General features: G+C 57.5%; 2 protein-coding genes across 9 annotated transcripts in view; one reads left to right on the top strand and one right to left on the bottom strand.

Annotated features, from left to right (window-relative positions):
* The window catches only part of HMGA1 (high mobility group AT-hook 1), a 7,519-nt gene extending 2,677 nt beyond the window's left edge, over window positions 1-4,842 (bottom strand). For 3 of the 6 annotated variants that reach the window (XM_036398524.2, XM_036398526.2, XM_036398527.2), the window contains exons 1-4: window positions 4,732-4,842; window positions 4,375-4,497; window positions 809-913; window positions 21-104 (exon numbers count right to left, since the gene is read on the bottom strand). In XM_036398524.2, coding sequence (XP_036254417.1) covers window positions 21-104; window positions 809-910 — 186 coding nt within the window. In that variant the 5' untranslated portion in view covers window positions 911-913; window positions 4,375-4,497; window positions 4,732-4,842. Of the gene's footprint in view, window positions 1-20; window positions 105-808; window positions 914-4,374; window positions 4,498-4,726 lie in introns of all 6 variants that reach the window. The other 3 variants (XM_036398525.2, XM_054517296.1, XM_054517297.1) reach the window with 2 other exon arrangements.
* Window positions 4,843-18,393: 13,551 nt separating this feature from the next.
* On the top strand, window positions 18,394-52,860 carry GRM4 (glutamate metabotropic receptor 4). 3 transcript variants are annotated; one of them, XM_036398211.2, is made up of 11 exons: window positions 18,394-18,508; window positions 24,549-25,325; window positions 31,222-31,438; window positions 37,686-37,821; window positions 39,674-39,828; window positions 40,209-40,349; window positions 43,637-43,837; window positions 44,571-44,707; window positions 45,158-46,093; window positions 50,475-50,721; window positions 52,044-52,860. In XM_036398211.2, the coding sequence occupies exons 2-11, from the start codon at window positions 24,807-24,809 to the stop codon at window positions 52,091-52,093; spliced, it is 2,739 nt and encodes a 912-aa protein (XP_036254104.1). In that variant the 5' UTR covers window positions 18,394-18,508; window positions 24,549-24,806; the 3' UTR covers window positions 52,094-52,860. The 3 variants fall into 3 exon arrangements, with proteins under 3 accessions (XP_036254104.1, XP_036254106.1, XP_036254105.1); XM_036398213.2 differs by lacking the exon at window positions 18,394-18,508 and adding an exon at window positions 19,239-19,471; XM_036398212.2 differs by lacking the exon at window positions 18,394-18,508 and adding an exon at window positions 20,632-20,807.
* The last annotated feature ends 14,280 nt before the right edge of the window (window positions 52,861-67,140 follow it).

Below are 67,140 nucleotides of genomic sequence, written 5' to 3'. Positions count from 1 at the left end.
AGCCCATCCCAGGTACCTACCCTGCCCTTTGGGGTGGCCTTGTTTTTACTGCCCTTCGGCCGTCCACGGGGTCTCTTGGGGGTCGGGGCCTCGCTGGGCTCCTGCTGGAGGGAGAGCACAGGGGGTTTGCATGCCCAGAGTGGCTTCCAGTGCAGCCTGGGAGTCCCTGCAGACCCTGCCAGGGCAGGGATGCTCCCATGTGGTACTGGGAGCACTGGTCGCACTGGGATTGGCGATCAGACACCAGGCACAGGCTCCTGTGCGTCCTTCAGCTGGGCATAGGTGACCTTTTCTACCCCCAGCATCACCCACTCAGCCCAGCTGGACAATCCCCATGGCCCCTCAGCCCAGGCCCCGCTTGCTGCTGGTGCTGCAGCAGAGGAAGAAGTGTCAGGGAAGGCACAAATCACCTTTTCTACAGGAAAAGGATGTACTCAAACCCCACCTGCCTCGGGTGGAGCAGGGGGGGCTGAGCTGGGTTTGGTACTATAAAGGCTCCAGCAGCATCTTATCTCTCTGAGCAGCTTTTGCTAATGGGGCTTTAATTAGCCTGTCTGCAAAGGCAGGTTCAGCAGGGCCTGGGGAGGGGCAGGAGAGCCCCCAGCCAGGGCCAGGAGCTCTGGGGGGGCTCTGGAGACCCCCAGGAAGGGCTCCAGAGCTGCTGGTGAGCCCTGGGGAGGGAGGGGCTGCCCAAAGGGCTGCATTGGGGGTGTCGCCAGCCTGGGGTGAAGGTGTGTGGGGGGTTCCTGCTGCCCCCATACCCTGGGGGTGCCCAGTCCCCCCTTTTCTCATAGGGGACCCCACGTACCTGCGGCTTCTTCCTGGGCCGCCCTCGGCCCCTCTTCTCCGCCACGTCTTTCTCCCCCTTGGAGGCCAGGGGCTGGCTGGATTTGGCGCTGGATTCACTCATCGTCTGTCCCAGCACGGTGAGGAGGAGCGGGAGGGAGGAAGGTCAGTCAGGCACGGCTCTGGCTCGCCATGGCAGCTGTGACATCCCCCAGCCCTCACCCTGGGGCAGCAGAGATGCCCCCTGTGTGCCCCTGGCACGGGCTGGGCAGCAAAATGCCCTGGCTGTGCCCCGAGCCCATGGCACAGCCACCCATGGCCAGTACCCATCTCCTGGGGTCCCCTCAGGCATTTGGGGAGCAGCAGCTTGGCCTGCCCATCCTGCAGAGCCTGGGCCCTGTCCTCGAGGAGAGGAGAGTGGCTCCAGGTTTAATCTGGAATCCCAGATGTGCTGCTGGCACCGGCGAGTTGAGGAAGGGTGAGTGGTGGCATTGGGGACTTTGGGTGTCCCCAGGGGGGTGCCAGGGCCCTGGAGAGGGGCTCGGGGTCCCACAGCCCTGCTCCCCACCCTCAGCACTGCTGCACCCCTGCTCCTGCTGCCTAGCTGGGGTTAGGGACAGGCACTCGACCTGAGGACACCGGGCTGTCACCTCCCCTGTGCATGTCCCCAAGGGCTGGGCAGCTCTCCCTTTGCTCTTGGAGCAATTCCACCAAGGAAAAGGCTCCATCTTCCCCTCTCCACCTCGCTGCTTCCCAGGGGCACAGGGAAAACCTGCTTTTCCAGAGCTGTGGGGGTGGCTCCGTGCCCGGCTGCCAGCCCAGGAGGCGGCAGGATGGACTCGGGGTGGGAAGGAGCAGGATTGCTGCCACAGCCCTGGTGCTTGTGGTGACCCCACACGGGTGAGGTGACCACGGCCATGCTGGGGACACCTGCCCAGGGCGGGGATGTGAGGCTTCCCAGAGGCAGCTCCGAGGCTGTGTGCCCAGCCTGTGTGTGCTGATGGAGGCACCCTCCTACCTCTGGGATAACAATGCTCAGTTTTGAGGAACTGGTCCCGATTTGTTGGTGTTGGAACAGCTGGGATGGCGGGGCTGTGGGGGCAGAGGGTGCTGAGTGAGCCCCCTGGGACACTGAGCCTCACTGGGGAGGGTGTGGGCAGCACATGCAGCCTGAGGAGCCACTCTCAGACCTCTGAGCCTTTTCAAAAAACAGGCGTCAGCTCCTGCTCCCCTCTGGAAGTGACTCATGAGTGCAAAACAACAACAACAAAAACCACCCTCGGAGTCTTTTTTTTTTTTTTTGGGAGACAGAAACCATGCTGTAGTGTAAACACCCCGAAAATATTACTCACAGCATCCCAGAGCCCTTCAAGGAGTCTCTTAGGAAAAAAAAGAAGTATGGTTTAGATTTAGGCCAGCAAAGGGCCGGCTGCTGGTCGGGCTGAGACGGGGATTTTGTCGATTTTGTCTCTTTTTAAGTCAATTTCTGTCAGAGGCAGAGCAGCCTCGAGCTGCTCTGTGCCCCCTCCCGCAGCTGGAAACAGATGGGCCCAGCATGGCCCCCACCCTGCTGGGCTCTCCTCCCCTGGAGGAGGAACCAGAGCCCACAGCAGCTCCAGCTGGGAATGCCAAGGGGACCCTCCATGGCACGGGGGTGCCGCTGGGTCTTCCCCCACCCCCCCCAAAAGCAGCAGCTGCAAAGTTGTTGGTGCTGGGGAAAGCACGTGCACCTCCCACCCACCCCTGGGCATCCCACCCACCCGCATCCCTCCTCATCCTACCCCCTTCCCTCCAGCACCTCCGAGCTCTCTGCAGGGGCTCCAGAGCTCAGGGGACTCGGGGGGCTCTGGCAGAGGGGGTTGGGAAGGAGGATGCTGGAAATGGGGGATGCTCCTCTGCCATGCCAGCACCTTCCCAACCAAGCCCTGTTGCCGAGAGCAGCCCCAGCTCCCTGTGATGCCCCCAGCTCGGCAGCACCTGCCCCGGGCGTGCTCCCAGCCTTGTGGGACCGTGCCGGGCACATGGCGGGAGCAGCTCCGGCCCTGCTCACACGCATCAGAGCCATGGAGGGAGGGAGGGAGCAGCTGGGTTGCCATGGAGGAGAGGAAGCAGCTGAGGGAGAAACCTTTCCAGGCAGGGAGGAATCAGTGGGGGGACGCGGGCAGGGGCTGCCGGGCTCCCCGCGGCCGGGGGCGGGGGGAACATCTCTGCACGGTTCGGAGGTGGAGGGGCCACATCTGCCTCTCGACGGAGGGAGCTGGGGGGAGGAAAAACCTCCTCCCCTCTCCATCCCTATGGATGCTGAGGCGCCGGGCCCTCCTCCCCCAGCCTCATCGCTCCCTCTGCTCCACAGCGTGAGCCGGGCTGTCCTCAGCAGCCACCTCTGGGTTGCACAAGGGCCAACCTGTCCCCTCGGAGCGATGCTCCCGCCTGCTCTTGGGCCTGCTCTCGCCTTCCCAGCCGCCTGCGCTGGCTTATGCTGCTCTGTGCTGATAACCCCATAAATCCCCCGCTCCTGCCACCTACTCTTAGATTAAACAAACTGGCCCAGGAGAAGCGGGGAGATAGGCGGGGGCCTTAGATCTTAAAAAAAAAAAAATAATATATATATATATATATATATATATAAATATACATATATAAAAGCTCTTCACGCCCAGAAAATCCAGCCTGATGGCAGCTGGAGAAGGATCCCAGCCGCACCTCCTGGCAGAGGGATGGGGAAGGAGGAGGGGAAGGAATCGTGGAGCAGAAGTTGAAGAGCCTGTTGGGCAGGGGTGCGGGCCGGGAGGGATGTGCGGGCTCCTCCTCAGCACAGACCCGCCGTGGGGCTGCTCTGAACCCCACCCCGGGGCTGCCATTGAGCAAAGTCCCCCCCTTCCTTCCTGGGATGCATAATAAAAGGAAGTGATAAAGGAAAGGAAGGAGGGAGGTGGAGGAGAAAGAAAAGAGGCAGGAAGGGCACCATCAGGGCTTTGTGAAGCCCCTGTCCTGGTGGGGGGGGTGGTGCAATAAAACCCCTCGTGGAGCCGGCGCTGCGGGCGGGCTGCGGGGCTGCCGGGCTGCGGGGGCACCATCCGGGGGGGGGCGGCTGAGCCCCAGCACCGCAACTTCGCCCCGAGCCGGCCGCGTGTGCTCGTTCCCCGAGCGCCGGCCTCGGCCTCGCCGCGGCCCCGCGCGCCTCCCGCCGCCCCGGCCTCGCCGCCGGGCCCCGCTCGCAGCGCCCGCGGCCCCGCGCACCTTGCACGGTGCCGGCCGTCCCGGGGCCGTCCCGGGGCCGTGCGGGCCCGGTGCGGGCCGCTTGCATCCCCCGCAGCCGAGTTAGTGCAGCAAAGTCGCTCGGCGGTGCGACCCCCGCCCGTTCCCCCCCCCCCTCCCCACCACCCCCGGCTCGGCCGCGGCCCGCCAGGTGCATCACGCCGCTATTAACAATAATTAATAGCGATAATAAAGCGAAGCACGACGAGCCGCACACGCAGCCGCGTCCCTGCAAAGCCCGACACGCCGGGGCCGATCGTGCCCCGCATGCGGCGAGGGGAAGAAGAGCCCCGGCCCCCCGCAGCAAAGGAAGAGGAAGGTGGCACTCACAGTCAGCTTGATCCCGGAGCCGGGCGTTCGCCGTGGGTTTTGGGGCCGGTTTGATGGTTTTGTTTTTCCCGGCGGGTCTGTGTTGCGGAGCGAAGGGACCCCCCGCCCGCGGCGACTGCGGATCTGCAAGGAGAAGAGAGAGGCTGCGGCTCAGCCCCGCATCCCCGGCCCCGCCAGGCCCCGCGTATTTATATAAATAATAAAGAGAGAGAGAGAGGAAAAAAAATTGCTCCAGGAGGAAGGAAGCTGGGTCAAAATCATTTACAGGGAACGAGGGGGAAAAAAAAAATAGGAGGGGGGGGAAAGGGGGGAGAGGGGGGGGGGGAAAAAAAAACCGGAGCGAGCTCCTAGCCTTACTGGAGGGGATCCAGCTGCTAAAAATAGCAAAATCACACTCGAAATTAAATAAGGGCAAACAGGCGAAGGGAGCTCCCAGCGCCGGCGGAGCGGGGGAGGCGGAGCCGGGGCCGCATCACGGCGGGGGCGGCGCGGGGCGGCGCGGCCGGGAGCGATAGGGCCGTTCAAAGGGCTGCGGCGGCGGCGGCTGCGCCCCTGGCCCTGCCCGCCCGAGGGTCCCCGCGGGCGGATGGAGCGGCCCCTGCGAGGCCGGAGAGCGTTGAGGCACCCTCGTGCTCCCGGCTGGGGCCGTACCGGGGGGATGGTGGTGGTGACCCCGCTATGGGTGATTCCCCCATGGGAGCACCCGTGGCTCTCCCCTCTCTGTATTTTGGGCTGGCGTGGGGGGTTTGGTGTCCCTGTGGGGGCAATCACCATGTGCCAATGGCCAGAGCACGATGCTCCTTCTGTTTGCTGCCTCCTCACCAGGTCAACCCCCACAAAAGCTTCTGGTCCCCGTGTGGAGGCACCAGCAGTGGGGGCTCCCTCCCTAGGCCCCCCAGGGCTGCCTGGATGGTGCTGTGAAATAAATTTAATGTGTGATACTAATTTAATGTGTGATATTAATTTAATGTGTTACTGCAGCAGCACTGCCGGAAGGGGAGGCTGCTGTGGGAGCAGGTTCTACTCTGTGCACAGTGGGGTTTGGGGGCTCGTGGTGCCCCTGAGGCTCTCCTGGGCTTTAGGCAGCTGCTGGGCTCAGTTTGCAGTGGAGAGCTTCGTTCAGAATTCCTCTGGTCTGTTTGGAAGGGGTTTGGGTGAGTCTGGAGCCAGCTGAGATCAGCTCTCCAGTGAGGTACCCCAAAACCCAGGTTCCCACTGTGTCAGAGCAGTTTCTAACACAAGTTGAGCATTTGGGGTCTTGTGGTGCTTTTCCGTGATGGGATACCAGGAAATCCAGAACTCAGTGTCCCGTTGTGCGAAATTTCTGCAAACTCCTAAGAAAACAACAACCACAAATCTCATGGAAACTGATTTAGGTGCTTTTGACCATCCTGACTCTAAGGGTTGAACTCTGAAGTGAGGATCTGAACTTCAGACTGCTGCATTTAAGTTTCAGTTTCAGAAAATTAAGTTTCAGTTATTAAAAGATTTAAAAAAAAAAAGGAGACCCTTAAAAAGATGAAACGTGAAAGAATCAATATCTGCCTGTGCAAAACTGCTCTGGCAGGGAATGTTTGTGAAGAAAAAACAAACCAAACCCAGCCGAGCTTGGGGCACTTGTTTCTGCTAACTGTTATTTGGAATTTTCAAATCCCCTACAAATTCCCCTGCCTAAAACACAATCAGAGCAGGGTCCCTTTCTCACAATTAAAAAATGAAACAAAGATGGGAGAGAACCCTCCTGGCAAGAGGGTTCCTGTTCCCAAACACCCGCAGGAAGAGCAAGCACACCCTGCCTGCACCCTGTGCAGCTCCTGATCCAAGCTCTGCCGGGTGTCCCTGTCCCAGGGCCTTGTGTCCAGCCAGGGGTTGTTTGTACCCGTTTTTTGTGGTTAAAATTAACGTTTCTCCACCTGCAGGCAGCCCTGCCTGCTTTGGATGTGCCAGGGTGCTTTTTACCCCAACGCTGCTGCTCGGGTTTCCCCTTTGCCGTGAGCCCAATGAGGAACTTGGTTTGTGCGCTGGCAGAGGCTCACTGTTATTAATATCCCTCGTTATTTACTGTGCACTGCCCGTGAATGGCAGCAGCCCGAGTTCTGAAAACGACCGGGGCTGCTCTGCTTTAATCCCTCAAAGTTTTGGCAGCTCCCCACTCCCTGAGCCCACGCTGGAGTCTCCCCACACTGGGTTCACCCGTGTGGTGACCGCTTGGTCCTTAAAGAAAAACAGAGCTGCAGGGGCGGCCCAGAGCTAGGGAGAGGCGAGGAGACGGCCTAGCAGGCAGGTACAGGCACACAGCCACGTGCAAGGAGGGCAAAACAGCGAAAAAACCGGGCTGGAGCAGAGCCCAGGGCCGGGCCCAGGGCTGCACTCCGGGACGAACATTTTCACTTTTGTTTCTGCACTTGGGTTCCTGATTTACAGCTCGCGGCCGAGTGGGTTTGGGAGCAGGGCTGGGCAAGCTCCCCCATCCCGCCGTTGAGTTCTGCAGCCGGAGAGGAAGCTGAAAATGGCTTGAAACAGGGAAACAAATGATTTATTATCCCCCCACCGCAGCTGAGCCCAACGTGGGGCACGGCAGAGCGGCCTGCGCCGTGTCGGGTGGCAGCGCACGGAGCTGTGCAGCCCCGGCGGGACGAACACGCTGAGAACCCCCCCGGGATGAGAACGGGGATGTCCCGGAGGCCCGAACACGCTGGGAGCCCCCCCGGGATGAGAACGGGGTTGTCCCGGTCCGGGTGCTCGCAGGGCTGGCCGGCCATGGCGCGGGGGGACAGGGACAGGGACAGGGACGTGGCCTTTGTTTCCCCTCCCGGCTTTGTTTCCCCGATGGCCCCATTGATGAAGCCCCATGCGGCCAAACAGCCCAGGACCCACCCCAAACCAGGCCTGTTAATTTGATTAAATGGCTCCTTCCTCCTTCTCACCCCTGGAGCAGATTAAGCTCTCACCAGGGCAGCGTTTTGCTGCAGCTCCATTCTGGGGACAAATTCCTAAATCACCTGATAACTTACAGGCTTAAACCGCCGATTTGAGCCCGGGGTTTGCAGGGCACAGCCCCGGGCCAGCGCCGTGGGGTGCACGAGGAGCTGCAAATGGGGCGTGCACACGTGAATTAGTTCCTGTCTCGATTTTTTTAGCCAGTATTTCAGGCCCGGGAGGAGCGCTGATGGTGAAACGGGAGCCCAGTGCTTGCGAAAAGCTGCGCCTCTGGAAAAGTGCCCTGAAAAAAAAGGTGCCTGAAATCACCCCCAGCTCCCTGGGCTCCTCAGAACCGCAGGGGCTGATCAGGTGTCCCTAAAAGCACCCAGGGGGGACATGGGGGACCAGAGGGTGGCCCCGAGTGGCACACATCTTATCCTGCCCTGCCCTGCGTCCTGGCACTGCCACCGAGCCCCGCAAAGCTGCCTTTGGGATTTGGGCGCCTAATTCCTGCTAATTTCCCTGGGAAAGGGGAAACCCGATCCTCTGAGTCAGCTCAGGTTGTTGGGTGATTAGAAAGGCCACCTGGCTAATTACGAGCGGGTGTCCTTGTCACCTGCAGAGCCTCTGGAACAGCGGTTAATGGGGCGCGGCGGGAGCTGGGGGTTCAGAGGAGAATTTGGTTGCTTTGGTGGAAGCAGGAGAAGGAGCTGGAGGTGCTCCCTGCCCTGAGCTCCGGAGTGCTTGGGGCTGCAAAAAGCACAGCCCCCGCACAGGGAAATGCTCATAAATAACTCCCTGTACCCTGATGATCCTGAGACAGCACAGGCTGATCCATGGCGGCCGCAGGGCGAGCAGGATCAGCCGGTGGGGCTGGAAAGCGGCTCAGGCTCAGCCACCCCTCACCGGCACGTCCTGACCTGTGGGGACATGTCCCTGCCCGTCACCCCGACACGGTGCCAGCAGGGTCTGGTTTAGTGCCACCCCTGTCCCCTGGGGTGGAGAGGATGCATTTTGGGTGCTGCTGCTGGTGGATGGGGATGGGCAAGGGGCCATGTGTGGGGTGCTCTGGCTTGGGCACTCTATTCTGGAGCATCCCATGAGTTTTGGGGAGCTGCTCAGGCCCCTGGTGGGTGCCCTGTGCTCCTCCACCACCGGCTGTGCCACCTCCTGGGCCTGCGGTGGCTGCTGGCTCTGGCAGGGAGCGCGGGATGCTCCGGGGCTGCAGCCATCGCTGCGCGGCTGCACAATGGCCTTTTGTCTGCGGGGCTGCCCCGGGAACATCCCGCCATCCCAGTTTCCCAGTAACATGAAACCTCCTCGGGGCTGCGTGCCGGGAGCACAAAGCCTGGGGCTGCTGCGGGGGGCAGCGCTGGCCCCGCTCCCGGCTCCCCCCACACTCCGGCGCTTGTGCACCGAGCGTGTGGGGCTCAGGTGGGTGGGGGGAGGCTGCCAGCCCAGCCGGGGCCCCGCGTGGCACGAAGGAGGTGGCAGGAATCAGGGCAGCACCGGAATGGAGCCGTGCCCCGGGAGGATGCGGCTGAGCCGCGCCGGGGGTGGCGGCGACTCCCTCACCTCTGGTGTCCCCACGCAGGGAATGTGCCAGGGGTGAGAAAATCCCTGCGGGCGCTCCCTGGAGCCCCTTCCCCTCTGCTCTGGCCTGGGGGATGCGGATGGCAGGGAGGAGGGAGGGGAGAGGCCGGAGAGGAGCCGCTGTAAATCATTAACGGGGACGCGGTGGAGGGGAATGCGAGGGGTCATTAATCGAGGGCTCTCTGGCGGGCTCGCAGTGGGGTCTGGCCGCCTGGTATTTTTTTAATAAAGGTATTTTATTGCACATCAAATCTGATCAGGGCAGCGAAGGGAGGTCATGGCTGCTGGCAGCATCCAAAGAGGGGTGGGGGATGCACTGCCAAGCGCTTGCAGGGGGCTGGAGGACACGCAGTATAAGGATAGGGGATGTTTTTCCTGATTTTCCCAGCCGTTCTTAGCTCCTCCATGCCCTGGAGTCTCTCTGTATGATAGGGAAGGAGCCCCTCACTCCCTGGCCAGCTCTGAGTCCACTGTGGCAAAGGGGACGCACCAGGGGCTCCAAGAAAAACACTTTCCCCAGCCAAATTCCTTGACACTTTCCCGTTTACTCAGCTCCGGTTGGAAAAGCATCGAGGACCGGGGGACTTCCCTCGTCCCGGTGACTCAGGTGCTGGTCACCGGGGTGACTCAGCTGCTGGCAGTCCCGGCTCCGGAGGCACAGGAGCCCTGGGGTGACACAGAGGCAGGGGAATGGGAACGGGAGGCGATGCCGGAGCTGACGGGACGGGGAATGGGTCCAAGCTGGCTGCTGGTGAAAGGGAGGGAGCGGGAGCCAGAGCAGCCCTGCTCGTGTCCCCTCCATGGCCTGGGGGTTTGACCAAAGGGCTTTGGGAGGACATGGGTCAGGGCGGGCAGAGGGTCACCCCTAATGGCCAGTGAATGACCCGAGGCGGCAGGGCGGGATGGAGCGTCCTCGGATGGAACCGGCGGGTTTTCCTGCGGGGGACGCGCTCCCACGTCGCCAGAATCACAGAATTATGGAATAATTTAGGTCGGAAAAGCCAACGCTGCGGTTTCCTGCTGCCACCTAACGGGGAGAGGCTCCGGCTGTGGAGCGGGGTGGAGGGAGGGCTCCGCGTCCTCCCCCCGCCGCCCCGGAGGAGTCCCAGCGTCCCTCACCGGGAGCAGCGCGGCGCGGGATGGGCTGGGGGCAAAGTGGGGCCGGGCAGGGCTGAGGCACGTTCCCGTCCCTCCTCCTGCAGTGCCCGCGGGGAGGTGCTTGGTCCCCTGGGGAAGGACATTCGGGACCCGGCTGCAGGGCTGAGCCCTCCACGTGCTGCTCTCTTTGTCCCCAGAGCTCAGGGACAGCGGGTTTGTCCCTATCAGGGGACCCCCAGGCACATGGCATGTCCCTGCAGCTCTCCCGTTCCCGGGGGAATGTGACACCCAGCCGGGCCGGGATTAGGGCCGGCTATAAAGGGATGGGCCGGGGGTCACCGCTTCCCTCCCGGCTCCGGTTACTCGGTGCCTGGCCCGGCTCTGCCAGGGGCTCATCTTTCAAATGGCAGGGACAGAATGGCAGGGGGGCTGTGGGGGCAGCAAGGGGCTCAGGGGCTGGGAGGGGGGATCTGCGAGGCTGGAAGGCACCATGGGGCTGAGCACCCCAGCCCTCCGTGCCCCCAAACCCACGGAGGTGGGAGCAGGCTGTGCTTATCCCCATGGCCCCTGGCCAGGAAAATCACCTTCCCCACCTTCAAGGCTTCACTGAGGGGCAGGGTGTTCCTGATGGGATGGATGCCCCCATGCATCATGAGAGCAGCCAGGTGGGACTTTGCCAGGCTGTCACCCACCTTCCCAGCCAGCTCCGGGCCCGGGGAACGGCTCCCTTGGCAACTGCTCCTGGGTGTGTGGGAGCGGAGCCGCACGCGTGGCTCCCCCCGAGGGGAGCGTCACGACACGGCGGCTGCGGGCTGGGGGGCGGCTCCCGTGACTCGGAGCCGGGGGAGGACAGCGCTGTTCCCATCCCTGACGAGCGGTCCCAGAGTCCCTGCGGGGCGGGAGAGAGCACCCCCAAACGAGCCCACCTGGCACCCACGCCGCCCTTAAATAGAAGGACGTGGCTTCTTGGAGGGCCCCTGCTCCCCAGCACCCGTGGAAGAGGCTGGAGCAGGGATCTGCCCTGGAGATTCAGGGGAGGGTCCTGAGGGGGCTGCGGAGGTGGAACCTGTGTTTCACCTGCTGCACGAGCTGATGGGAGGCCGATGCACAGGAGCTGCTTGCTCAGGCTGTGCCACACCTGGGGGCTGGAGGGGACAGTCCCCACCGCAGCCGTGTGTGTGTGTGTGTGTGTGTATTTAGGACAATGATTGCTCCAGACACCTTCTCCCCATCCCCTGGGCCGCAGGGATGCCCGTGCCGGGTCCGTTCTGCTGCACGGCTGCAATGAGTGTGGCTTCCACGGGAAGGCACTGCTGCCCCTAACCTCACCCTAAATCCACCCCTACCTGGGCGGAGAGTGCACAGTGGAGGTTAGGGGGACCAAGGGACCCTAACCCGAAACCCTAACGATAACCCTAATAAAAACATACCTCATTCCCAAAAAATATTGGAAAAAGAGGGGTTTCCTTACTTAAGATTTCTGATAGGACGGAAAAAGGAGGATTTTCCACTCAATTCAAGCCTTTAAAAATCCTAAACCTTACCCTTAACCTTGACCATGAGCCTGAGCTTGACCCTGACTCTGACCCTAACCCTAAACATAACCCTAAGCCTAGCCCTAGGCAAAAAAAAAGCAGCCTAGGGCTAAGGCTGGTTCCAAAGAAAAAGCTGTGGAGGAAGGCAGGTTGTGGCAGTTTTGTGTTCCCCTTGGGATGCCTTTTGCAGCTGCAGTGTGCCTGGAGCTCTGGGCATTGTGGTTTAAAAAACCCTAACTCTAGGTGGAACTCTAACCCTAGGCAGTAAACCCAGCCACTTGCCTGGGGCTTGGGGAGCTGTGGGAGAGAGAAAAAGCAAAAAAACCACCCCAATTGTAACAATAAAGGGTTTGAATATTGTGCAGTGAAGTGGGGCTGGAGCCTCTGCTGAGCTCTGCAAAAGCAGGGAAATAGGAAGGAGCTCGGAATGGATTGACAGCACCCAAACTGGGAGCAGAAAGCAGCTGGGGGGACTGGAGGGGTTTGGGGGGGTGGCTGCTGGCAGGTGCCATGAGCCTGTGGTGTGTGAGAGGTGGTGGATGTGACTGGGATGGGTCTGGATGGGATCCAGGGTGGTGCTGGGGGAGCTGCTCCCTCCTGGGATGACTTTGCTGGCGCAGAGATGCGGCCACGAGGATGGGGAACCTCTTGGGATGCTGCTGCACAGTGTGGGATCCCTCCTCCCTCTCCCTAAACCCTTTTGTGACTTTCCCAAAAGCCACTTTCTGGCATGGGAAGAGGCGTGGGGGGGGTCACCCCAGCACTGGCTGGGGGCCCCTCCCAGCACAGCCCCTCACTGCGGCACCGATCGATGACCAACATAATTACTCCTGCAAAGGCAAATCCGTGCTGGCCTCGGCTGCTTGGTAGCACTCCAAGGAAGACAGAGTTTCCCTGCAAGGATGAGGCCATGAATATTTTATGTCCGAGGAGGATATTTCTTTCAGGAGGTTGTTGCATGAATTATGGAGAAGTTGGGAGGAGAATTCGGGTGCTGCTCGCCGGGGTCGGCTCTGGGCTGGAGGCTGTGGGGCTTTACCTCAGGTTCCTTTCCCTGGGCAAGGTGTGCCCCTCACTCCCCACCACAGCAGCAATCAGGGCATGCTGGAGGAGCCTCTGGTGCAAATCCATCCCCGTTTGGGGCAGTTTGTTCTCCAGCAGAGCAGGTTGGTGCGCGCAGAGCGAACGGGGCAGTTTTGGCACGGGTTGGGCGTGGGATGGGTGCTCAGCTGCCGGTCTGGAGGTGTGTGAGGGGGGTACAGCAGCTTCCCTGGACACCTGGAGGGGACAAGCAAGGAGTGGAGCCCATCCCTGCTTTGCCCATCTCCTTAGGCCTGGATGGGTGCTGGAGATGCTGGGGCTTGGTGCTGGGCCCACCCAGCATCCTGTGGCTTTCCATTTCCAGTCCCAGTCCCTCACCAGAGCTGGTGCTGCTGCTCTCCTCTCCCTTCTGCCCTGTCCCCTGCCCATGTCCTGCATCCCAGGTGCTGCTGCAACCTTGCTCCAGCACAGCTGGTTGGGAAAAACAAGGGGATTGTCTTCCATGCCATCCCTGCCTTCTGTGTTAGTTAATGTGTAAAGATTTTCCTCTAATTGTCCTGTGGGTGCAGAGGGAGTGTGTGCTGCCTGGCCGTCACAGTTAATTTTACCAGCAAATGTTCTCTCTCCTTCCCTATTCTCTATTTTTTTTTTTTTTTTGAGATTTAAAGAAAACATTTCCAGCTGCTCATGATCCCTGTGGGTGGATAAAAAACCCCTCCTGCACCGAAATGGAAATGCAGACAGAGCTGTCTGTCCTTGTTTCCTTTCCCAATGCTGGGTTTGAGGGACAGGGTTGTGCCTTTGGCATGTTGCACTGGGGACAGGGGACACCTCTGGCTTTAAAAACAAAACTGGTGGCAGAACAGGAAGGTTGGTTCATAGGAGCAGGGTGGCACCACTGGGACCCTGATGCTGGTTTGGGGGCAAGTCCTGCTCTCTCTGAAGCATCAGCACAAAAAGCTGCTGATGGTGCAGGACAAGGGATTTCCAGGAGAACATTGTGCCTCAGCTTTTCATGTTTCTGTATTGTTTAAACCCCAAATTTGGAGCAATCACTGCCCAAAATAACCTCTGGCCACTCAGCACGTCCCTGGGCCTGAGCCCTTCTCTCCTTTTCTATAAAGCGACAGCTCCTAACTGGGATGGGAGCAGTTCACCAGTTGCACTGAGTGGGTCACACTGGAGGGCACATCCAGCAGGAGCCCTCGTGTTTTGAGTGGGGTGCAGGGCTGGGCTGCCAAGGCACCCAAATCCCCTGCTCCTTCCCCAAGCTGGAGCAGCAGCTGCAGGAGGGAGGCAGGACATGGCCCAGGGCACGGAGCTGACAGAACTGCCCGTTTTTGGAGATGCTGGAACCATCTCACGGGGTCAGTGAGCAGGGGCAAAGCAGCAGCTTCTCTTTCCTGGGGGCTGAGGCCGGCAGGGTCCATCGCTGTGCTGAGCTGTGCTGGCCTCTGCTCTGCTCCTGCGGGTGTCCCCGTGTGGGTCTGCCCTGGGCTGGCTCTCTCCTCAGCCGCTCTCTCGCCATTAGGTGGAACTGTTGCAGAGGAGAAGAGCGATGCTGCTGCCCGACTTCGGGCTCTCATAGCCAGGCACGGGCTCTTTGTCCTCGTGTCACGGCAGCAGGGAGGTACAGAGGGGGATTTTTAGGCTGGATACGCCCAAGAAAGGGGAATAACCCCCCGAGAAGAGGCTCTGAGGCTGCAGCAAGAGGAGGTTTGGGGAGAGAGGCATTGCCTCCATGGCAGCTCCCCAGTGCACTCCATCCCCTCCTTGCTGCCATGGGGGAAAGCCCAGAAGCCCAGAAATGTCCCCTTGGTGGCCTCTGAGAGGCAGGGCTGGTTCCTTGGTGCCACCTGGGGTTTCTCTGGGGGTCCCACATCAGCTGGGGGCTGTGGGTGCCTGGCAGGACCCTGGGCTGCAGGAAAGCCTCTGGTGGGAGCTTGACAGCCCCAAAGTAGGTGAAAGGCTGGCAGGGAGCTGGCACAGGTACAGGAGCCTTCCTCACGAGGAGGAGGAGGAGGAGGAGTTGTCATCACTGCCAGCCTGCAGCCGAATCATCCCTCGTTCATTGCTGATTCCTCCCCGCAAGCCCGGATGGGTTTTTTCTTTTTTTTTTTCTTTTTATTTTTTTTCCCCGCATTTCTTTAAAATGCAACTTTTCCCATCAAGATCTGTTAGTCATGAGGCGTATAATGAGTTTTATATATATTTAAGTGGTCTGACATTCGGCATTCCATTATCCCCACTCCTTGAGAGAGGCACGGACCCGATGTGTGAATGTCAAGCCCATGCGAGCACAGGCAGTGCTGCTGCTCCTGCTCCCGAAAGATCCAGATCTATTACCCACCTTCATGTGCTGAGGCTGTGTGGGAGTCTCTTTCTTCAGGAAAGAAATCCAAGGCTGCTTTTTTTTATTTTTTTCCCTCCTTGGCCTATTATTTAGTTGTTTTTGGAGGGGCCGAGCTGAGTTATTCTGTTGGTTTTGTTTGTCCCTTCGGTGACCTGCCCAGCTCAGGGTGAGCTGATGGCTTTTTGCAAGCAGCTCATGCAATTCCTGCTGGAAAATGTGGGGGCTGAGCCAGGGTCACCCCCCTCATTCCCTGCCAACTTCCACAGACACTTTTCCCATCCCTGTCCTCTTGCTATGGCTCAGCTCTGCCTGACGTCAGTGAAAATCTTCCCTTTGCTACAAAATCCCTGAGGAGAGTGTCATCACAGCTCTTTCTTTCTTTCTTTTCCTCCTCAAATCCTTCCTCTGCTCTTTTCTTTTCTTCTGACCTGTCCTTTTATTTCTTCCTGTTCCACCAGCACTGCAGGACCTGTGTCCCTGTGCTGCTGCTCCTCCCAGCCACGTTTCTCCCTCAGACAATTGGGACACTGGAAAAGCATCCCCAGCCACCCCCACCCCTTACCCTGCAAACTTATTTTTCTTTAAATACACACGAAAATAGCTCTTGCCGGGCCTTCTGCTTTTTAATTGTGTAGATATTACAGCTAATTACAGTTCTATTAATATTTCACTTTGAATTAAAGATTTATTTTCCGCACCCTTCTATCCAGGAGGGAATTCACACCCCAGGCGATTGCAGGCACTGGCAATGCAGCCCCCAGATGAAAAGGGCTGGGTGTGATTCCTGAGCCTCCATCTCTTTGACAGGAGTGACCCATGAGGAGGAAGGAGGAGGTGGTGGCTTGGCCATAAATTATTCAAAGCCCTTTTGCAGAGCTGAGCCGGAATGTCCAGTCCATAAGATGCGGTTTCAGGTTTTCCTATATTAAAAAAAAAAAAATCAAATCAAATTGCAAGCAGTTGTGTCTCCTGGATGGTGCTTGGTGGCCTCAGCAGTGGACACAGTGACCTTCCTGGCTGGCCAGGGGCCAGGGCAGCAGGAGGCTGGAGCTGCGAGCCCAGAGCTGAGCCTGCCTGGGGACAGCTATGGGATGAGTGGGCTCAGGGCTGCCAGAGCCTCCTGCACGGATCCTGTGAGCCTGGGAGTTCAGGGAGAGGCTGCTTGGGGCCCTGGAGGTGCTGGGGCAGCCTGGATGAACAGGAGCATGGAGCTGGGGACAGGCTCAGGCCCCAGCCCTGCCCTCGGGACGAGGAACTCGCTCAGCTCCTCTGGCTCTGTGCCTGCAGAGCTGATATCGATCCTGGCGGACTTCCCCGTGTCCATTTGCTGATGGCATCGAACTCTCCTGGAGGGTTTGATCGGCTCTGACCCCGGCACTGAGCAGGAGCCCTCGCAGCGACCTTTGTGGGGTTTGCAGAGCTGCTCTCGGGGTAACCCCACGGGCAAACTGCACCCCTGCCATCACCGCGGTGTCTGCCACCCTCTCAGCCCCTTGGCTGAGGGACCTTTCCTGTTGTTGTGCCGGGGGAATCACCAGCCTCAGCTGGATTTCCAAATGTTAATTGGGCCCTGACGTTCCCGGTGGTGACACGAGCGCTGTGCTGGTATTTTGGGTCCTGGCTGGCAGGGGCTGTGAGCAGGGGAGACGTGCAGGCCGTGAGGCTGGGAGAGGAGAAGAGAGGCACTGCCAGCTCAGCCGTGGTGGGAAGAGCATCCTGCAGTCCCTGGGATTCAGGGGGTTGAATCTTTGGGAGGGTTGGGTTATGATTTTCCACTGCAGCCAGGGCAGCAGTGAGGCACTCCTGAATGAGCCAGCTGCCAGAGCAGCTCAGGTGATGCTTCAGCCAAAATTCTCCACAATTTATCCCAAACACCTTCCCCCAGGGATTCTTTGGGACTGGGAAGGTCAGAGCAGGGTGGCCTGGAGTCCTCATGACCCCAGACTGTGAGCAGAGCGCCCTTGTTTCTCCTTGTTTCTTAGAAATCCCCAGGAGCTGAGGGCTTCACCCGATTTAGAGCAGGGACCTTGACCTTAGGGTGCCTCTAAAAGCTACTTTTGGCAAGGGATTTGTGCCTGGCTTATCCTGTGGTGTCTGGAGTCCCCTCAGCCCTGATTTGGGGCAGGCAGGGGCTCCTGTCCTCCAGGAACTTGGTCTTTGTGTTCTCTCCCCACTGAGCACAGTGCAGATTTCCTTTGTGTGTTCAACTCCTGGCATCAGCACTGCCATGGCTGGGGATGCTCACATGGGGGGTTGTGGGGCTGTGCCCCCTCCTCTGTCCCACTCAAGCAGAGTGACAGCAAACACCACTCCTGTTCTTGCTGTAAACAAAACCACTGTAACAGCCTGGTGGCTCTGCAGCTCTGGCCAGCATCCCGTGAGCACCTGGATCCAAGGGAATATTCCAGTGGCAGGAAGGTGGCTGGGCAGCTTCTCAGGGGCTGCACCTCTGGGGAGGCCAGGGCTCTTTCAAATCCCACCACTGGAGCTGGGCAATCCCAAGTGCTTCGGCAAAACGGGCTCCTCTCCACCCTCCTAACCAGGATTTGGGTGGAAAGGAGCCTTTTCCGAGGGCAAGCAGCCCGTCTGGGCCCTGGCTGACCCTCACCAGGGCTGCGATTTCGCTGTTACAAACGAGCAACACAAGTCACCCCTCAGGGAAAATGAGGCTGGAATCGCGTGTTTGTGGTCCGTGCTCGGTTCTTTGGTGCCCCACAGCCAGACCCCGCGGATGGGTCCCCCAGGAGGGGCTGGGAGCTGCGGCAGCCCCGCGTGCCCGCAGGTGAGCGTCAGGCTGTGCCCAAATTGCTCCGGTGACCGAGCAATCACCGCCGTGTCATTACCGTGATGGATCGCAGCAGTTAATGTGTCAATGGCCATTACCGGGGGGTTGTGTTTTCGCTGGATTAATGAATCGACACCGCACGACGGGCTCCTCGGAGCCGCGGGGCCCGGCGGGGGGGCACAGACGGGGAAAGCAGGCGAGGCAGGAGCCGAGCTCCGCGGGGCGCGGGGTCGGCAGCGTTTTCTGGGAGGGAGAAGAGAAGGGCAACGGCTTGGGGTGACAGCATCCTCCCTCGTCGCTGCTTGCGGGAGCTGCTCCCACCTGGAAACGGGAATTGGAGGATGGCTGTCGCTGCAGGGAGCCGGAGACCCTCAGCATCCTGGCAGGGAGACCCTTCCTCCAGGAGCCGGGGGTCCGCCGGGGCGGGGGTCCCCGCGCTGCGCTAGTGCTTTAAGAGGCTGGCAAAGCCGGCGGCGGGCTTCCAGCTCCTCTTCATGCAAAACTTCCCCGGCCCCGGCTCTCCTCCTCCTCCCCCTTTTCCCCCTCCTCCTCCCCCTTCTCCACCTCTTCCTCCTCCTCCTCCTCCTCCTCGCCGCGGCTGCGGTGCGCGGAGCGCGGCGGGTCCCGCCCGGCTGCGGCTCGCTCGGCTCCCGGGCCGGGCCGGGGCTGGGGGGGCCGGGGCCGCCCCCGCCGCACGCCGCAGGGCCCCCCCGGGCTGCCCGCGCCCCCGGGCCGGGGGCGGATCGCGGCACCGGGCACCGGGCGGAGACGGGGCCGGCGGCGCCGCCAACTTGGCACTGCCCGCGGGTAAGTGCGGGCGGCGCGGGGGGAGCATCCCGGTGTCCCCGCACCTTCCCCCGGGGCTGGAGTGCCCCTCGCTCCCCCTCCCTGCAGCCTCGCCGCTCTCCCCCTCCACAACGCTCCGGCGAATTTTCCGCCTTTCCTTCTATTTTTGGGCTGGGGGGGCTGCGACAGCGGGGGCTGCAGCCCAGAACCCCCAGCGCTCCCCCCTCTCCCACTCATCGCATCATTCATTGCTGGGGACTGCGGAGCGCTGCCCCCTCCTCGCCCCGCTGCTCCCCCCATCGAGGGGCACGGAGGGCACCCCTTGCCCCGGTCCCCAACCCGCCACCTTTGTCCCCAGAGGTGCCCACTGGCCGGCGAGGGCTCCGGGAGGGGAGCTGGGGGCTCGTCCGGACGGAGGGGGCTGGCAGGGGTCGGGGCAGGAGGCGGCGGGCAGGGGCGGGTGGCCGTGACCGTGGCCGAGCCGCCGGCGGGGGCTGCCCTCGCCTCGCCGCAGCGGGCAGCGCCCGCAGAGCCGCCGCAGGGCAGGGCAGGGGGGACAGGGGAGCTGCGAAGGGCTGAAGGCGCTTCCCCTGCCGGCTCGGAGGGGCTGTGGGGGGTACGATCCTTCCTCGGCGCCGGAGCGACCCCTCGGAGGCAGCCCTGGGCCGGGCAGAGCCCCGCTCCGGCACGGGGTCGGTTCCTCTCCCGAGCGTTCTCCCGCTCCTTGGCGCTCTCCGGGCGAGCGGATCTGAGGCGTCGGGAGCCGCTGGGGAAGTTGGCAACCGTGAGAAAAAACCGGAGAACTCTCCCACTGCCTGCCCGGGTGCAGCCCCGCCAGCCCTCCTCCTCCTCCTCCTCCTCCTCCTCCTCCCCTCGGTGTGATGAGTTTGCCGTGCTCTGCCAGCCGGGTGATTTTCCGTGGGCTGCTCCGGCGCTGGGGGATGCCCGCTGCCTTCGGCGGCGGCTGCGACGGAGAGGCTGCGGGTGAGTCACCGCCTTTGCCATCGCCATCAGCGCTGCAGGTGACCTGTGGCTCGGGGCTCGGCGGGGGTGGCACCAGGCAGGGCTGGCTGCGGTGGCACCTCAGGAACCCACGGGCAGTGGCCGTGTGCCCCGGGCAGGGCTCGGGGAGGGGCGGAGGGATGGAAGGATGGAAGAGAAGGAGCAGAGCTGATCTGTTGAATGCAGCGAGGAGCTCGGGAAAACACCACGAGAACTGCCAAAAGAATAAGCTCGTTTCCTTCCCCGCGTTTGAGCCCTGTAAGCAGCGTTTATCTGCATCAGGCAGTGGGGGATGCTCTGTGGGAAGTGCCGGGCAAGGCTGTGAGGGGGAGAGCTGGGACAAGACCCTTTTCCCTGTGACCTGCCACCTCTGCGCCGGGGTGCTCGCTCCGATGGGATGTGCAGAGATCCCTCTTTATTCTGGCCAGCCTGGCCAGGCTGGAGGGGCAGTGCTCCTGGTGGGGGTGGTCCCTCTGTGAAGGCAGAGGGTCCCCATGGGCAGTGGTGGCTCCAGTTGCCCCAGGCTGGGGGGCTACAGGCAAAGCCCTTCTGAGGATGGCATCAGGCACTGGCTTCGGGGTGCTGAGCTGCACCTCGGGGTGTCGGAGCAGTGTCAAGGGGATTTTCCCATGGGAATCCAAGCTCGAGTGGAGCCATGGCCTGGCCCCACATCCCAGGGGCCAGCATCGCCCTGCGGAGCAGCCTGACGGCTCCCCGAAAAAGAGCATCACGTGCTTCAACTTTGGCATCAGGCAGGAGGAGGATGGATTTGTCAGCTCAGCCACCCCCTTCCAGCTCTTCCCAGAAAGGCAACGGCTTGAAGAAGTGGCAGGTCCTAATTATAACATACGTGAACCCGCGCCCGCCGCCCTCCCCGGCTTCGTGCCCGCTGCGGGCACCGGCTCTTCCTCCCGGGCACTGCATCTCACCGAGGGTTTTCCTCCCTGCAGTTCCCTGGATGGCCCCGCACAGAGCCTGGCTCAGGATGGGGGTCTCTGGAGTCACCGCCGGGGGGGTGTGGGCAGGGGCTGGCACTGCCAGACCGCAGTGTCGGGGCGTGGGTGTGATGGGGAGCGGGGACACCGCGCGCTGCCGCGGGCACCGCCGGGCACCAGCAGTCAGGCCGTGCTCTCGCTCAGAGCCAGCACCGTCCCAAATTGCAGATGGCGATAAAAAATTAATTGCGGGATTCTGCTGCACGTGGCAGGAGCGGGGACCAGCACCAGCGGCGGCTCCTTCCTTCCCTCCCTCCTTCCCTCCCAGCCGCTGGAGCTCTGCGCTGGCTGCCCGCGGACACCTCGCGCCGCCTGCCCGCAAGGTGAGCTGCTGCTCTCTCTCCGCTTGCTCCGGGGCTGGATCCTGCTCGCCTTCCCCCCCTGCCGCGCCATCCCATCCTTCAAAGTGAGGGATTAGCCCTGACCCGCTTGGCAGCGGGAGGGAGGCGGAAGGAGAGGGCTTGCTGCAGTTAAGGACAAATATAAATATGGTGTGATAAACGTTCCCTGGATTTCCTTTGTGCCCTACGGGAGCACTTTTGGTTGGACTTCAGCATCCTTCAGGAGATGCTCCGGGGCACTGAGGTGGGTGGTCATACCCAGCTTTTCCCCACCACGGGGCTCTGAGCCAGGTGCTGGCAGGACCTGGCTGCAGAGAGGACGAGTTGGCACCTTGGTGATGGGCTCGGGCTTGTGCGAATGTTGTGCTATCGGTTCATGCATCGATTGAGGGGTTGCTGGGGCAGGGGCTGTGTTTTGGAGCTCACTGGGGGGTTTGGATGGCACAATCTGGGGTCTCTGCTCTCTGCTGCCTGCTGAGCCATAGCCTTGCTTCTCCGAGCGGACACTGGGGTACTGGACCTGAATGCTTAAGGTTTTGCCTGTCGGGAGAGAACTTAACCTGGCATCCCCTCCCTCTGTCCACGTCTCAATTCTGCTCTACTTCATGGAGCTTTTGCAATTAAAAAGACCAGGAGCCAAGCAAAGTACCCTGTAGCTGCTTGCAAGCGGGAAGAGTGAGTGTACACTAATTGGGATATTGTGCTGCCTGCTGGCTGGCCCTGCTTGCTGGAGGAAGAGCAGGTGGGGAAAGAAATAGCCTTGATTTTCAAAAAGATGCTGTGGAGCTGGTAGGAACCAGTGTGGCTTAAGCTGGCACAGCCCTCCCAGTGCCAGGGCTGGGCTGGAATCTCTGGTGCTGGTGGAGCCGGGCTCTTTGGCAGCTGGGGATGGGTGCAGGTGAGTGCTGGGTGCTCTTGGCTGATTATTGCTGCATCTCCTGGGCTGTAACCAGCTCAGCTTCTGCTGGGTTTAACAAGCCCCAGAAAATGCTCTGGCTTTGAACTGGGAGATGATGGATCCTGCTGCAGGCAGAGCTCTGGGCAGTGGGGTCTGTCCGGAGTGTGTCCACCACAGTCCAGCCTGGGCAGTGCTTGCAGGGATGTGCAGGAGGAGCTGCGGGAAGGAGCCACAGAGGCGATGCCTGGGGTGGCTGGTTGCTCCTCCAGGCACTGGAGAGGGTTTTGCAGCAGGAGATCTCTGTGATGTGGGGGAATTTTTAATCAGAGTTTGATTTCATGGAATCACAGAATGGTTCGGGTTGGAAGGGACCTTAACGCTCATCCAGTTCCAGCCCTTGAAATGGGCACGGACACTTTTCACTCGACCAGGTCGCCCCAAGAGGGGCTCGCCTGCCCAGCTGAGCCCTCTCCTGTTCCTTCCAGGGCCCTCGGTGGCTGAGGATGCCGGTGGCCCTGTGGCCACCACTAGAGGGGGGCAGGATGCCACCGTGCTCCATCCATGTCCGGGGCGCCGGGACCCGCAGGGCTCTGCCTGTCCTGGGGCAGCAGCACCGGCTCCCTCTGCCCTGGCGCTGCTCAGCCCACCCTGGCTCGGGCAGGGGATGACCCACACCCGGGAGATCTCGGTTTGCTGGGTGCTTGTGCCACCTCCCAGATCCAGATCGGGCTGTGGCATAGCCGGGATGAGGGCGGTGGGAGGGCTCTGTCCTCACCGATGCTGTGCTGGTGCAAGTAGGAGAAAGCAGATTTTCTCCTTCCTTTGGGGCTGGGGTAAGCACCGTGCTGAGTGATGATCCTACCCTGTTACTGCCTTATTGCCACCCTCGTGGTGCCCCTGTGGAGCCGGGCAGGTGGAACAGGAGGGTGGCTGTGGCCCCTCGCTGCCCGGTGTGTGTGGGTAAGGATGTTCCCTGCTCCATGAGCACCTGCTGTAGGCAGGTGTCTTCTTCCAGATGTGCACCTCCCTCCAGATGTGCCCCTGGTGGAGCAGCTGCTTTGGGGAGGCTCAGGCATGGTGGAACCAGGGTCTGGGCTGTGTGGAAGCAGCGACCTGAGTGTGGCTGAGGAGCCTGCTGGGGACAGGTGGAGGGGACAGGGGTGCTCATCTGTCACCCCTTCCTGGGCCGTTTGCAGCAGGGGCTCATCGGGTAACTCCGGCTCCATCTCCCCCGTGAGGGATCCGAACCAGCTCCCTCCTCCTCTCCCCATTATTTGTGCTTTCTTCTTGCCTGCCGTGATATTTTTACCTTCAGTTCGTTCAGATTATATGATCAAAGGAGCCACAAAGGGGAGAGAACAGAGAGGGAAAAAGCTTAAAAGAAGAAAGGGAAAGGCAGTGGGCTCTGGGGGCACTGCCAGCTCTGCGGGAGCTGCCGTGGGCTCTGAGGGTTTTCCTGGGAGCAGGTCCATGGTGTGAGCATCCCACCTTTGATGGGCAGAAGTGTTGCAGCTCCAGGGATGAGGGTGGGAGAGCTGACCTGCTTTTGGCTGGTGCGGGGCTCTGAAGGCAGCTGTGGTGTCTGAGCATCCCTTTATCTCCCCATCCTCCTCCTCCTCCCCAGCACGGGCAGAGCCTGACCCACTCCCAGACCGTGCAGGAGCCACATTCCCCTGCTCCGTGCCCACTGGTGATGTGTGGGGTGCTCCTTGCAGGGGAACGGGACCATGCAGAGCTCTGATCCCTGTCCCTGATCCCCATCCGAGCAGGGCTCTCCCAGCAGGCTGGGGCGGGGGTTTTGCTGCAGCAATCCCAACCTCCTGCCTTTGGAAGCACAGAGCTGGGCACCGGGTAATTCTGGCTCCTTAAAAGCCCCGGCTGTCAGAATCGCTTTGGAGATGGGCCTTCAAGCGGCTGCGGCTGCATCGGCCGGGGAGGTGCATAATTTATGGAGGTGAGTTGAAGCCAGGGTCCTCCTGGCTGGGATGGCTGCGGAGCAGGAGCACCCTTGGGGCTGGTGAGACTCTGTCCAGCAGCTGTGGGCTTGGGTGCCGGCTCTGAGCTTGAGCTGAGATTAATTTAAGCTGTTTCCTTGGTCTCACTGTTGCTGCTCGTCCTGCCTGGGGAATGCATTTGCCTGCTCGGCTCCTCGCTGCTTTTGGTGCCTGCATTAATCATGCGCTGCCCTCAGCATCCATCAGCGGCTGCTGGGAGAGACGGCGGGGATGGGCACGAGGGCGAGCCTGCCTCGGGGGGAAACTGAGGCAGGGGCTGTGCTGCTGGGACAGGGACAGCTCAGGTGCTGTCGATATCTGCTGCTGGAAGCCGTCGATAACGGAAGCAGCTGCTGGTTCAGGAATCGGTGCCCTGAAGGGAGAGCGGCAGGAGTGCGGGGCTTTGGGCTCTGACTCGGATCTGGAACGCTGGGTTTTGGCAGTGCCTGGCTCTAGCTGAGGATGCAGACCTCAGTCTGTGGGGCTCCAGACAAGTGGGCTTGTGGAAGGTGACTGAAAAACCAGCTGGGAAAAAGTAGGGGTGTTTTAGGATAGGCAGGGACCAGGGCTGGGGGTGTGTGTGGGGTTTGCTGCACTCTGAGCACTGTCTTGGGGTCTTGGGACACCCTCTCAGTTCCCTTCAGAAGGGACAGGGTCTCAGGGCCCCCTCTGGCCTGTGCTGCTCTGTGGGGCAGTGTCCCTGAGGCCCCTAAATCTATTTTTTTTGCAATAATCCCTAGTGCTTATTTCCACTGATGAAAGCCTGGAACAGCCAATGTCCTTTTCCTGCTCCTGCCTAATTTTCTCTTCCCTTTTCCCTATCCCTCCAAGGTCCCCGGAGGAAGGACCCAAAGCTTTGCGTGGGCTCGTGGCTCTGCTGCTGTCTCTCCACTCTGGTGTAGCCATGCAGACCCCAGCACCCTCCTGCATCCCGACCTCCCTGTGCTCCCCCGGGGCCGGCAGCACCGTGGGGAGCCGCTGACGGAGCCGGGGCGGGATCCCTCCGGAGCCATGCCGCCCGCCCAGCCCAGCCCGGCCCCCTGAGTGCCGCGTTCCCGGCCCGAGCTCTGCCCCAGCACGGCCTTGGCGATGAGCGGGGGTCACTTTTGCATGGAGCGTTTGTCCTTCTGCCTCCTCCTGAGTGCCTGGAGCTGGGGGTGGGCGCCTGGGGGTGCTGCCAAGCCCAAAGGCCAGGGCTACCCGCACATGAACTCCATCCGCATCGACGGCGACATCACGCTCGGGGGGCTCTTCCCCGTGCACGGCCGGGGCGCCGAGGGCAAAGCCTGCGGGGAGCTGAAGAAGGAGAAGGGCATCCATCGCCTGGAGGCCATGCTCTTCGCCCTGGACCGCATCAACAACGACCCCGACCTGCTGCCCAACATCACGCTGGGCGCCCGCATCCTGGACACGTGCTCGCGGGACACGCACGCCCTGGAGCAGTCGCTGACCTTCGTGCAGGCCCTCATCGAGAAGGACAGCACCGAGGTGCGCTGTGTCAGCGGGGGACCCCCCATCATCACCAAGCCGGAGCGGGTGGTCGGCGTCATCGGCGCCTCGGGCAGCTCCGTGTCCATCATGGTGGCCAACATCCTGCGGCTCTTCAAGGTAGGGCTCGGCCAGGTGAAGGGAAGCCCTTGGCAAAACCCCTGCGGGTGCTTTGGCAGCTTTTCTCCTCGTGTGCCTCTTCCTCCACAGCTGGGGGGAGGCAGGGCTGGTGCTGTTAAAATGCTTCTCCTGCCTCCCCCGGGTCCCTGGGGATCCCTTCCTCCATCCCTTCTCCAGTGACGACACTCGGAGCAGGAGGATTTTTGTCTCATCTTCCCCGGTTTCGTGGCGCTGGTGCTCCCACCCTGTGGAGGGGGCTGGATGGGAGGTGGGCTGAGGGTGGGTGTGCTGCTGGTTCTGGGGGATGCTCCTTTGGGGGTGTGGGTTCTCCCCAAAATGTAAATCCCACCTGAGCCAGAGGGCTGGAGGCAGCGATGGCCGATGGCAGGGGACAGCTGGGGCTGCTCTGCTCCGGTCCAAGGGGACATCAGCCAGGCTGGGGATGCTTGTCCTGTGCCACCAGCCCCAGAGGTGCTCAGGCTGTGGTGGGATGAGTGGGGCTCTTCCTCCTGCTCTGTGCCAGCCGCAGGAATGCCGAGGAGTTGATAATTCCTTTCCCCCTTGCTGTACATTTATTTATCCACAACCACAGTCCCCGGGCTGCAGAGTGTATGAACAAGGGTTCCTCTGCAGAAATGAGGGAGAAATGTAAATATTCTGCACCTCCAGTGGCAATGATGGTGCCATTGCCATCTCGGCCTTCTCCCAGCACCCTGAAACGCCTGTGTTCTGCAGGATTGGTGCTGTTTTCCCCCTCAGTCTTTCCCCTCCTCTTCCTCTGCCAGCCCAGCGTGCTGAGAGCTGGGTCCCCTCCTGGGAGGGCTGGAAGCTGTTAAGTGAAGACGGAAGAACCAGATCGCTGATGGAGTTTGATTTTTCTGGGTCCCTTTTTTTTTAAAAACGTGTTAATGTTCCAGGCAACGAGTGAGAGGGCTATTCAATAATTAAAATAATATAAATTAGAGGGAGTGGGAGGAACTTAAAAGCTATTTGCCAAGACAAAAAAGATTGAATACTTGCTCTGGAGAGGAAGAGGGAGGCTGGAAGTGAGGAAGGAGGTAGGAGAGTGACAGTCAGAATAGTCGGGGGCAACTGAAGTCTTTCTAGGTTCTTTTGTTTTTTCCCCTCACCCTTCTCCTCCAGTTTTGGTCCTTGGGCAAAGAGCTGTGACCTGTTCAGAAGGATTTCACTGAGCTCAGGTGCAGCCCTGCCCCAGCTGAGGAGCCAGGCACTGCTGCTGCTGCTGGTGCATCCTGAGCCCCAGGAACTTCAATCCAGAGCTGATCCCAGCCCAACGGGGCAGGGAAGAAATGCAAATGGGGGGACGAACAGGTAGAGGATGGAGACTTCAAAACCCCTTGGGAGAGGAGAATAAGGAAAATCTCAGCCTTTCCTAGACAGCAAGGAATCCCAGTGGGGGGGGTGGTGCCCTCCTCGGTGGTCCCAGCACAGGGACACCATTCCCATGGGATTGGGGTCATGTCTGGGCACAGCCATTCCTGCAGCAGGCAGGGGCTGGGAGTTTGGGGGGTCTGGAGGCTCTTCCCCCCACCATGACCCGAGTGCTGCTGCTGCTCTTTGTTATTCAAACACTGCTTTTATGGCAGGCACATGCTTAAAATGAGAATAAGGCGACTTCCATTTCACGCCGCCGCTGACCTTTAAGCGTGGGTGACTCTGCTCCGAGGTTCAGCAAAACACTGACTGCCTCGGGCACAGGCAGCTGCCTCTGGCCATTCCCTGGGGCATGGCACTTGCTGGAGCTCTTCTCTCACTTGGCCCGGTGTTGCTGTGTCCCTCCTGTCCCCCTCGGTGCTCCGCCAGCACGGGGACGTTGGCAGAAAGTGCTGGGAGCTGGCACAGGGGGACCCTCCCTGCGGGGTGTTCCAAGTGCCCTCTGAGTGTTCAGGTTTCTGGAGTGCTCAAGTGGTTCTTGGGGAGGGCTCCAGCACATCTGGGAAGGCTCCAGCACATCTGAAAGGGCTCCAGGATACCCAGCAAGCAGCATAGAGTGAATCAGAGTCCACCAAGGTGAGGAGCCCACACAAGCCCAGCACAGCAGCACCCCCAGTCTTCCCCCTTCTCTCCTGTGGCCATGAGCACACTGCAGGTGGCTGCTCCTGTCTCAAAATGATGATCTCCCTGCTGTGGTCCCTTGTCCCATCCCACACTCCCTCCTGCGCACCTCTCCCTGCTCCATCCCCTGCAGACCCCCCAGCCCTCCCTGCTAGGCTGGCCTTGCTCCTCCCTGCCAGGGCTTTTGTCGCTCTGCACCACATAAATAAATAACGGGTCCTTCGTTAGCTGCCGCCTCCTAATTAAAGCTGTACATCAGTGGAACAACTTGCAGATGTGGCATCCTCTGTCCAAGCTGGTTTCATCACTCCTCGTCGCTCTGCCTGCAGAAGATCCTTTCCCCAAATCCATGCTCTGGGCTCTGTGTGATAGCATCTCCCTGGCGTCACTGCCAGAGCGCTCTGGCACCTTCCAGCTCCTTCCCACCCCTTGCTGCTGCCTCTCCAGCCCCAGCTCTACCCACTGGCTCCTGAACCACCACAGCAGTGATGGTGTCAAGGCATCCAGGCCCTTCTCCTGCAAATGGGATCCCCTAAAAGGGATCTGAGGTGCACTTTTCGTCCCCATCCAGAAAGAGCTGTGCCAAGTTGGAGCGCAAGCGCTCAGCGTGGGGTGAGCAGCCAGAGGATGGCTTTGACACGTGCCAGGCACTTTGAGGTGGCTGTTTCCTCTCGGTGGCAGCGAGTGCAGGCGCTCTCTGCAGCGCAGGGCTGTTGTACAGCATGAATAATTCACCTGAGGACGGCGCTGCCCGCGCTGCAGCCGGGCACTGGGCACCCGCAGCCCCACGAGGCTGCGCTGCCTGGGGCTGGCAGGTGCAGAGCTGGGTCAGCCCCTGGCTCTGAGCCCCTCCTGGCAGTGCTGAGCCCCTCCTGGCAGTGCTGAGCCCCCTGGCTCGTGGCAGGGTGCCCTGAGGCTGTGGGGGCAGTGGGGTGGAGGGATTCAGGACAGCTTCCCCACTGAGCAGGTAAATAACCTTCACTGAGCGGGAAGGGGGACGCTCTGATTAATCACCCGCTGCTGCCACTTCATTTCCTTGCTCTTCACTGGGCTTATTGAAACAAATTGCAGCTGCCTGGCTCCCCTGGGCTGCTCCCAGCCCTGAGGGGTCCCTGGGCACAGCTTGTTGAGGAGGAGTGGGACAGGTGGTGGCAGGGATCAGGGACAGCATCTTCCTGCGCCTGCTGTGCTTCCTGGAGTTTTAGTTCTGTCTTTTCCCTCTCCAGGGAGATGCCAAGGGCTGCATCCTGGGCCTGACCCTGTGCCCAGGGAAGGGGCAGCAGGATGGGGCTGCAGCTCCTTCCATCCCAGCACTGAGTTCCAAGCAGCCCTGCTCAGCTCCTCCCTGCCCCAGCCCCTGCGGTGCTTTACGCTCTCCCTAATTAAAAGCTGCCATCCAAATGGCTCGATGATGGAAATTCTAATTAAATCAATTCCATCTTGTCGGCAAACCAGGGCTTTGCATAAGATATGCATGAAATTAATAATTATGGGGAGGGAATTAGCTGCTCCTGACCCTGTATCTGGCATGGGGGAGTTGGTGCAGGAGCCCCTGCTTGTGGGGTGCTCCTGACCAGTGCGCTCAGCTCTGGCTCTGCAGTGGTTTTGGTTGGTTTTTGGTTGGTTTTTGGTTGGTTTTTGGTTCTTCCTGCCTGCTCAGGCTGCTGTTGGCATCAGCGGTTTAAGCCTGAGCTGGGATGTGCTGAAGTTGCCACCTTTGCCTAATTCTTACCAGCCTGGGGGGATTCTGTCTCCTGCTGGTGGAGGAAACACCACAGCAGCTCCTGAGCCACATTAATGATGGGTGATCATGGAGGGTGCCAAATGCAGCTTTCCCAGTGCATTTGAGGTCAGTCACACCAGTCCCTTGACCCTGGAGGAGCAGGATGACATCTCCAGCCCCAGCTCCCACCATCCCAAGGGATGTTTCTCCAGGCTCAGGGTGCTTCTGGGTGATGATTTTTGATTCGAAACAAGAGAAGGAAGGAGGTTTAACCCCTGCCCTGGGATCACTCCCTATTCTTGGTGGGACAAGGAACTCTTGGGGTGCAGGAGTGTTTGTCCCAGGCTGGAGATGAACCAGACAAGGGACCACCAGTGCAGTAAATTTGCAGTTGAGAGATGCTTCCAGCTCCTTCTTCTACTGCATCCTTCTTTCTAAGAACCTAGAATTCCCTGCCTGCATTTTGCTTTTATGTACCTAAAAGGACTTTTGTCTTTTATCTGAGAAAATAGCTGGAGCCAGGAGTTGGGCTATCAAAAAGGCAGAGGGGGGGAAAGGCAGAAGAAATCTATGAAATGGTCATTTGGGAACTGGTATTTTATTTTCACTTTCATCCAAGGCAGAGGAGCGAGGGGAAAAAGCCCTTTCCTTTTGTTTATTAAAATACAGCTTCCACTCCATAGCCTGTGGATCAACAGGTATTTTCTGGGCTTTGTGCTCCAGCTGAGGCTGGAGCAGGATGGGCAGGCCAGGGGTTAATCCAGGCTGTTGGAGCTTGGGTGGGATGGCAGTGGCGTGGGGAATAGCTGGGACCTCTCCATCTCCAGTGCCCTGTGGAAGAGATGAAACCAAAACACTTGGCAGGGGAAAAAACCATTGGGAAAGGACTCTCTGGAGAGGCAGGGGTGCATCCCTGCCCCCAGATCACCTTTGAGGTGGGCACGGCCTCCATGCCGAGCCCGTGTCCCTCCTGCAGGCTGGGCAGGGAAGGGGAGGGGTTGTGCTGGGAGCAGCCCCCCTGCTCCCCCCGGTGGGATGAGCGATTGCCAGGCGAGCTCCTCACCTGCTGAGCAGAATTTTAATGGAGTCTCATGCACCGGCTCCAGTCAGAGATCCCCAACGAGCAGATCAGAGCCCCTCGGAACGGAGCACAAAGCAGATTGTCACGGGGAGTAATCCTATTTGTGCCTTGATAAAGATTCCTTCCTCTCCCTCTCCCACTCCTGCTTCATCTCTCCCTTTTTTCATCTCCTGTTTTGCAGGCAGGTAGAAGGGTGGCTGCTCCTTTCCAGGGGCCTTTTAGCATTCAGGTGGAGTCGTGGGTTTATAACACCAGAATCGCATTTAATAGAGAGAGGCAGGAGTGGGAGAGGGGAAAGCACAGAGAAACAAAGGAGGGAACTGGGAGATGCAGGACTGGAGGGGAATGGAGTGGGGCCAGGAGGGTTGGGACACCCAGCCCTGGTGCACATCTCATCCCTGGGCTGCAGCTCCCAGCTGGGCTCCCAGTGAGGTGGCTGGGGCTGATTACACCAACTCGGATTCCAACAGCTGGCGGGGAGAACCTGGGCTTGATAATTTAATAAGCCTTTTCCATCTTTAAGATAAATGAGGATGTGTGGCGCGTTTTGGAAATGGAAAGTGCTGTGTAAGTGTTAAACATCGCCTGATCCCGCGGTGCTAAATCATTCCAGTGTGCTGGGAGGGGTGCAGTGGCTCTGGGTAATTTAAGGGGCTTATTTAGGGCTGGGGTGGGGGGGGCAGGATGGGTTGGATTTGTCCTTCCTGGGGAAGAAGCCAAAGGGAGACCCTGGCAATGCTGGCCAGGGCAGAATTATGGTTTTTTCCTTTGGTCTCTCCCACACTGGATTCTCCAGAAACCCTTCTGGGGTCCTGCTGGGTGTTCCTGAGCTGCAGGTGGTCCCCAAGCCCCGATGGAGCACCTGATGGTGGCACATGCTCCACCTACCCCGTGCTCATCCTCAGCTCTCACCTCCCTCTACTCCAGAGCAAGGCTTTGGGACTGTGGGCATGGCTGTGGGGTGGAGATCATCACCTCCTTCCCCTGATTCTGTGCCTTTCCCTGCTCCATCCCAGATCCCCCAGATCAGCTACGCCTCCACGGCGCCGGACCTGAGCGACAACAGCCGCTACGACTTCTTCTCCCGCGTGGTCCCCTCGGACACCTACCAGGCCCAGGCCATGGTAGACATTGTCAAAGCCCTCAAGTGGAATTACGTCTCCACCTTGGCCTCCGAGGGCAGCTACGGGGAAAGCGGGGTGGAGGCCTTCATCCAGAAGTCCAGGGAGGATGGTGAGTGGATCCGTCCCGGGATGGGAGCAGCTGCGACAGGAGGAGGAAAGGATAGCACTGGTTGGACTCCTTGGGCTGAGCTGGGATGGATGCTGTGCTCTGGGGGATGGCCCCGGAGCAGTGTGGGTTTTGGGGCTGCCCAAACAAGGATCCAGGTTTTCCAGCAAGGCTTGGGACCAGCAATCCTGGGCTGCCTCAACTCTGCAGGGCAGGCTGCTCTGGGGAAGCATCTCGAGATCCCACCCCTTGCTCCCCAGCTCTGCTGAGCTCACCCATCCCTCTGTGCCTGAGCCACGGTGCTGGGCGCCTTCCAGAAGACAAGATTTTTACAAATACTCCCAGGTTTTAACAGAAAATCAAGTTGGCACCAGCACGAGCTGCGCCCAATTTTAGTGGAATTATCCCCCAGGGCAGGTGTTTTAATTTGTCTATGGGCTTTGGACAGGCAGAAAGCCCGTGCTCAGCAGAACTCTTTGGGAGGATTTGTCTGGAGGCAAGAAAGCGTTTTGCTGACGGAAGCTCTGGGATGCTTAGGGGGGATTAGCAGCCTTGGGAGCAGCACAGGAGCTTGTGGGGACCTGAACACCAACCCCAGGATGGGTGAGGAGCCCTGGGAATGGCTGCTCTGGGTGCTGCTACCACAAACCAGAGGTGCCCTGGGACCCCACGGAGGGGCTGGCACAGCACTGGGATCCCTCCTGGCTCTGGCATCACCTCAGCCCCCCAGCACAGGGTGGGATGGGAGCTAAAGGGTGTTTTTTGAGACAGTTAAACCCCTGCAGGGCGCAGGCTGCTGCTTATTACAGGCTTAAGTGTGTCTGAATGGCACATTAGGTTCTGGCAAAGTCGGTGGGACACCGGCCTATCCAGAGCCAGTCAAACTGCGTTATGGCCTTATAAATGGATAAAGGGAATAAAAACTTGGAGGTGACGAGCTCCTAATCAAAGCCCTATAAATAGGAGCAGCGTTAATTCCGTCTGTCGCGCGCGCGCCCTGGCACCGGAGCCGGCTGTGCTTTTAGTATGCAGAGGAACCCATCTGGGGATCCAACTTGGGAGCTGCTCTTCAGGATTTTCACTTGAAAAGTGGAATATTTTTCACGGGGCTGTGGCTTCTCGAGGAGCAGCGCGTGGGGATGCTCCGGAGCGGTGGCTGCAGGGGATGTGTGGAGCTGCAGGTGCAACGGGGCTGTGCTGGGCGTGTGTGGCAGTGCCTGGCAGGGTTGGGGAGGGGCTGGGGATGCTCTGCTGCCCCATCCATGGGTGCAGCCCCCCAGGGCATCTGTGGGACAGCTGAGGGTCTGCACAGGCACGATTCAAACTCACGCTCCTCCTCCAGTAAGGAGTGGTGGTTTTGACTGGTGGTCCTGCTGCGGTGTGAGCTCTTCTCCTTTGAGGTACCTGTGGTTACCACGAGCTCCTCTAACCAGATGTTAACGATCTGACAGCGTAATTGCAGAGTAAAGGAGTGCACACGGAGCCAGAGCAGCCACGTGTTAATCTGGGGCTGCTGCAGTCCTGTAATTTGGGTATCCACATAACCTGGCGATTATGTGCATTAGTGATAATTTAGTTATCAAAAAGCAGATTTCCACGGTGCCTGCAGTGTGAGGGCAGCCCGTGTGGTGCCAGTGGTGATGCTGCAGCCCTGACACGCTGCAGGAATGTGGAGATTTGTGGGAGCTGTCTGTGGGGCCCTGGGCAGGTTCTGAGCTGCTCCCTGGAGCATCTCCCTTGGGAGCAACTGTGGTGTGTCAGCCACACTGCTTTGCCCATGGAAGTAGAGCCACAGCCACGAATAATGGTGAGGCTAGACCAAAACTGTGCTTTTTCTTTTTTTTTTTTCCACTTTATTTTATGTATTTAACCCCCCCAAGCCGTGCCATCTTTGGTGGCAATGCCAGGCTGGAGGAAGAGCAGACTCTGCCCACTTCACCTCTCTGTCTCCCGCTGTGCAAACTGGCCAGACACCAGACACCTTTACACAAGCACAGATTTATTGGGAAGGGGTGAAGGATCTCTGGGGTATTCCTGGCTCTCAGTTGCATTTCTCCAGCAGCCTAAAGCACCCTGTGATTTGTCACAGCTTCCAGGGGCCTGCAGCCTGTCAGAGGGACGGACAGGGCTGCCAGCTGAGCGAGGATCTGGCCTGTGCCAGGCTCTGTCAAGTGCTGGAGATTCCCGTGGGGGTGTTTATGCTGGGGGAATGGCCAGGCACAACCCCAGCCCCCCACGCTGGCTCTGCCCGGGGGTTCCTCACCCACCCGGCTCAGGCTGAGCAGCTCCCGCTCTCCTCCCCACAGCGCTCTGCTTCATTTCTCATGCCAAGCCCGAGCCTTCAGAGTCGGGTTTTATTTCCATCAGGCAATAATGCTCATTGCTGTCGTTAGCAGCTCGCACTCAAGCTGTTTGCTTTCTGATGCATTATCAACTTGACCTTCAGTTTCAATTTTTAGCAGAGCCTCACGTTGAAGCTTCAGAGCGCAGCGGAAAACGGTTCTGCTTGAGGCACAAAGCGACCTCCGACAGCGATGCGGGGAGGAAACTCGCCCTGGAGATGGGCTGTTCTTGCAGCTGGGGCTGGCCCTGGGCTACCACAACAGACTGACCTGGGTGGCTGTTACATCTTTATTCATTTCTCTTTTTATCTTTATCCATGTTTGCGGTCGCTCTGGTGATGATGCTCTTGGCCCCTGGTGGTTGCTGGTGGCTGCGCTGGTGGCTGGAGAGTCCTTATTCACCAGAGCGCTGCTTTTTGGGTTTTAGCATTGCAGAGATGTTCAGGCTGCAAAGGATGTGTTTTCTTCAGCCATTTTAAAGTGGTTTGAGTGCATTCTGCTCCCAATATCCATCCTACTCCCCCAGAGCATCCTGCACTGGCAGTGGCTGTCAGCTGGATGGCAGGGCCAGCAGCGGGGTGTCCCTGGTGTCCCCACCTCCAGCCCCTCTGTCCAGCATTTCCCCATGCCCCTGACCTGTGGCATCACTTTGGTGGCCTGATAGGCCCACCCAGGACCCTCTGGCTCTGCGTTGTTGAGGTCTCTGCTGTCTCCAAGCTCTTGGAGATGAGGGCTGGGATGGATGTCTGTGTAATGGAGCTGGCCTGTGCCACACCTTGGGTCTGAGGAGAGGGGAATATTCCCAGCCCAACTCCTTAGTCACGTACCTGGATCAATTTTGCTGCCGTTTCTCCCCCCCTATTGTTTCATCCTTCACTAAGTTTTCCATATTTTTAGTGAAGAGCCTGATGTATATTTGTGATGTGTTTGCTCATCCCCATGTGACATCCCTGGCTGTCTCTCTCTGGTTCCAGCCGGGCTCATTACTCGCGGTGGCTGCACCAGGAGGTCGCCCCCAAAAAGCCACTCCCAAATCTTGAGGCAGGAGCTTTGAGCTCAGCATTTCGGTCTGCATTTCCCCCTGATGGCTTCTTCTGTGATCATTTGCTTCCTGGTGGCTTTGAAGTGACACAAACAATGAGTCCCAGGGCAGAGGAGCAGCGCACCGCTCCAGGAATCCCAGTGAATCCCAGTGAATCCCAGTGAATCCCAGTGAATCGGGAATCTCAGGGGAAGGCTGGAGTTAGGAGGGGAGCTGGGAGTGGGAATGCCATCGCTGCTGGGCTGTGCAGAGCCTGATCCCTCCCCAGAGTGCCCAGCACTGCCTGGGGTGGGGGGAACACCCACATCTGCGTGGCTGAGCCAGTCCCTGCTTTACCCCCTCAGCCAGGTCCCTGCTTGCTGCCAGCTTGGCAGGCTCTGCGGGAGCGCTGGCAGAACCCCCTGAGCCAGGAGCTAATTAAGCACCGGTAATCAAGAGGGGAAGCCGGAGTGGCTGCGCTCCCACCGAGCCGTAATGGTGGAGATTAAACCCTGACCCGTGTTTGACAACAGGCGTTCCCAGGAGAGTCCCCGCGGCCCCGGGGGAGGCGAGATCCCACCGGGACCAGAGGGATTGAGGATGGCACAGGCAGCGCGGCAAGGGGAGGTTTGGAAGTGGGCTCAGGCTGGGTTTTCCAGGCTGTTTTTTGCCTCAAGTGCCCTGTGCCCTGTGGCACCAGTGATGAAACTCGTGGGATGTCGTCTGAGCATCCTCCAGCTGCCTGGCCCCAGACTGTCTCCAGCAGCTGCCGGTGGGGTGTTCCCCCCATCCCCAATATTCCCGCTCCTCTTTGGTCCTTTCCCAAGCTGGGGGAGGAGGAGAGGGGTCCCCATGCCTCACCTGCTGCCTTGTCCCAGAGCCACCCTTTGTCCCAAGTCAGGGAGCAGTGCTGTGCCATCCTGCTGGAGTAGGGAGAGTGGTCACCTCCTCGCCATTGCTGCCGCCCCTCACTTTGATTTCTGGCTTTAGAGGAGAATTTTGACTAAATGGATTTTGTGCAAAGACAGTGGGAGCATCACTCGGCAAATCCCCTTCCCAAACCACACAGCCACTGCCCCCCGACACCCTGGACTTCTAGCTGTTGGTGATTACATTTTCATTAATTAAGGAGATAAAAACATTGTCAGCATCTGCTGTGGGAAGCAGGGGCTCTCTGGCCCTGCAGGCTGTCACCTGGAGGAGCTGTGTTCCTCGTTAGTTTGATTTAACGAAGCAGCCGAGTAACATCGCGGTCATTTCTGAACTGCCATCGATTTAACCTCTTGTTTATTTATGGTTCCATCTCCTCTGCCACATGTGCAGGGAGATGTTCCCTAGCACGAATGCTTGGTGGCACTCAGGTGTGTGCCTGTGCCAGCCCCCAGCTGCCACTCGTGTGCACACTCCTGCCTGGCTGTGCCAGGGCTTTTGGAAGGCTCTCAGTGTTTGCAAACTGCTGCTTTTGTTGGATTTTCTCCACTGATTGCCATGGAAACTGTAATTAAGCTGCATGGTGGCCCCTGGCAGTGTGCTGTGACACCCTGGCCTGGCTGGGGGCTCTGTGGTGGCCAGGGTGAGTGTCCCCAGGCTGGGACATTCCTGTCCTGCTGGCGCTGCCGGCTGCTGCCCGCCTCGCCCGGCTGATCTGTCTGTTTATCCAACTCCCTCCTCTCCATCCATCTGGCTCCCCATATGGGAAACAAGCAGCAAATTGGCCCAATTTCTTACCACAGGAAAACAAACCCCCAAAAAACCCCTGGAAAGCCCCAGCCAGGTGAGGGGGGGATGCTGTGCCCCATCCCTGCAGCTCTCCCTGCCTGCTCAGCACCCAGCACATCACCCTTCTCTTGAGTTTTGGCTGAAAGGAGCCAAATTTTCCCAGTTTTCCTGCAGCCCCGGTAGGGAGTGAAGTCCCCTGGAGCCCGTCCCACCTTATCCCATCCTGCTCCTCTCCAGGGCTGTGCTCTGGGAGTCTCTCCCAGCCCCGGGTGGTAATTATGCTGACCTTTGCTTGAGCTGAGATCTGTTAGTGGCAGGAGGCATCAGCCGTGTCATTTACTATGCAAATTGAGACCATCAATTACATCCAGAAGGTCCTGAAATGTTTAATTCTCTCTCCCATCTCTCTCTTTATTGGCATCTGCAGAAATGCAGGAGCAGGAGGGCTCTGGCTTTTTGGAGCTGGAGGTTGGGAGCCCAGCAGTGAAGTGTGGGGGCTCTTCCAATTGTCTCTTTTAATTTTAATTACCTGCTTTTGCAATGGCTCCTTGGAAAGCTGGTCTGGAACTTGGCCAGTGCCATAGGGATGGGAGCAAACCCTTCTGCAGGGCCTGGCTGCTCTGTGGTGAAGGGCTTGTCTGCTCTTCCCATGGGGTGCTTCTGCCAGAGTTTGACCAATCTGTGTGCAGAGCCCTTTGCAAATCCTGGGCTGGGGAGGGGCTGGTGCTTGGAACAGGCTGGAAAATCCTCACTGAGCTGCTGGGATGGACTGTGTGTCTGTCCTGGGGACGTTTGGAGTGTGATGTGGTGGTGGCTGAAGGTGACAGGTACCAGAGGAGCGGGTGGGAGGCGGAGAGGAGCTGTGGAGATGCAGAGTGGGAGGGAATGTGGTGCAGAAGGGCTGAGCTGGGGGAAGAGGAGGGGTGAAGGCAGTGACCTGGGAGAGGAGGGCTCAGGGGAGGGCTGGGGGACACGTCCCAGGGGGTTGGGTGGTGGCCAGGAGGTCTGGCCTGAGGAGGTGGTGAAGTGCTCAGCCCCTCAGTGGGAGTGCTGGAGACGCCCAGCTCGGCCTGTTGGGCTGAGGAGCCCTGCATGGTGAGAGGGACCATCCCCAGGGGACAGGGCCTTGTGGGGTGTCTCAGTGCCAGGGGGGCTCTCTCTGCCGCAGGCGGGGTCTGCGTGGCCCAGTCCGTGAAGATCCCGAGGGAGCCCAAGCCGGGGGAGTTTGACAAGATCATCCGCCGGCTCCTGGAGACCTCGCACGCCCGCGCCGTCATCATCTTCGCCAACGAGGACGATATCAGGTGTGGAGGGGGTCTGGGCAGGGATGCACTGGGATGTGTCTGCAGTGGGGACAGGCTGCACTGTGTGGCATGGCAGGGAATGTCTGCAGTGGGGACCCACTCAGAGCGGCCACCTGGCAGGTGGCTGCCATCCAACCACAGCCACACAGAGCCAGCAGAGGAAAATCCCACTTCCCATCAGTTTTGGCAGCCCTGGATATCCTGAGGGGCTGCTCCCAGCTGGCCAGGGCAGGACCCAGGCGCTGGTTCTGCTTTGCAGAGCAGCCCCAGCTCCAGCGTGGCAGAGGAACAGATCTGAGGGACCTTTCAGGGACCTTTTGGGGACCTCCCCAGCTCTCTGTGCCCAGCAGGGCCGGGGAGGTGGCCTGCACTCAGGGTGATGAGCTGCTCTGCAGGCGAAGCGGCGGCTGCAGCTCTGTTGTTTATGGAGCAGAATGATTCACATGGAGCTACCCCTGATTTCCTAAGTGTCTAATTTATTAATCAGCAAACATTATGTAAATGTGGGTAAACTGCAAGTTTAAATCAGTTTACATCAGATGTGCAAACTCTCCCAGTTTCTTTTTTCCTTCCTTAATAGAAATGTCTGTGGAGCTGACATGGGGTGGGGGTGAGAGGGAAAAGGGATTTACCTTGCAGGATAAATGGCAGGTCCTGTTATCAGGGCTCTGGAAACATCCAAATGGGCTTGCAGCTCTGGGCAGGGGGTTCTGCAGCCCCCTTTAGCCCAGGAGTGGGGTTCTCCATGATCCTGACCCTGCACTGTAGAGCCTGGAAGATGGGAAGGACAGATTGGGAAGGTTGTAGCTGGAATTCTTGCCTGGCTCAGTTTGAGTGTAAATCACTGATCCCATGGGAATTTCCTGGGTTTGCCCTGTGGAGATCCTGCCCTGCACAGGGAGCAGGGGCAGCTGGAGGTGCTGCTGTCACAGAGTGGGACATGGGCTGTGACTGTCCTGGGGATGGATGTGCCCAGAGCCCAGGGCAGCCCAGGATGAGCTCGGAGCAGCCTGCACAGCTCCCACTGCACGCCTGCCTCTTCCCATCTTGTCTGCACTCTGCTGGATTTCTATGGGGTTTTTTTCCCTTATTACACGTTTCAAACACCATCTGGACTTGAAAAGATCAGCTCCGACGCGGGGGCTGAGTCACAGCCTGCCTTGGCTCTGCACGGGGAGATGGAGCTGCCCTGGGCCCTGCTCCCACATGGCTGGGGACCCACAGGAGCCCCCGAGGGGACAGTGAGCCCTGGGAGAGAGAGCCCACAGGGTCAGATCCAGGAACAGCTCTGTTCCCATCCTCTCACCGAGTTCCTGGCCTGGCTGGCACTGGAGGAGTGTGCAGGAGTGTCTGGCACCAGGAGGGATGCTCAGCAGGACCGATGGCATCTCTGCTCCCAGCTGCTGCTCAGCTGCCCAGCTGCACCCAGCAGAGCCCAGTTGAACCCAGCAGGGCCCAGTTTAGCTCCATGCTGGGCATTGGCAGCACTGGCTGCTCCTCTCCCAGGTCTGGCCATGCTGGGGGCACGTGCTCTCCACGCTGCTGCTTTCCCTGCCTGCTGCGGCATAACCTGATTCTTTTCCTTTTTTTTTCCTTTCCTAATGTTGGGTAATTAAGGGGAAATTCAATTACCAGTCAGCAAATATGCAAATGAAGTGAGAGAAGCAGCCTGTGTGCCTGGGCTGGGAGGACAGAGGGTGTGGGAGCTGAGTGGCACCGCTGGATTTTGTGTGTCCATGTGCACCAGGTTGTGCCTGGAGCAGGAGATGCCACCAGCAGTGTGCCAGTGTCCCCACTGCCCTGGGGCCAGACAAGGAGTTGGTGGCCCAGCCTCTGCTGCTTCTTTCCACAGAAGGGTGCTGGAGGCGGCCAAGAGGGCGAACCAGACCGGGCACTTCATCTGGATGGGCTCGGACAGCTGGGGCTCCAAAATTGCCCCCGTCCTGCACCTGGAGGAGGTGGCCGAGGGCTCTGTCACCATCCTGCCCAAGAGGGTCTCAGTCAGAGGTGAGATTGCCCTCCTTAACTGCAGGTTTTGGCTGTGAAACCACCATGGACTTTAAAGGCCTCCTGATTTGCCCGCCAGTCACCTTATTTTCCATGTGCCATGTTTTCCCTACTCTCCCTTTATCACCAACGTACCTAGAGAGGCTTTTTGCTCTCAAAGTCCCAGAAAGTCTCTGCTTTGCAGAGGATCTTCCCTGAGTGGATTTTCCACTTGCATCTCTGCACAAGTGACGCTTTGGACGGAATCCCACCACATTCTGATGTGTCCCCATCGCTCACAAGAACTCTCTTCCCCTCTGCCTGGGGAATTTGAGAGTATAGGATGCATCTCTCTGTCATCCCTGGGATTTATCCCCTCCATCCACTTTCTCCCCGGGCAGGTTTCGACCGCTACTTCTCCAGCAGGACCCTGGACAACAACCGCAGGAACATCTGGTTTGCCGAGTTCTGGGAGGAGAATTTCCACTGCAAGCTGAGCCGGCACGCGCTGAGGAAGGGCAGCAGCATCAAGAAATGCACCAGTGAGAGCTGGGGGGGCTGCTCTGGGAGGCTGGGGGCTCACAGGGGGTGTGTGGTTCTGCTTGTGAGCATGGAGTTTTTCTGATCCTGGTGGGGATCCCCATTCCAGGTTCCCAACTGCTTCCTCAAGCCCCAGTGCGCATTTTGAGTCATTTCCACCCAAAAGAGGCTTTAGGGACGAGTGCAGTAAACAAGGCAGCCGGGGATCTGTCTTGCTGACAGCGCTGCTGTCAGGTGATGGTTGGAGGCTCAGGGAGGTGACATGTTTACTGAGAGATGGGAGAGATTTACTGCCTGCCTGGCACCGGCTGAAGACAGATGACGGCGCCGTGGCTCGTGGGCTGCGACATGGCAGGACTTGGGGACATTGGCACGTCCCTTTGTCCCCTTGGGAGGGGTGTCTTGGAAGCCATCGTGTGCCGTCAGACAGAGGGACCTGGCTGTGCCTGTGAAGGTTTTGTTTTCCCCCTGCTCTCATCACTGAGGATGAGCAGGATGGTGCTTCCACGTCCCTGTCCTTGCAGGCATTCCCCAAGGGTTCAGCTGATGGTCTGGGTGGGTGGGAGCTGAGCAAGCAGCAAGGGCACACCAGGAAACTGGCTTGTGGCCATGGCCTTGGGTAGCCAAGAGCTCCTCATCCTTCTCCAGAGCATCACGGAACCCTTGGCCCCAGGAGATGCATGAGCAGGCCCTGTGAGCGCTGATCTCCTCATCTCCACTGTGATGCAGCTTTTAAACAGGTGATATTTCAGGGCCATGGTGTCAGTGGAAGCAGCCGAAAGTACGATGTGGCAAATGTCCTAGGAGCTGTCTGTAAATCATCGGAATTTGTCAGCAAATAAACCATCTCCCAAGTGATTGCTTGGCAGATAGAGCAGGGAGCTAACGCCTGGTGAAGCAAATCACCTGCCCCTGCAGATCCACGAGCTCTTGCCTTGCAGGGCTGATGCAAATGCCCAGTTTGGGGCTGTTTCCCTCAGGTTTGGGTAGAGCCCAACATGGCCAAGAATTGCCAGCTTGGCTAGTTTATTCCACCCCAAAAACCAAACCGAAGGGTCCCACTCTGAACCAGACAGCTCCTGGCTCCCCTCCCTGGATGGGAGAGCTGGGAGGAAGGTGAGGGCTGAGCTGATGGAATTCCTGATGGCAGCTGCCTGTGATCAGCCCTAGCACCCATCAGATGCTTGCCACAAGCATCCCACATAGAGGGACCGTCCCTGCTCCTGGATGGGCTCACCCAGCCCAAAACCACAGCAAGGGGTGCTGGGTGCTGCCACCAGCACCCACAAGATTTGGAGATTCTCCATCCCCTGCTCCCCACAGATGTGCTGGGAGTGATTTTGATTAAGTCCTGCCAAAAGGCAGGACCAGTGGTGTGCAGGGAATTGATTCTAATCCCGTCTCATCCGCCTCTGGGGGAGAGCTGCGTCCCTCCTCCGAGGGGGCCGCTGAGCCTCGTCACGCTCTTGAAAATTAATTACCAGCCCTGTAGAACGATGCACGACCCTGCTATTGTAATCAGCAGGTCACCTCCCTTCTGTGGCCCTCTTCTATTGGAGCTTGGCAGAGATTTATTGTCTCCAGGTTTGGAACAAGCCTCGTCTGTCTGCTCCACATTGCCCCTCTGTGCACTGGCCTAATTCCCGTCTGGAAAAAAGCAGCTGGGGCCGGGGGCAAGGTGCTGACAGACAGAGGGACAGCCCCAGGGATGTCTCCTTATCTGCACTGCTCAGCCTTGGCACAGGGATGAAAATGCAGCCTCCACAGCCTGTGCTATTGCGGTGGTTGGATTTTGGGATGTGTGCAGGGATGAGGGGACTGAGGGAAGCTGAGGAGCTGTAAGGACAAGCCCCAGGTCCTGTGTGTGCTCTGGGCAGCACAGTGCTGTGGATGGTGGCAGGGCTGTGACACCCCCATGGGCTCAGCTCCCTGGACAGTCTATTACAGCTCTTCTTTTAATGGGTAATTATCTTGACAAGACAGAGTGGCCTGTCTGCGCCTTTGGAGATGAATATGGGGAAGGGCCTGAAGTTGAGGGAGAAGATTAATGGCTCCTGTCAATAATGTGGAAGGAGGGATCACCTGCCGGGCTTTGCATGAGTAATCTCCACATTCCAAAAGCGTTTTTATAACTTTGAAGGATGGGCTATGAATTCACCTCCCCGATATCATCTTTTCCTGTCGGTCAGTTCCTTATCAGTTTGCTTTAGTGTCATGTCAGTGGCACAGGTCCTGGCACAGGGACCTCCAGCACAGCTCACAGGGCCATCCCCTCTCACTGGAGCTTCATCCCACTCCCCCACAGCAGGGAAGGAAGGTCAGCACATGGTGCTGTCCCTGCAGTCCCTGTGAATCCCACCTCGCATCAGGGCGCATCCCTCCATGGTAGAGCTGGAGTTAATTTTGGGCACCCTGGCGTGGCTTTCTAGGATGTGCCGCCTCTCCAGAGGAGGGAGGTGGTGCCTTCGGCTCCCTGACAAGCCCTCCCTCCCACTGGAGGCCTGGCAGGATGCCTGGCCATGCCTCAGGGCAGGGATGGAGGGGCAGAGGCCAAGGCTCTCCATAGCGGCGTGCCCCTTGGGAGACGCTCTCTTAGCTGTAATTAACAGCGTGCTGCGTTAATCGGTGTCTTCTGCTAAGTGATTAACATGTTTGTGGTCCCATTGCGGGCGGTTATGACAGGGGGGAAAGCAGCTGTCACTGGTAATTGCCAGATCCTTGCAGGATCCTGCCAGCCAGGGAGGCTGTGGGGTCAGCAAGGCAGGGGGGTGACAGGCAGGGGGTGACGAGGGGAGTGGGGTGACAGGAGGCTTTGGGAGTGAGATGGGGACAGGCAGGCAGTGATGGATGCTTCCTGGGCTGTCCTTGACACCACGGCTGGAGCCTGAGCTGGTGGAAACTCCTGGGAGATGAAGGAGGGATGAAACATGCCAGGGGCGAGGGTGGGATGTTGGTCACAGCCCAGCCTGTGGGGGACCCTCTTGTCCCCCTGTTGGGGACCTGGGAGTTCAGGGATATCCCATGGCACAGGGATGTGACATCCTCAGGGCTCTTGGAAGCACAGCAGGGTGCAGCACGCACATTTTCAGAACCCTGTGATGGGAAGATTGGCTGGGTATTCCCCAGGGAACGTTCCTTGGCCGCATGTGCAGGTTCGGGAGTGGTGTTGGAATTTCCAGCTGCTCCACTCCAGGGCGGGCTCGTTTGCAAGGCTTTGGGTGCAGCAGACACATCCTGGGGGGCATGGCTGGGGCACAGGAGGTGGAACCCCCTTCCCCTGTCCCCGCAGACCGGGAGAGGATCGGCCAGGACTCCTCGTACGAGCAGGAGGGGAAGGTGCAGTTCGTCATCGATGCCGTCTACGCCATGGGCCACGCCCTGCACAACATGCACAAGAACCTGTGCCCCGGCAAGGTGGGGCTGTGCCCCCGCATGGACCCGGTGGACGGCGTGGAGCTGCTCAAGTACATCCGCAACGTCAACTTCTCAGGTCTGCTGTGCCCTGGGGCCTGGCGTGTCTGCTTGTCCCCAGTGTGGGTCACGCAGCAGCACCCACAGTTTATTTGTGGTACCATCTGGCAGCTGCTGCACTGTGAGTGCAGCGTGGAGGGAGGGCGGCAGATCAGCGGGTGAGGAGGTCTGAGCTTCCACATCTCCTGAGAGCTTTTGGAGTGTAAATCCGGCAGCAATCCTGCCCTCAGCCTGCCCTCACCTGCTGCCCTGCCCTCACCTGCCATTCTGCCCTCACCTGCAGCCCTGCCCTCACCCTGCCCTCACTTTCTGCCCTGCCTTCACCCTGCCCTCACCTGCTGTCCTGCCCATCCTGTCCCCCTGCCACCTCCTCCCTCCCAGCTGGCACAGGTCCCACTGCCTCCTGCTGCTCTGCCCTTGTCTGTCTCAGATCTCCTCTGGAAGCGCATCTTTTCCTCTGCCCTTTCTCCTTACTAAACATTTTCTGTCTGGTCCCCTTATTATTGCTATTTATCTCCACCCTCTGATCTCCTCCACAGTGTCTCTTTTATTTATTTTCCCCTCTCGCTTGATTCTTCTCTTCCTTCCTTTCATTAGTGTTTATCTCCAGAATTCACTTGATTTAACTTTTAAAGCTCCTTTTACCCCTTTCTGAGAAGAAGCAGTGAGGGGGGAGCATCAACCCAGAGCCCCCTTGGACCCCAGGGGGCAGGGTGGGGGTGCTGGGGTGCTGATCCCCCCCTTTCCCACAGGCATTGCTGGGACTCCTGTGACATTCAATGAGAACGGAGATGCCCCGGGGCGTTACGACATCTACCAGTACCAGATCAGGAACTCCACCCCTGAGTACAAAGTCATCGGGCAGTGGACAGACCACCTGCACCTCCAGGTAAGGGCGTGGCCCTAGGGGAAGGTCCTGCAGGTTTCTGTTCTCACCACGGAGAGTCTGGGAGCCCCTGGGTGCAAAGTCAGGCAGCCAAAGCTGTGGGGGCAGAGGGGAAGGTGTCCCCCAGGTCCACACCTGTGCTTCAGCACGTGTGACCACACCTTAGGGACTCTGGGTGTGGGACAGGAGACAGGAGCCAGACCAGAGCAGATGGGGCTTCCTCAGGGAATGAGGGGCTTCATTTTGAGTTCCTGTTGTTGAATGTTCCCAAAAGGCCAATGGAGAGCTTCACCACCTGCCTGGCCCCATGCCAGGTTGGGCTGGGACACTTTGTGGGATGTACTGATGGGTTGAGGGTCCACATCCAAGCAAGACAGGGCATTTCCTGTGCCCAGGCGTGCCCGGCAGGTGCCCCCTGTACCCTCAGCATGGCTGGTGCCATCTACCCCACAGGTGGAGAGCATGCTGTGGCCTGGGGGCGGGAGCCAGCAGCCCAGCTCCATCTGCAGCCTGCCCTGCAAGCCAGGTGAGAGGAAGAAGCTGGTGAAGGGCATCCCCTGCTGCTGGCACTGCGAGCGCTGCGACGGCTACCAGTACCAGCTGGACGAGTTCCACTGCAAGCGCTGCCACTTCAACGAGCGGCCCAACGAGAACCACACCAGCTGCACGCCCATCCCCATCATCAAGCTGGAGTGGAGCTCGCCCTGGGCCGTGGTGCCCGTGTTCATCGCCATCGTGGGCATCATCGCCACCCTGTTCGTGGTGATCACCTTCGTGCGCTACAACGACACGCCCATCGTCAAGGCGTCGGGGCGGGAGCTCAGCTACGTCCTGCTCACGGGCATCTTCCTCTGCTACGCCACCACCTTCCTGATGATCGCCGAGCCCGACCTCAGCACCTGCTCCCTGCGGCGCATCTTCCTGGGGCTGGGCATGAGCATCAGCTACGCCGCGCTGCTCACCAAGACCAACCGCATCTACCGCATCTTCGAGCAGGGCAAGAAGTCGGTGAGCGCCCCGCGCTTCATCAGCCCCGCCTCGCAGCTGGTCATCACCTTCAGCCTCATCTCCCTGCAGCTCGTCGGCGTCTGCATCTGGTTCATCGTGGACCCGTCCCACTCTGTCATTGACTACGAGGACCAGCGGACTACAAACCCCCACTTTGCCCGGGGCATCCTCAAATGTGACATTTCGGACCTGTCCCTCATCTGTTTGCTCGGGTACAGCATGCTCCTCATGGTCACCTGCACTGTGTACGCCATTAAGACCCGCGGGGTCCCGGAGACCTTTAATGAAGCCAAGCCCATTGGGTTCACCATGTACACGACTTGCATTGTGTGGTTAGCCTTCATCCCAATATTTTTTGGGACGTCGCAGTCGGCGGAAAAGGTAAGGAAGGAGGAGAGATGCCTGGCTGGTGTCTGGTGTGCAGGGCTGGGAGAGGCTGTGGTGTTTTGAGCAAGAGGAGAACTTCCCTGCAGCGTGGTCAGCTTGGGAATTAGGGTGGGAAGTTTTCCATGTTGGCCCCACTGCCCCTCGTGGGCCGCTGCTGTGTGGGCTGGGGGAGGATGAGCCCCCTGGGGCAGGTCCAGGGTGTCATGGGCATAATTCCTGCATGGAAAGGGACCTGGTGCTGCTCAGCTGGCCCCTGTTCCCAGTGCTGAGTTCCCATGGGACCGAGGCCAGCCTGGATGAGGCTCCGTGCTCAAGTGCGAGGGATTAAGAACAAAGAATAAAAATCTTATGAATGAGACCCAAATCCCTTTGCCTGCCAGCCAAAACAGGAATCATCGCGTTTCTGTCGAACGCAAACAGCTCCCGCCTGCCAGGCCAGCGCTGCTCTGATGAACAAACCTTGGAGCTGCTGTTCCCTGGAAATCCCTGGGGCGTCCCAGCACCCGGATCCCTCTCTGGATCCCCTGAGTGTGTCCCCATGCTGCTGACACCATGGCTTTAGGACACACCTGTTGCAAAGGTTTGCTGAGGGAGCTTTTGCTGAGTTTGTCGTGTCCTGGAGCATCTCTTCTCAGAGCATCCATCCCTCGAGGAGGCTGAGTCTGCCCAGCCACCTCTGACCTTGGCTCAACCAGAAAGTCCCATCAGGCTTTCTCTGGCTGGAAGTGTGAAGGAGAATTAAAGGAAATAAATGGAGCCTTTTGCAGCATTTCCATTTTGATGAGATGGCAGGGGAGATACTAACAAGAAAGCAGATTTTTAAAGAAATTATTGCAAAACAAAAGCTCCCTGAAAGCCTCCTTAATGTGCTTGGCATACTGTGGGTAATAAAGATGGAAATGATAATGATTGTAGATTATGTGCAAGGTTGCTCACCTCTTCACTGCAGCTTGTCACGGGATAATTTAGGGCTGCTGAACGCTGCCTGTCAGGCAGCAGCTCCACAATAGGCTGTGCCTCTCGTTGGGGGTTGTAATGCACAGGTCTGCTCTGTTATTAGGCTGCTAACAAGCTGATTAGAGGCGAAAAAAGTGATGTTCCCAACTCCCCTCGGAGCTCTGTCTCACAGCCCAGCCCTGCCTCCAGCCTGCTGAGCCAACCCTCGAGGGGTTGGGGATTCCAGGCTGGAGTTCTGCTCTGCTGATGTGGGAATGGGCTCTGAGTGTCCCCAGGCCATGGGAATGGGCTCTGAGTGTCCCTGGGCCGCAGCTGGGGGATGATGGATGTGCTCAGATGAGGCTGGAGGGAGCAGCAGGTGACTGGGGCTCCCTCAGTGCTTTAGTTGTTGGTTTGCACTCTTGGGGAGAAAAGGGTGGAAAATGAGCTGTTGCACGGCCTGCATGGAAGGTGTGGCTCTGAGTGTGTCCCCCAGCTCACTGTGGGGAGGGATCCCATCCCCTTCACCCCACTGCTGCTGGGACTGAGGGCCTCCTGGGCTCTGTGGAGCGTCTGCACCCTTGGGAACAGGAAATCCAGGAATATTGTCTGGGTTGTTCTCTCATGGCTGAAGTCCTGAGGATGCCACGGGGCAAATCCACACCTGTGAACCCCTGGCATTTCTGCCCTGACCCCAGCTGAGGCTGCAGGGCTGCAGCAAAGGCTTCCTCGTGGTGTAGAGGAGTTGGATTACAATCCCCATTTTTACTTTTATTTGCTTTTCCTCGTGCCCACAGCTTTGCATGGAGGTGGCACATTATTGTAACAAGTCCCCCAAGCCTTTTCTGAGCAGAGCCTCTCATCCCCGCCGATCCCGGCGGATTACAGGAATAGCAATAACAGAGCATCTAAAGAAAGAGACAATTTCCTGCACTGATAAGGTGGCAGCAGAACAGTGGAGTCATTGTCTGCTTGCCTGTTTATCACATTCGCTTTTAGCCAGGGAAAAGAGAGAAGGGAAGGAGTGAGAGGGCCTGTCCCGTGGTTTTCAGAATGCTGAGCAGGTTTGCCCTTCCCCAGCACCCACCACGGTGCAAAACCCCTGGGAGTGGGACCAGGTCTGGATTTAGAGTGGAGACAGCTTCCCATTCATGCAGAGATTTGCTGTGGGACAGGCACAAGCCTGGGCTGTGCCTCAAGCCTGGGCTGCTCCCTCGGGCAGGACAGGCTCACCCAGGCTCAGCAAAGCCGAGCACAGCGCGGGTTTGGGGGCTGCTGTGGGGTCATTTGGGGTTACTGCTGTTCCTTTAGCGTCATTGCCCTGAGCCAGGGCTGCCTGTGCTCTTTGATCCAGCCCTGGAGGCAGCAGGAGCTGGAACTTGCTCAATAAGCACAGCTCACACCTCCCAGGCTCAGGAGGAAGCTCCAGTGTCGTTAACGGAGGGGCAAAGCGAGGTCCTGGGCTGGAAGCCAATTAAGAGAGTGGGAAGTGAAACTGTGAGAAATGGTCATTTTTTGCAGTGGCAAAAGGTTAACTGAGCAGAGCTGCACGGCTGTGTGGAGGCTCCAGGCTAAAAATATTCCTGTCTGAGCTGGTGAGGGGTTTGCTGCGGCGAGACACGGCTGCGGGGGCTGGAGTGGGCAGAAAACGCTTCCTGCAAATGCAGCATGGAGGGAAGGTTGCCACAGTGGCCCTGTGAGACCCTAAAAGCGCTGCAGGAGGCAGAGAGTGGGGTGGGGAGCTGGGGCTGGGGCCAGCGGGGTCTCAGCACAGGGGAGTCCCTGGCAGCACTGGGAAAAGTGGCCCAGGAGCGAGGGGGGAGCACGCAGGGAGATGTCTGAGCTCAGCTCAGCTTGGCTCAGCTTGGCTCAGCTTGGCTCAGCTGCTCCCTCCCTCCTCGCTGAAACGCCCCCGAGCCCCAAGGCACAGGGAAGGGGGACTCTCTGCAGAGGCACAAAATATGGAAATGGAAGGGAAGGGAAGACAGGGAGCCAGGGAGGTGAGGGTGCTGAGCTGAGCTGTGCCCCACCAGGGTCACGCTGTGCTGGTCCCCAGGCAGGGCTTGGGGTGCCTGGAGCTGGGCTCTCAGTGTTTCCCTCATTCCTGGCTGGTCCAGGACGCCCGTGGCAGAGTCTGGAGAGTTGGAGTAGATTAAAAAAAAGGAAGAAATAAAAAAGCGCACATATTCTGGCACAGAGATGTGTTTTGACTTTGCTTGATGAAATGACATTTTTATTTCCAAAAACTGCCTAGAGAGAGAAGGTGGAACAAACAAACCGGCGCGTGTGACAGCAGGAGGTTTTATTCTGGGGACAAACCAAAGTTTTTCAGTTGACTCAGAACCAGCTTGGTGGCATTTTCCCTCTGGGGCTGGAACGCTCTGGGCTCTGGGCCTGGTTGGCATTACAGGGTCAAAAGTGGGACCTGGGGGGGTCCTGGAGGGGTCCTGGGGCAGCTGTGTCCCACCAGCTCTCACTCCTGGGAGCTGTGCAGAGCCTCTGCCTCGCGTGTGGTCTCCATCACCTTTTCACTTCAGAAACCCTCAGGTGTGCCCCTGGGGACATGGGGACCCTGCTCTGGCTGCTGCTGCAGCCCTCAGGCTTCCCTGGCTCCTCCAGGTGCTGTCTTCTCAGAGGGCATGAAATGCCACCTGTGAAACACCTGGGGAACCCCTGGATATTGAATCAGGTGAAGTTCAGGAACTGCTTTAAGGCTCCTTCTAAGGCCTTGTGGGTGCCCTGCGCACAGGTGTGTGCAAAGGCATCTGGAGACCCAGAGCCCCCTCCCTGCTCATCCCCAGAGCTTCAGAACTGCCTGGTAGAGAAGGGGATGCTGGAGGGGAAGGAGCCAGATGCTGGCAGAGCAGGGATGCCCATGGAGCAGGGGCCTGCCCTCCTGGCCTCCCCGAGAGGTGGGATGGGCAGAGGGAGGGGGTCTCTGCTTCCAGTTGCCACCTGCTTCAGATGCCCTGGCTTGAGAGGAGCCTGCCAACTGCTCTCCATAGAAAAATGGATTATTCTACAGTCAGATTAATGGGCTTTCATTTTGCAAAACATCTGTCACTGTTAGTCCTGGACAGTGAGCGTGAAATTAGTTTTGACTGCAAAAAGGCAGCGTCGGTGTGTAATATGTGACTTACATGACAAGAGCCCAGGAGTCAGCTGGGGAATGGGAATTACCTGTTGAAGGGAGAAGGGCAGTGGGGCGTGCCCTGGGATCAGGTGTCCTTGCTGTGCCCAGCACCAGCCTTGCAGCTCCTGCCCTGAGGCTGGTGGAGCATCAAACCCCACCTTGAACACCAGCACTGCCACCATTCCAGCACTGCCTCCCCACTCCTTTCATTTAACCCCAACTTTCCCTCGTTTCCCCGTTTCCTCCTTTCCCTTTTGGGTCCCACAGGGGCTTTGGGCTCTCAGCTGGTGGCCTTGTGTCTTGCAGATGTACATCCAGACCACGACGCTCACCATCTCGGTGAGTCTGAGTGCCTCGGTGTCCCTGGGCATGCTCTACATGCCCAAGGTGTACATCATCCTCTTCCACCCGGAGCAGAACGTCCCCAAGCGCAAGAGGAGCCTCAAGGCCGTGGTGACGGCCGCCACCATGTCCAACAAGTTCTCCCAGAAGGGAGGGTTCCGCCCCAACGGAGAGGCCAAGTCGGAGCTCTGCGAGAACCTGGAAACACAAGGTGAGGGATCATAAATGGGGATGGGGAGAGCTGAGCTCCATCCTCACATCGCTGACTGCAGAGGGCTGGGGCAGCTGGCAGCGAGCAGGGCTGGCAGCTCCTGTGGTGCCCAGGAGGGAATGGGCACGGCAGGCAGCTGCAAACTGTGGGAGAGGGCATGGGACAGGGAGAGGGGAGCTGGGCACTTCCCTGGCACGGGGCACGGGGGCAGCTTTGGGGTGCAAAGGGCTGATTCCTCCTCATTTTCTCTTCTTGTGCTGGGGCTGGGAGGCGCAGGGGACGTCAGCGCAGCACCGAGGGGACATTTTTCACTCTGTCACTGCCGGGTCACGTAGCCTTAAATAAACAACAGAATAAATAATTCACAGGGCTTTGATACGGGCAGATCAGCTACGAAAACATCGCAGCTAACAAATAGCTCTGTCAGCTCCAATTCCTTCTGCTCTATCTAATTGTTATCTGGGAACTCCAGTTGGAGACCTGCAGCAAGGTTCCACTGCCAGCCAGGCACTGTGAGCTGCTGGTGTCCCCTCCCTGTGGGGACACCTTAGTGCTGCCCAGGCTGTGCCATCTGTGCCAGCACCTGCCTGTGCCCTTGGCTGGAGGGTGTCCCTGTGCCTGCTGACCCCGTGGTACCTGGGGACCTCGTGGGGACATCAGCAGAGCGTTGTCCCCACTGAGGGCAGTGGCGCAGCTCTGCAGGGAGTGGGGGGTTCATTGCTCTGTGGCTTTTGCTGTGCCCCCCCAGTGCCACCCTGGGATGTGTGGTGGCTTTGGAGCCATTGCTGCCTCCTCTCCTGGTGTGTCTGGGGAAGCTGGGGGTGGCAGCAGGGCTGTGTCCCTGTGGCACCCTCTGCATGAAGGGACAGCAGGGTGGTGGATTTTGTGCCCTGCTGCTCCACTCCCAGCTGCTGTGGAGCAGGGACTCGGGTGTGGGACACCCAGCTGGGACCCCAAACCCCCTAGGACCCCACGATTTGTGCCAGGCAGGGCTGGCTGGGAGAAGCTGAGCTTTGGGAAGGTGCAGCACCTCTGGGTCTGTCTGTGGGAGGTGGCTGAGGGAAGTGGAGAGGAGCCTGAGACCACATTCCCACTGCTCACAGCACATCCTGGGCTCTCTTTGGGGTGAAGTGTCCTTCAGGAGCACCCCCAGCTGCTGTGGGGCTCAGGGAAGGACCCCAAGTGCCAGCACTGCCCAGATCCCTGAGCAAACCCTGTCACAGCCCTGCTGGCACGATGGCTGGGTCAGGGGGTGGGACAGGTGCCAGGAGGGGAGGGTGTCCTCTGCTGACGACCCACGTGAGCTCTGTGTCTCCTTCCAGCACTGGCCACCAAGCAGACCTACGTCAGCTACAGCAACCACGCCATTTAGCTCCAGGAACAGCGAGCAGGAGGCAGCTGAGCTCCTGGCAGGGACAGCACCACGGGACAGGCAGGTGGCAGCCGGGGGACAGCCCCAGGGCAGAATCCTGGGGGAAAACGCCATCAACAGCAGCAAAAAAAAATCCATAAAGAAACACTAAAACTCTTCCAGCGCCCACGGTGGCGATGCATGGCTCCCACAGAGCGGGGACGGAGCACGGGCAAGAGGGCACGGACTTCAGCAAGTCTTTGGGTTTTGTTTTTTCCTGTATTTTGGCAAAAAAGAGGAAAAAAAAAATAAGAGCCCCGACATTTTCCCTTTTCTGGAATTTGTGAGATTGTTTGTGGTTGTGCAGAACCTTCTGTTTTCTCTTTTTATTTTATTTTAATCTTCCATCTCTTTTCGTTCCTGTCTTCCTCCGTCCCTCTTCACTCTCTACCCCATATCCTACCAAATTCTATATGTTGCAAAAAGGAAAAATAAATAAAAATACTTAAAATTTACATTTAAAAAAAAACAGACAGCAAAATAAAATAAAATAAAACCTAGACTGTGTTCAAAGTGCTGATTTCTATAGGTGGTTCCTTAATGTATGTGATGACCATATGGATTGAAATATGTCTGCTTTATGTACTGACCAGTCAAAAAACAAAAACACACAAAAAAAAAAACAAAGTTCAGTGCCTGGATGTTTATGAATTATTCGATGACTGTGTAGAGCATGATCATTTTTATACGAGGAGATTTCTAATAAAAGACCCTGGTTTTGCACTCGGCGTTTGCTGTCTCTTGGTGACTTGGTTTCAGGAGGTGCCAGGGAAGGTTTTGGGTGGCCAAACCCTCTGGGAGAGCTCAGGGCTTGCTGTCCTTCCTCTGCATCCATCCCTGGAGATTCCAGCTGGCAAACTGTGGGAGAGGGGATGGGACAGGGAGAGGGGAGCATGGCACATCCCTGGCACGGGGCAGCTTTGGGGTGGGAAGGGCTGATTCCTCCTCGTTTTCTCTTCCTGAGCTGTGAGGATGGAGCAGAGGGGAGGAGATTTCCCAGGGAGATTTCCCAGTTTTCTTCCTGCACCTTCAGGCTGCCAGGGAAGCACTGGAGTCCCCCTCCCTGGGGGGATTTGTTTAACAAGTGTGCAGGTGTGGCACTTGGGGACATGGTGGCATTGCTGGGTTAAGGGGTGCACTGGAGGATCTCAGGGGGCTTTTCCAACCTAAAGGATCCTGGGTGAACAAGGACCAACAAAAGCAGCTCTGCCTCTTCCAGGCTCCAGGCTGTCCCTGGGGTGGCCCAGCTGTGTGTGAGGGATGTGGCTGTTCCCAGAGCCTGGGCTGTGCCTTTTGGGGGCGGTTTGGTGCCTTGGCTGCTGCTGTTTCTGTCTCTGGCCGGGGCATTCCAAGTGTTTCCCTCTTGGATTGGGGCTGGCTGGGCTTCTTGGCCGCTGGATCAGGAGAGGAGGGTCCAGACCTGTCTCTTTTCTGGGAAGTGGGGAAAGGAGGCAGAGAGGTGCTGGGTGCCTCCAGCTTCTGGACAAGCTTTGTTTCAATAAAAAGCCCAATAAATGCTGGAGCTGGAGCTGGGCCTGGCCAGGGAGGGGGTGCTGGGATGGCTCCCTGTCCCTTTGTGCCTGTTCCCCCAGCCCCAAAGTGCTGCTATTTCCCCCTCTCTGAGCCTGTGTGATGTCACCCCTGTATTTTGCACATTTCTAGAGCTGTTTGTGTGTTAATCACAGCTCTGCTCTCCCCATGGGCTGTGTGGGGGCACCTGGGTGCCCTGAGCCCCACGGGAGCCTCAGCCAGGAATTGATGCCAGAGGGAAATGCACAGGGGACAGAGCCTGGCTTGAAGGCAGGAGTTAAAAAAGGAGAAAAAAAGCAGCGTAATGAAAAGCTGGAAACTTTGATAAGATCATACTTGTCAAGAGAGCTTCTCAGGAGAAAAAACTGCTCCGCTCCCAGCGCATCCATCACTGTCGGATGGGATGTGAGGCCCTGCCTGGTTCAGAGGGCTCTGAGGAAACCGGAGCTGATGGCTCTGCTGCCATCTGCTTCTGGCTCGGGGATTCTGCTCTCATGGTGTCACGAGCAGCTCTCAGCCTGAATTCTGCCTGATAATGAGTGGAAATTCTGATTCTGACTTAATTCCAGCCCCCACCTGCCTCCCCTTGCTGTGCCTGTGAGGGGATGTTCCAAGCCCCGCAGAAATGCCCCATTCTTATCACCCCAAACCTGAGCTGCTGGAGGGGCCCTGTCCCTCCCAAGCCATTCCAGTGACCTCCCAACACAGCTGGTTTTTATCCAGCACCTCGTGGGCTGTTTAATTCTAAGCACCTCTTTGATGATGTGAGTTAATTAAAAGGGAGCAGCCTGTGAGCCATTGAGGTGGATGGGGATCCAGCCAGGCTCTGCTGTGGATGCTGCTTGTGAGGATCCAGATTCTGCTTTTCTGCTTGGCTTAATATTTTTGGGGAGAAGAGCAGAGTGGATACTGATTCCTGGATATCAGATTCCTAGTTTTGGGTATTTTGGGTATTTTTTTTTTTTTTTAATGAAGTATCTGGAAATTGTTGCCATCGTTTCTCCTCCTCGCCTCCCCTCAGAGCTTTAAAAGCCCTTGTCTGATTTTCCTCTTATTTCTGTGAAGGGCTGTTGAATTTAAACAACCATAATTGCCTGAGTTCCCCGAGTGCTTGACCTGCAGATTTTTCACTTTTTCTGGGACTTTGAGGAGTGGTGAGAAAAAAACCTGGGCTGGTGCCAGCTCCCTCCATGCCCTGCCCGTATCTTCCTCCCTCCTGGAACTTTCTGTTGTCCTTGGCTGCTGTTCCCAATGGCCAGCTCTTCTCCTGAGCTCCCTTCTCCAGGGACAAACAGGAATTTTCAGGGTCCCAGGGCACAGCTGGGGGCTGGAGTGGGAGCTGTGCCCCCGCCTGGAGCAGCAGCAGCCTGGAACCAGTCATTAACTCTCTTCTGTGAGAGGCAAATTACAGACTTCGGTGGCATAATTAGGCCAACTCGATGGGAAATGGAAAAACAAGATAATTTCCCTGTGAATTTTCCAGCCTGCCTGCCACCTCGTGCCTCCCTTCCTGTGTCTTGGGGGAAATCAGCCCCTCTGGGCTTGGAGATCTCCCGCTCCTCCTTGGGGAGGAAACCTGGGGGAAGGGGATGGGAAGAGCAGGGCTGGAGCAGAGCTTGCTCTGGACAGGACAGGAGGGCAGGGCTCCATTCAGCTCCTCTCCCACCAGGAGAGCCCCAAGGACCCATTTTCACCCATTTTCACCCCAGGAGAGCAGAGTGGTGCTCAGAGCAAGGTGGCACTCGGGGTCAGAGCAGAGGCGGCTGCTGTGGTTCCATCCGCGGTGCAGGAGCAGCTCTGGGAACAAACTGGAGCTCGTTTCTCTGCTCCAAAGCATTGGAGGAGCTGTGATGGGCCCCCCAGTGCTGCTGGAAGGTGGGCAGTGCCCCTGAGGAGACAGTGGGTGCCCTGGAGGGAGGTGACAGCACCCTGGGGAAGGTCCAGCAGCAGTGGGGCCTTTGGAGCTCCCTTTGGAGCAATCCCTGCGGCTGGAGCCACGGATGGAGGCACGAGCTGTGTATGTCAGGGTTTCTCCCCAGCCCCAATGTTCTCTTGTAGGGCCCAGTGAGTCAATGGTGGTCTGTGTTGAAATCTCACTTCAGTGGTGAAAGCTGCAATTAGCATTTAATGAAGCTTCTTGCTTTTATTTTTAGGTAACCTCCGATTCCCTGACTGTGTAATTTAGTCCTCCATTGCTTGGAGATAATTAAAGTATGTCACTATAATTTGCTTTTTTTAAAAGCCTGTAATTATGTTTTTATTGAGAATAAAAAACGGGAGGGGGGGGGGGAACGAAAACAATGTTAGGGGAGGAGAAAGCTTTGGATGGGCAAGGGGACTTCTTCCAGCCTGATGGGCTTGGAACTCGTTCCAGGATGCTGGGTAGGCTGGGGACAGAGGAAAAGCTCCTGGTTTGAGAGGGAAATAGCGAGGTGAGATATTAGAAGTGAAGGGCTGAGAGCTCTGGGGCTCCAGCCTGATGGGTCTGGAGCTCATTCCAGGATGCTGGGTAGGCTGGGGACAGAGGAAAAGCTCCTGGTTTGAGCGAGGTGAGGTCTTTGAAATGGAGGGCTGAGAGCTCTGGGGCTCCTCAAGCCCTGAGTGTGGTGGGGGCTGCAGGAAGGACCAGCTGGGCTTCCTCTGCTGCCTGGCTGCTGCTCCTTGGCATCCCTCACCTGCCCCCCAAACGCTCAGCTCTGTTGGCTGAGCCTGGGGAAGCACGTCCGAGGTCTCATCCCTGCTCTCCCCACTCCCAAAATTGCCCTTCCCAGCCCAGCAAACATCTGGAGCACTCAGGGCTCCGTCCAGCTGCAGCATCTGCTGGAGCAGCTCTGCCCTCCCTGCATTAACAGCCAGGAATTAAATATCTCTTCCCAGGCCTGACAGCGCTGCGCAGCCCTCGGGGGATGCTCGGGCTCTGTTTGCATCTCTAAACGCTGCTCTGGATGGCAAACAGCCGCTGTCCCTCCATGCCCCCGGGGCTGTGTGACGCCGAATGTGCCAGCCCGAGTGTCCCGCCTGGCTGGTGGCTCCGGGCCAGGCGATGCTCCTGGGCAGCCCAGTGAAACCAGTGAAACCAGTGAAACCAGTGAAACCAGTGCCTGCGAACTGGGCTGGCAGGAGGGAGCAGCCGCGGCCGCGGGAGCCGCTCACCTGCAATTCACAGGCTGGAAATTGGCTGTCGGAGGGAAGTTGAATAACGAATAAATTCGAGATAATTGATTGGCCTGTGGCCAGTTCACAGCCGGGGAGAGCTGGAATGAGTTGGATTGTTGGCTTTTTCTTTAAGTTAGTCTCACTCGAAAATGCGAGCGCTAAGAGGTTACGTTTAGTTTGGAATATATTTAATTCATTAAAATGTTGATCTCTGCTGCAGAGTTCAGATCTGATTCCAGGCTTTATTCCTTATCTAAATGCAAAGGTTTCTTGCCAGAAATACAAAGCAGAAAAGAAATCTCGGTGCTTAGGAAAAGTGACATGATGGAAGGAGCCGGGGCTGGACTGCACCGCACTGCGGGGAACCTGCTGGGACTTGAGCTGCCACCCTCACCTGGCCGGTCCTGGATTCCTCCTTCCCACACTGGGGTGCAGCATTTGGGGTCCCATCCCGCAGTGTCCCCGTGTCCCGGGTGCTGCAGGTGTCACCCAGAGCAGCCGGTGTCCCCTCAGGGCTCTGGGATGCTGCGGGATTTGCTGCAGTCCCCTGCAAAACTCCCCTCGGGAGCTGAGGCCAAAGTGACTCGGGAAAGTTTTGGATAGAGCAGTACCAGGCCAGGGATTTCTGCTCAAGCCCCAAACCCCTGCTCGCCTCTCGGATACCTGGGCCGGTGGCGCTGGGAGCAGGCTCAGCCCCTGCCACGCCCGCAGCTCGTTTGTCCCCAAGCCTCGGTGTGCAGAAATGTCCCTCCCCAGCCCTCTGTCACCGCACCTTCATTGCAGAGCCTTTGTGATCCGCAGGGGATGACAAAGGGAAGGAACAGCGCTTTAAGCCCCCCTAAAATCCACACACCATCACCAGCTTTTGTACCGGTTGCTATGGGAACCCCATACGTGCACCGGAAACGCTGGAGTATGCAAATGAGCTTCTTAATTAGTTCTCCTCAGCCTTTCATGCTCGTGGTGCGGCAATTTGATCATTAGATGAACATGCCACTTCATTATCGGCAGCTTAACCAAACACGAGCTGCGGTGACCTTTGGGGAGGGCAGGGTGCCCTGGGAGCCGGCCGAGGACAGGGATGAGGGGGTCCGGCAGCCGCACGGATCTGGGAACCTTCTCCAGCAGCTTCCAGGGCGGTGGGAGCTGTGGATGTGGGCCCTGCTGCCTTTGGAGAGGAGCAGGGAAGCTTGGGCTGTGTCTCCAGACAGGGAGCTGGGAAGTGCTGCAGGACTGAGCTCCTGGAGAGGACTGAGAGGAGGCACAGCAGGAAAAGCCGAGCCCCGAGCACCCCCCCGAGCCCTGCGGGGACCGTGTCAGTGTCACCTCGCTCTGCTGGCCTTGGGGACAGGCGCTGCCCCCAGCCCCACGTGCTGGAGATGCCAGCCGGCTGCACGCGTGAGCTCACGCTGTAAATGCTATGAGTTTTTCACCAAACAAGCTTCATTAATCGTCTAATAACCGGATTAATTAAGGACACTGAAAGTAAACAGCAAGAATGTAATTTGCCTCTGATTGCCGTGTAATTGCGGGAGTATGGTCCTATTTGCATATGCAGAAAGTGTTGTTGACAGTGGTGCTGGGACCGAGACAACAATGGATGGAGGGCAAGCGTGCCCTTGGGGTGGCCAGATCCCCTCAGCCGTGCTCTTCCCTGCCTTCGGTGCTGCCTGATGTGCTTTGCTCCGTGGTTCTCTGCCTCCTTCCCAATTAACCAGCCCTCCTGCTATTTGTGGAGCTTTCCGAGCGATTTGCTTAGGCAAACATTGGTGCTCCAAATAGACCGGCAGATCCGTTTGGGAGCCCTCCTGTGTCCCGGGAGACAGCAGAAATATCTGGGGAGGAGCCCCTCTCTGCCTGTCCTGGCTGGGGTTAGGGCCACTTCTCCCTTTGGCCCTGGGGGGATTTTGGTTGTGCTGGCAAGAACTCGCCCTTGGCAAAGCCCAGAGAGCTTCGGGTGCCCCAGAGGAGCTGGCGGTGAATGAGGACATGCAGAGAGGGAGGCAGAGGCTGTGTGGATTTGGGGCAGAGCCAAGGACTGAATTCCAGCACCGAGTCCCACACCGTCCTGCGTCTCTCCTGTCCTCCACCCCTTGTCAGCTGGTTTATTTCCCAGGAAACGTGGATCTCTGCATGGTGACTAATCTCCCAACTCTCTGCCTGCCGTTAGCCCAGGGTGAGTTCTCCTCTTGCTGCTGACCTTGTCAGCACCAGCTGTACCCGCGGAGGGAGTGCACGGCGCTCCGCCAAGGTGACAACAGCACTCCCTCCATGCACACGTGCCCGTGCCCACAGGGGAGAATTCTGAGCACTAATTCCATCTTGGAGAGCCCCGGGCCTGTGTTTTTCTCTCTCTCTCTGACAGCCAAGACTTGGATTAAACCCACAATGAGGAGAGATGTGACCTTTCAGGAGCAGCTCGGGGTGTCTGTGGCAGGCAGGATTTTCAAGTGGATCCATTTGTTTTGCTGGTGGTAGTGAGGAGTTCTATAGGCTCCAGCTCTTTCCCCCCGTTCTCCACGTGCAGATGGACTTGGATTAAACCATTGTGCTCCGTTGGCTGCAGACAGGCACCTGCTGCTCACTTGTGTGTGTCTCTGCTCAGGCAGGATAACAAACGGCGAGGACGATCCTTGGAGCGGTTTTGGAGCAGAGCTGGCAGGCGGGATGGACGGGGGCCTGTTTGCCAGCAGAACGCTGCTGACAAATCTCTGTGAAGAAAAACGGGGGCTTGGGACCCCCCTGCCTGCCTGTGGGCATCCTTCCCATCAGCTTTTTTTTGTTTCCTGGCAGCGCCTGAACGTTTTGGGCCGGTTTCCCACGGCTTGAAGTGTCGTACCTGTCCCCACCAGCTGCCAACCTCCATTCATCACAGGCAGCGTTTTGTTTTCCTCTTCTGGAAACTTGAAACGTTCAGAAAGGAAATCAAGTTTTCCCTTGGAAATCCAGGTGGGAGAGGGGTGGAAGGCAGGTAGCCTCCTGTTTATTTTGCACTGCCTTTCTGTAAGCTGCTATAAACAACCTGTCAGCGTTCCTCCAGTGAGGCTGCTGAACAGGCTCCCCTGGAGCTGGGCTTGGTTCCTTGCCATGCAAGGTCTCGTTAGAGGTGCTGTTTCTGCTGCTTAGCCATGGACTCCCTTGGAGCTTGAAGAGCAAGACAGGGAAACGGCAACGATTATGATTAGGGTTTTATTTGGAGCTCCTGAACGCTCCGTTTCCCGCGGTGAACAACATCCTTCAGCGGCTGGAGGCTGGGCCCCACCAGCGCTTCACGGTGCATTTTATTTCTGAAATAAACAAGGGAAGCAATCAGCCCCTCTGGAATGCCGAGGGGTGTGGGTGGCGCTGCCTGCTGTGCCTTTGAGACCTCTCCCGTTGTCACTTCAGGAGCCGAGGCCAAGGCGAGGGCTCTGTCCCTGCTGCTGCCAGCTTGAAGCTGTGTCTGAGCGTCTCCAGAGCTCCCCTGGAAGAACCTGGGCTTGCTCCTGGAGAAGAATTGCTGGTCCTGTCTTGGCTGAGCCACTGCAACCCCGTTTTGAGCTTCAGCCTTTCTCCCTTTGCATCTTGGCTCCTGAACATCAAGTCTTTGGTGGGTCCTGATGAGCAGCAGTTGCTCTTTGAGGCTCTTTCCCCGTGTCCCCCCTTCCCCTGTGCTCTGGAGTAGGTGTGAGGCAGCTGCTGAGCCCCAAGGGATGGATGTGCAGCCAGATCCCTGTGGCCTGGCTGGAGCAGCCTCTGGCTTTGAGGATTCTGAGATTCCAATTCCATTCCCACGTGTCCTTGGCACCAGCAATTAATCTTCTCCTATCTCACTCTGAGATCCCTCTCCTTCCAAGCAGGTTCTGTATTCCAGTGCTGTTTTTCAAGGCTGATGGGGAAGCTGCCTCTGCTCTCATTGTCAGTGCTGCTGTTTTTCTATTATTTTTCAGATGCCTTGTGTTTTGGGGAAAAAAAAAAAAGTCCCAAACTCTGCTTTGTGATTTTTCTCTTCTCTTCTCTGTAATTAGATGGAGCAGTGATCAAAATATGTTGCATTGCACTGCAAGCTTCTCCAGGCAGATGTTTCATCACCGGAGGAGAGATGACTTCCTCATTTACATTTGGGGAAAATTAAAGGAGAGGAAGAAAGGAGAAGGCGAAGGGGAATGTTGGATTTCCTGTTGTGTGAATACATCTTGCAAGGCTTCGGGAGAGTGACGTGTGAGAGAAGAACCAGGCCCAGGAGGGAGAGGGAGGCCAGACTTTTTTTTTTTTACCCTGCTGACATTCAGATCTTTAGTTGTGCGCCCCTTGGTGTTTATTTTGCTGCAAACCCCAGGGATGCTGGCTGGGGCTCATCCTGCTGCTTCCTTGGAGAAGGGTTTCGAGCCCAAGGCTGTCTTTTATCCCCACATTTGGACTTTTTGGGATGCACAGAGCTCCTCAGCTGCTGCCTTCCCTCTCCAGCTCTTACAAAGGAGCTTTCAGAGCTGCTGGGGGTGTACAAGGTGTCACCAAATCCACCACCAAATCCTTACCTGGAGCACTTTGGTGCACAGGGCTTTGTGTTGGTGGTCAGAATGGATTAACTCCCCAAATATGACCAGCGAGGGAAAGTGAAGCAGGGGAAAAGATGGGAAAATGCCCATTTTTGGGGGATTCTGGTACCAAACACCACCAGCTCTGGGGCAGAGAATTGGACCTGTGTGGAGAGAGGCTGAGGGAGCAGGGGAAGCCTGCCCCGCACTGGGAACACGGAACACAATTCCTCACACTCAGCTCAATGAGAGAGCCATCAAAAGTAAAAATGACAGCAATTCTGCAGTCAATATAATGTGGCTGCGGGTTAAATAAATAATGTTTGAATGATAATAATTGCAAAATGATACTATTTCATCCACCACAAACATGTGGTTAAGCTCTCATTAGCTGAGGCTGGAGCTTTGCGGGAAGCAGAGGCTCTTTGAAAGCAGATCTTTGGATTATGCTGCTATAGAAATTCCTGGACTGCTCCTGCAAGTGTTTAATAAGGCCTGTGAGTTTATTCATGGGATTGAGAGGAGGATTGGGAAAGCTGGCACCCCAAAGTGAAGCTGGATTTTTAATTATTTATTGGAGGGTTCTCGGGGGGGGTGAAAACGATGGGTTTTTAATTAACGGGGTCTATTATAATCCCTGAGCTCTGTGGGGGGAAAACGTATTTATTTTGAAGTGGATTTTTTTAACATATAGAGGGTTTTATTTATAAATATGTGTGTACAGGCAAGTCCTCCCACATCTGACAGAGTTTTATCTGAACTTCAAATTCAGATAAAGTTAAAAACTGCTCTGTCCTGTCCCACCTCCTTCCTCCATCCCCATCCCAGAGCAATGCTGTGAATGCCCCCCAAAGATGCTGCTCAACCCCAAACTGGGGAAACTGGTGTGCTCAGCACCTCGCCAGACAGGGCTGATTTCAGCCTTGGCTGTGATATTGATCCTCACTTAACATCGTAATGAGAATCTGCGTCCCTAATCAGCCAGGGAAAAATCTTATTTTCCAGCGGCTGGAAGGAAATGAGCTTGGTTGGCTTGTGGTGGCTTTGGGGTGGCACAGGGAGGGGGTGACACTTCTGGGCTTCGCCACAGCACCGTGGCTCGTGTGTCCTTCTCTCTTGGCTCCCCCTGTGCACCCCAGAATTTGGGACAGTATCCATTGTGCTTCCCCATTAGCCCTGCTTGGGTTTTTGGGATGAACCCCACCAAAATTTCTCCTTGAACCCCCTGCTCCTTTCCAGCCACGGATCCCACAAGCAGCCATGTCCATGCCAGCTCCTCACCTGCCTCACCTTCCTCATCATCCAGGGCATTTTTGGGGAGGAAAAGCCAGATTCCCCCATGGTTCCCGTGCCGGATCTCCGACCCGCGGGCGCGCAGCCGCTGCTCCCGGCCGCGCTCCTCTCCGGCCCGTCTGGCTGACGGCAAATTGTTTTTTGATGGCTGACTCGGTATAACTGAACTCAATTTGCCTTTCAAAAGCAGCTAATAGTCGCATTAAAAAATCCATTTTCGCTTGTGATTGAATTTGACGGCGGCTCAATCAATAAGCGAATGGAGTGTTTCACCGGCGGTACCCAGCGCCCGTCGCCATGGCAACGCTGGAAGCCACGCTGGTGGCTCCCCTCCATCGCTGTCACCCGGAGCTGTCACCCTGAACAGGTGCCCTGATGCCAAGGGAGGCCCTCCCGGCCCTCCTGGAAGTGATGCTGGTGGAATTTTCTTTCTCCTCCTCTTTGGGCGGGATGAGCTCCCCGGCTCCAGACTGACAGAGGTGGCACTTTGGTGGCACCGGGAATGGTGGCCCTGGAATGTCCCTTTCCTTCCCAAACCTCCCAGTGTGGGGAGGAAGGTGGGAGAGAAGAAGCCTGAAGAGGTCTGAGGCTGTGGGTGAGGGCAGCAGGGCTGGGAAGGAGCTGCAATGGGCGTTCCTGGAGGGCTGGGGTTATTTGGGGGGGAGATAATGAAGTGAGAAAATATTTATATATTTTATATATACATACATACATACACACACATATATATATAAATAATACTTATATATAATTAATGATATATATAATTTATAATTGTCCCGGTTTAATAAGGAAGTGAGTTTTTTTGGGAGGTTGTGGTCAAACCAATAGGTGCTCAGATTTGAATATATATATATGATATATATATATATTTATATTTAAATTTTTTTGAAATCGACTTCACCCACGTTTGATGAAAAACAAGCCTGGTGGCACTTCGCCTCCCCACAATCAGGCTGCTTCCTCTCAGCCATTGTTTGCTCTCTTCCTATTGTGGTGCAAAGTGGAAATGAAATGCTCAGGCAGGAACTTTGCAATTGAGATATGGTTGGGGTTTTTTTTCCTAATTGGTTTTTTTTTTCTCTCTCTTTAAATTATTTCTTTCTGAAGCGGCTTTCTGAGGTTTTTTAATTAGAAACACTCCCTCTGCATGCTCTGCTGACAAGGCAGGGGAACTCACCTGCAGGTTGAGGCTGTGGTGGTGATGCCAGCGTGGGGCAGTGCCCCCAGCATGGTGCCCACCTGCCCTCATCTCAGCCCAAGGGGGTCCAAAATAAAAGAAAAAAATCTGTTTTACGCCACATTGTTGTTTTCTCTGCAGGGAGCTTACCTAGTGCTCCAGGATGCCTTGATTTCCTTAAACTGCATCTCTAAGCATATTCCAAAAATGTGCCCATCTTGGAGCTCATTTCCATGGATTGATCCATGCTGGCACTGGAGCTGGTTTGGGAGCAGGGAGGGAGCCCAGCCTTGGGCCCCGTGGGTGACTGGGACCTGCTCCTGCCCCCTCTGCTCAGCAGCCCCAGCCAAACTGCTGTGCCCAGCCTGATGATGCCCCTGCACCATCTCCTCAGGGATTGTCTCTTGGTGCCCAGCCTTGCTGCCCTTCACCATCCCCTCAGGGATGCTCTCTTTGTGCCCAGCCTTGCTGCCCCTGCACCATCCCCTCAGGGATTGTCTCTTGGTGCCCAGCCTTGCTGCCCCTGCACCATCCCCTCAGGGATTGTCTCTTTGTGCCCAGCCTTGCTGCCCCTGCACCATCCCCTCAGGGATGCTCTCTTGGTGCCCAGCCTTGCTGCCCCTGCACCATCTCCTCAGGGATTGTCCTTTGTGCCCAGCCTTGCTGCCCCTGCACCATCCCCTCAGGGATTGTCTCTTTGTGCCCAGCCTTGCTGCCCCTGCACCATCCCCTCAGGGATGCTCCCCTTGGGGTGTCCAGGGTAAGGAGAATCTCCCCTTCTTCCCACACTGCCCTGGAGGCTGAGGATGTAACATCACCCCCCCAAATCCTTCTGTTCCCCCAAACTGCTGGCACGCTGTGCCAGGGGGTGCTGGGCAGAAGCTGCTGACCCCACTCATGCTCCAGCTGCACACCTGCCTTTTCTCCCGGGAATAAAAACCTCCTTCTCCTGCAAAGCTGCCAGAACAGAGCCTGAGTGGTCTGCTCAGATATCTGCGGGCTCCTGCCCTGCCCGCACAGAGCCCTGGGCAGATAAGGAGCCCCTGACAAAGCGGGGCCCGTGTTTATCTCAGCTCCCTGCTCCAGATGGGCTCGCGGCGCTCCTTTCTCGCTGGCACAAAGCTGCCGAGCTGTGATGAGCCGGGGGAAGGCGATAAGCGGCGGGGTCAGCGCCGCGTGCGGCGGCAGCACGTGTGGGGTGCGCCCCGGGAGCTGCGGGGGCTCAGGGACAGCGCTGGGGAACGAACGGATCCTGCCTGGGGGGAGCAGGGACAGCGTCTGCATCTCCATCAGGGGATGCCGTCTGGGGGGTACCTAAAACCAGACACCAGATAAAATTAGGAAAATAAAAAGTGGTGATATTTATTGTATTTTTAATTATTTTATTTTATTATTTATTTTAATGTTTATTATTTTTATTATATTATTTCTATTATTATATTGCTAAATTATTGTCATTATTGTATCTAGTATTATATTTATTCTTAATTATATTATAATATTTATTGTTATAATTATTATATATTATTCATTATTCATTATTCATTATTCATTATTAATCTATAATTATATATATATATATATATATAGATATAGATATATAGATATATAGATATATAGATATATAGATATATAGATATATATATTTATATATTTATCCCTTGTCACACAGCTCCTCTGCAGAGCTCAACAACAGCACTGGGAACACTCCAGCCTAGGAGCAAAGTCTCATTAAGTGGACTTAATTTTATTTATAATAATAATAATAATAATAATAATAATAATAATAATAATAATAATAATAATAATAATAATAATAATAATATCATCATCATCATCATCATCATCATCATCGTCGTCGTCATCATCAGGGATATTTAGGGTGGACAAAGCCCCCCAGAAGCTAAACCCAAAAAAAATGGACCACAGGTCACAGGTTTTCACACTTTTATAAGTTTGGGCCATCTGCATATTGGGAGTTAATCGTCCAATTACACCTCCAGGTAATGGAGTCATTAAACCCCCAGTTTGCTTCCCCAGTGCCCTTTTGTTTCCATCTCTTGGGGCCTGAGACAATGAGGTGTTCTTGATTCCAGGCCTGGAGAGGAATTGTTTTGTAAAATAGGAAAGCAGCAGTTGACACTGTACATAGAGTTTAGAGTTATACACTAAAGAATTACAAGATTATAAATCTATGAAAAATATAAAAGCCAAAATCCCAAGGCATCAATGGCTGGGCCCCATCTGCAAGGCTGGGGACCCCCAGTGCCAGCCACTAAATCTGGGGTTGGTTTTTATCCCAGGGATTGGGAAACAGAAGAGGAGGAGGAGGAAGGATTCCTTGGAGGAAACAAGGTGCAGGGATTAAATGATTTCCTGGAGTCCTGCAGAGATCTCCCAACGCTTGGCTGGCGAGCCCGGGGCAGTGCTGGAACTCAGGGTTGAGCTTTACAGTTTGTGATGAGGCTTAACAAGCTGGGCTGGAAGGGCTCAGAGGAAGGGAGCGGCGTGGCAGAGGGTGTGAGCGTGCAGCTCTGAACTAAATCCAGTCAGACTGAGCTGTGCCACGCTCTGGGCCACGCCAGGCCAGGCCAGGGGCTCCTGGAGCTGAGGGCTGGCCCAGGTCTGCTGAATCCACTTAACGAGACTTTGCTCCCGGGCCTGAGTGTTCCCAGCGCTGCTGTTGAGCTCTGCAGAGGAGCTGTGTGACAAGGGATAAATCTTCCCTGATGCCAGCTGGCATCCCTCCATCAAAGTCAGCCAGGATAAGGGATGTTCTTCCCAGAGCAGAGGCTCCAGCAGCCGTGGCTGTGGCTCCCTGGAATACCTGTCTCCCACCTCTGGCATCCATCCTGCAGCCAATTGATTTGTGTGTGTTTACATGATCAAAATGAGCCTCAGGACCTGATGTGGGAAATGATTTCCTGTCTTACACGGCCCTGGGATAACTTCCAGATCTTTCCCCTTTGCAGTTGCTTGGAGAGAAGTTAACTCATGGGTCTGGCAGTAATACAGCAATAAATTAAATAAATTAACGTGGGAGGAGTGGGAAAGGTTGGGCAGTGCTGGCATTGGGATTAATTAGCGGTCAGCTGCTGCTGTGTGTGACAGGGAGCTGTCCCCTGAATGCTGATGCAGGGAAGGCCTGGGACAAGGTGCCAGTGGAACAGGAAAGCATCAATCCCTGCAGGCATTTTCCTTCTGTCTTCCTCACTGCTACCCTCTGCCTGGGGTTTATCTGTGTGCCAAAAGGCTCCTTGTCCATTAATAGAGCTTCCAGGAGAAATGAGGCCCTGGTGATTGCATTCCGTCCATCTCCCCTGCCCTTTCCA

This window comes from Molothrus ater, chromosome 25 (assembly GCF_012460135.2).
Source record: "Molothrus ater isolate BHLD 08-10-18 breed brown headed cowbird chromosome 25, BPBGC_Mater_1.1, whole genome shotgun sequence".
In the NCBI taxonomy this organism is placed as follows: Eukaryota; Metazoa; Chordata; class Aves; order Passeriformes; family Icteridae; genus Molothrus; species Molothrus ater.
Note: the sequence above shows the minus strand (reverse complement) of the source record. Positions and strands in the feature narration are given on the sequence as shown.

What these genes read in the sequence shown, in the direction of transcription:
- GRM4 (XM_036398211.2), top strand. Translation starts at nt 24,807, where the DNA reads ATGAGCGGGGGTCACTTTTGCATGGAGCGTTTGTCCTTCTGCCTCCTC. An exon ending in ACATCCTGCGGCTCTTCAAG is followed by an intron (nt 25,326 to 31,221) that starts GTAGGGCTCGGC and finishes GCTCCATCCCAG; the next exon opens with ATCCCCCAGATCAGCTACGC. An exon ending in CCGCAACGTCAACTTCTCAG is followed by an intron (nt 43,838 to 44,570) that starts GTCTGCTGTGCC and finishes CCTTTCCCACAG; the next exon opens with GCATTGCTGGGACTCCTGTG.